The 63,821-nt window shown below is 33.7% G+C and overlaps 5 protein-coding genes across 5 annotated transcripts; 3 read left to right on the top strand and 2 right to left on the bottom strand.

Annotated features, from left to right (window-relative positions):
* The first annotated feature begins 3,182 nt into the window (after positions 1–3,182).
* Positions 3,183–4,747, top strand: LOC134262951 (uncharacterized). Its single transcript, XM_062745271.1, has 3 exons — positions 3,183–3,249; positions 3,370–3,672; positions 4,310–4,747. Exons 1-3 carry the CDS (start codon positions 3,183–3,185, stop codon positions 4,699–4,701), a joined length of 762 nt encoding a protein of 253 aa, XP_062601255.1. The 3' UTR covers positions 4,702–4,747.
* A 301-nt stretch (positions 4,748–5,048) lies between these two features.
* Positions 5,049–10,109, bottom strand: LOC134262941 (uncharacterized). Its single transcript, XM_062745261.1, has 5 exons — positions 9,950–10,109; positions 7,652–8,184; positions 6,646–7,281; positions 6,426–6,542; positions 5,049–5,309 (listed from the first exon to the last, which is right to left on the bottom strand). Exons 1-5 carry the CDS (start codon positions 9,979–9,981, stop codon positions 5,233–5,235), a joined length of 1,395 nt encoding a protein of 464 aa, XP_062601245.1. The 5' UTR covers positions 9,982–10,109; the 3' UTR covers positions 5,049–5,232.
* A 5,677-nt stretch (positions 10,110–15,786) lies between these two features.
* LOC134262944 (mucin-2-like) lies at positions 15,787–26,412 on the bottom strand. Its single transcript, XM_062745263.1, has 9 exons — positions 26,098–26,412; positions 24,893–24,926; positions 24,694–24,782; positions 23,371–23,499; positions 22,499–22,615; positions 22,208–22,292; positions 21,579–21,777; positions 20,788–20,981; positions 15,787–20,058 (listed from the first exon to the last, which is right to left on the bottom strand). Exons 1-9 carry the CDS (start codon positions 26,307–26,309, stop codon positions 16,021–16,023), a joined length of 5,097 nt encoding a protein of 1,698 aa, XP_062601247.1. The 5' UTR covers positions 26,310–26,412; the 3' UTR covers positions 15,787–16,020.
* Positions 26,413–26,665: 253 nt separating this feature from the next.
* On the top strand, positions 26,666–35,732 carry LOC134262940 (testis-expressed protein 9-like). The gene is made up of 12 exons (XM_062745260.1): positions 26,666–26,752; positions 27,842–27,990; positions 28,282–28,345; positions 28,806–28,873; positions 29,190–29,244; positions 29,956–30,056; positions 30,507–30,700; positions 31,574–31,656; positions 32,127–32,300; positions 33,288–33,422; positions 35,078–35,212; positions 35,523–35,732. Exons 1-12 carry the CDS (start codon positions 26,723–26,725, stop codon positions 35,595–35,597), a joined length of 1,263 nt encoding a protein of 420 aa, XP_062601244.1. The 5' UTR covers positions 26,666–26,722; the 3' UTR covers positions 35,598–35,732.
* Positions 35,733–57,245: 21,513 nt separating this feature from the next.
* Positions 57,246–58,001, top strand: LOC134262950 (E3 ubiquitin-protein ligase TRIM36-like). Its single transcript, XM_062745270.1, has one exon. The coding sequence runs from the start codon at positions 57,246–57,248 to the stop codon at positions 57,999–58,001; it is 756 nt and encodes a 251-aa protein (XP_062601254.1).
* The last annotated feature ends 5,820 nt before the right edge of the window (positions 58,002–63,821 follow it).

Raw genomic sequence — 63,821 nt, 5'->3', positions numbered from 1 at the left:
CGCGATTTTGCAATCTGTCGGTCATTAACCAAAAAAGATTTTTGACGTGGAACTCCTTCTAAATGGCAAGAGAACAGGACTTGGAAACTGCAATAATGTTTGGGGTAATGGATATGCAAACTGTTCAAATACATTTCCACTGGTTTTGAAAGCTGGGGATAAGGTAAACATCCGTACTACAAAATATGCAGATTATCTGCACCAAGATTTTGCCTGTTTTTCCGGATGGAAAGTATGAAGACAATTAAATGCAAATGTATACTACAAGTACAAGTATCAAAAGTAATAAAGCAGATGTAAAAAGCTGCCTTTGCTTAGTTTTTTAACGTAAGTAGATAACATGCATTCTGACTCTAAGTATTTGATAACCATATAAGAGTCTTGTTTTGACACACCGAACAGTATTCAGAGGTAATGAGCAATAGTTTAATATCTGTACTGTTCTAAAGTACTACCTTAATAATTAATACCTAAGCCCCAAAGGTTATTGGCCTGGGTAATTTCTGTGCTAGAAATATTTCCAGTCCACAGTGTAACAATGTAAATGTGATGGGACTTTTTTTAAGCATATATACACTAATACATATTTAGCGTTTTCAAGGGCATCGGTCTTGCAATTAACTTTTAATACACGTCTCTTTTGATTCATCACTACCTTATTACTACCTTATGTAAATCAACAGTTAGGTCATATTCGCACAAAACTTTGTCCCCATGACACTTTTCAGAGTCGAGATAAAATCATAGCAGGCTCATAGCCGAGAAACAAACCACATTAGGATCATTATTCTTTTGTTATCATATCTTTGAATTTTGTATTATCCATTTAATGGATCATGTCTAAATCATACTTTAAAATTATGAATTTTTGACTTTGATATGATTTTTTACGTGACTTTTGCATAATTTGAGAAGAAACTGTTTAAATCATTGTGAATCCGGGATCCAAGTCTCCCTAGCTTGTTGCCATGTCGACAATAAGCTGTGACGTCATTTACCAACATTAATCACACTCTAGATTGTCTGATGAAAAACATACCATTGGAAGAAAACATTGGTACCAGTGACATGCCAATGGCAACTGCAACTTTTGTCTACCAACGGCAGACCTGTGAACGCACCCACTGTGTGTATGTTTTGCTTTCGAACATTTTTACTCTGATTTCTTCTGGATTAAAGTTTTAATAATTTTTATTAATAATCAACAAAATTGCCACTTTTCCTAAGTCTAAAGAATAAAACTAAAATTTGTTAAAGTGCAGGGATGTGTCAATGAAACACATCAACAATTTTAAAGTTTCAATAACTATTAGATGAAATAAGATTTTTAATATATTTCGTGTGAAATGCTATTACAATATATAGGTTTTGATAATATACATATTTAAGAAATAAGGTATCATTTTTTGAGATTTATTGAGATGTAAAACGGGTTGGTCACGTGATCAAATCCCATAAAGCCCGAAGGGCTTTATGGAAGATTTGATCATGTGTCAACCCGTTTTACATCTCAATAAAACTCAAAAAATGATACCTTATTACTTATATTTACATTTGTGTCTTATTTATACTTTGTATTTGCCTGATTGTTACTTTTAACGTGTGAAATGCGTTAATTTTTCAAACCCAACGGCATGTATGTAATCCACTAAACGTGCGTCGACCCTTTATGACGTCACAGAGAAACTACGTGGAACGTTTATCCAAACGCACATCTATGACCTCTTGACCCCAAACCTGTATTTACACAGTTATAAAAACGCTTGCCTTCAGTAGTGTTATGTAAAGGAAAACATTTGCAAATGTAAATATAAAATATTAATGTCAAATCAGTGTCTATGAACCTTTAAATTAGGAAATTGTAGGAACCTTTTATTTACTAGAGTTTCTCTTTAAGTGTATTAGACAAATCCAAGACAATCTTGTTTTATGAAATTACACAAATTATTGTGATAATGTGAATGGTATGCAACTATTTTGAGGGAATTAAAAAATTTAATCAGTTGAGAACTAAATAGAATTATATCTAGATAACACATGTATCTGGGTCAATGATGTGTCGAAGATTGTGTGAATATTTTGTGATATCTATCTTAAAATGAATTCCATTCTGTTCCATAATTATTTCTTAATTATTCATGCATAATTTTCAAGGTAGGTGTTTAATTACAATTTTCCTTTGATCAAATATGATCTTTTTAACTAGAAAAATACAATTCGAGTTAATATATTCACATCATAAATCTTAAAGTAACCCAAAAGTCATTTAATAATTAAATTCTGTGTAAGTTCAAAAAGGTAAAGAAAAGTAAAGTTGGTAAATAATCCATCTCTCAATAGTTTGTGTTGAAATGTAAGTATTTTAATAACTTTTTTGCAATCACTTGAGTATGTTCTTCATCGTATTAAAGATTTTCTGACAAAGACTTTTGAAAAACATTTACAAATTTAGAGTGGAAAATCGACTAATAACAATGGAGTTCATTTGTCTACATTTTTTTTAAAGTAGACATATCTTTTATGTCAATTGAATAAAAAAAGAACTTATTCTTCAGAAATATTGCCTAATTTTGTTCAGTTTAAAAAGTTTATACGTAACGATTTTTAATGAAGTATTTTATTTATCTTTCATATTCTCTTTATGATAAGCACCCTAAAAATGACTGACGATGTGAAGTCGCAGTATATAATTACGATTCCAATTTTCACAGGCTGCACTACATTTTGTAACAAGGAAACATGTCATGCTCTTTTAACTCGTTGAAAAGCGAGTGCTAATTCATCATTTTGAAAAGTTTGAAAATTTTGTGACAAAGGCTTTTCCGACATAGGTTACACCTTTAGAGGTTTATAGAGTGTAGAACTACGTTTAAATATATCTGTAGAAGAAACAATTCGTTCAGTAAAATATCAATTTATGTTTGTAGAGAACCATATTTAAAAGTTAATATTAGAATCTTAGCGTGTTATAGCTTCAGTTTGTTAATATATGTGTATGTATATATAATTTAATTTCGAAATATCAATTTCATAGTGGAGTTACATATGTTACCTTTCATCACGCACATTTTATCTATAAATATGCGTGTTTGTTCTTTTAATTATCTTTCTTTCATAGCACATATCGAGGTGTAATATTCATATCGAATACTATGTATTTATCTATCTTTGGAGGCAAAAAGATGCTTTACTTCCAAGCTGCTGCTGTTTTGATTTTGACATCGGCATTCAGACACGTGGAGACTTCAGGTGAATTCCAATACTTGTTTTTTAACTTGTAATTTTCATCGTTTACACTTGTTATTTTTGTACCTTAAACTTGTCAGTTCACTTTTAATAAGAACTAACCCGATAACTCTTACATTCAAGACCAGTCGTTTGCTCTCTGTGATGGTCAAAAAGGTTTTATCCGCTGCATAAAAGGAACCCAGATTCAGATTTTATCTGCAAACTACGGACGGACAGATGAACACGTTTGTCCTACTGGTAATATCAAAACTCGTACCTGTCGCTCGAAGACGTCTGAAATCAAGACAAAATGGAACTGCAATGGGTACAGGACGTGCCACATTCACGCCGCTGTTCAACACTTTGGAGATCCGTGCCCTAATCACTCTAAATATCTGGAGGTCAATTACCGCTGTGTCAAGAAACGCGACACGTTTCCAAAAGGTAGGGTCCAATAATAAAATTATGCAAGCGAGAATCAAAATTTTAAAATTTCTCTCATGTTGCCTCAGTATTTTTTTCAAATCGACGTTTTATTGTATTTATACATTGAATCATTATTTTGCTTTACAAGATATAGTCTCATAATTGCAAAGTTCTGCAAACAAGTTGAATTACGCGTGTTAGTGCATTATGAGACTATATCTTGCAAAAAAACACATTCAGTACTTATATTTTCAATTCTTTTAACTTCTTCCCATGACTGTTAATGAGATATATACTTTTAAGAATCACTGTTTTATCCTTAGGGTAAGTTACAATTTATACAACCGCATGATCAAATTTTGATTGTTGCTTATGATATTGCATTTTAATGTTGTTCAAAATTAAACGCTTATTTTAACCTTTTGACCCCCTGTGCGTGTTATGTTTTGAATGTCGTAGAATTCCTTACATTTCATACGCAAAATATATGTCGAATGTAAATATTACTATTTCTGATCATCAAGAGTTGACGATAGAACAGAAATATGGTCCAGTTTAATGAAAAAAACGTATTCACCAGCAATGCATTAAACTTTACATAATTCTTATAGAAACGCTGAGAATTTTTTTTTAATCTGTTGCTTTTTTATTGTAGGTCAAATTATTGCATTTAATGCATACAATACAAAGTCATTACACCTCAACAAAGGTTCTCCCGTTAACGTTGTCTATGATGGCGTATATTACAACCATGGAAACGCCTACAACAAGCACACGGGTGTCTTCACGGCTCCATCTGACGGACTGTACCTATTTTCTTGGTCAAGTTGTGTGGCACCAAATAAGGCCTTCGATGTGGAAATCCTTCTCAATGGACAAAGAAAAGGAATTGGAAACTGCAACAATGAAGGAAGCAAAGGGTATGAAAACTGTTCAAATACATTTCCACTGGTTTTGAGGTCCGGTGATAAGGTCAATATCCGTACAGTATATGGAAATTATTTGCACGGTGGAGGCTGGTCCAACTTTTCTGGATGGAAAGTCTAAAGACATGTATAAGCGGAATAAAACATGGGTAAAAGCTACATTTTCTCTAAATTTTTTAATCAGAAGTAAAAAAGAAACTATATAGAAATTTTGCCATCACTCAACAAAGGTTTCTCTGAAGACAGAGGGAATATCTATAGGTTGATTGTAAATTCACAACGGCAAAATATTTACATTTTATAAATTATTTCTTTGCTTAGAAAATAAAATCACAAAAAACAACAATCACAAGTCCTCAGGAATAATACAAAAAGAATAAGAAACACTGTAATAAGTCTAGTCATGGTACATGTATCACATTAATATGTTAACAGTACAGAAATCTAGTTCTTCTTGCCTTGCTACATAAAATATGGTACACACTTAATGTGTTGTATTTAAGTCGTCAACTACAATCAAATGTTAAACTTTACACACATTTTCTTAGTCCTGTGGGACAGGTAAACAGTTATTGATAAAAGTCCTTGTGAAATGACGACATATATGTACAAGCATCCAATAGAAAAGTGACACATAACGGAGTTGTAAGAGTTATTTTTCCTTAGTTGGCAGCGGTCCAGCTTCATATGGAGGCGGTTGATCGCCAACACCGGAAGTAGATCCATATCCTGTAAATATAAAATGATTTTTATATAATTTTATGATGTAGAAAGGTCTTTCCATTAACTTTGCATTATATGTGGTGTTGAGTCAAGTCCACATTGTTTACTAGTATCTTACCACGTACGTAATGTTGCCGTGTTTAAGATTTAACTCTGAGTCAGTAAAAATCTACACCTTGCTGATCTGAATAGAAATGCATCTTCCCCCTTTATTTAAGCTGTCATATCAAAACATTCTGAAAATGGATTGTTCCTATTATATCCATTTACTATTTCCACAACGAAACATTCCTTGAATGATCCTTGAAGATTTTATCTTTTTACCATTTTACAATGAAAGACAAAATTCTGATAGTTTACCTAACTGTTACATATATAGTCCGAAATATCTGACGTTTTCCAGGCTTTTTCACGATTTTGATATTTTACGTGCCAGGAAAATGTCAGAACTGGCGCCATTACGAAAACTAGAAATTTCAGGGTCTCCATGCGAAGTTGATTTTCTATACTTGGGAACCGAATTAGATGCAGAACACACAATTTATCAATGGCACAGTGCACCTAGAACTCACTAATATCGATGAAAAGAAATTACCACTCCACATTCCGATTCAGAACTTGCAAGATTTTAAATTGCACGAAATGAAAACAAATCTCGATAGTCAGATAAAATGTTTTCATCGGATTATATTACTTCATAAAAAAAACCATAAAAACGATGTTGCTGAGTACTACAGGTACTGCACGTACTATTGATAAAATGTGAATTCAGCATTTAATTTGGTTTGCAAGTATCAAAAATCAACCTGGGAATGCCGCCACCGGTTGGAGGCGGCGAATTCCCAGTTTTCGTAATGGCGCCGTTTTCCTGGCATGTAAAATATCAAAATAGAAAAAAGACATAAAAACTAAAGATTTTTCGGACTAACTGTTACCTTGTTTGAAATAATTCCTGATAATTTATTAATTCTTGTACTGTTTTGGATAAAATCCTGATACTTTAATTAACTGTTGTGCTGTTTGGATAAAGCCTGAAGATTAAGCTTCCCTTTGTGCTGTGTTGCGTGGATAAGATTGTTAAACTTACCGATGTGCTGACTTGGATCAAATGGTTAGACTTACCGTTGTGCTGGGTTGGTCCTGCTGGATAAAGCCCTGGTTGTGCGGGATAATTGGCGGTATATCCAGGTGGATAGGGTATTGACGTATAAGTATAATTAGAGGCCACGTGACCTCCAGCTACATAAATAAAAATAAAAAGAACAGTGCAAATCATCAAATAATTCGTTTTTAAAAAGATGCCAAAGTCTAAGAAATTTAATTTCAATATTCTGTATCACACCTGCTGGCGGCCATTGTTGCGTTCCAACGCTTCCTGCTACAAAGTTAGGATTAGAAATACCCTGGTTGTTGCTGCTAAGGAGCACCTGTTCGTCTATCTGTCTGTTACATTCCGTAACCAGGGAGCAGAGTCGACATCCGTCGATAATCCAACCAAGCCCAAACAAACCGAAAGTAAAGAAGTACAGACAGCCCCAGCCCGGTCTGTTCAGATAGAAATGATGAAGGCCGAGAAACCCGAGAGGAAACCATAGAAGATAAGCGTCGTCTAAATGTTTGTGGGAAATAAAGCCCTTTCTTTTACTCTTGTTGTATCTTTGAACTAATAATGGGAAACGGCACCAATCGACGATGTATCCAACACCGAAAAGTCCAAAAGTAAGCGTGTAGGCTATTCCAAAACCAATTCTATTGAGGTAATAATGGTGAGCACCGAGGATACCCGCAGGGGAAATGGCTAATATGCATGTGGTGGCTGTGCTTTTCTTTTTTGAATCATCTGGGATGTCGGAGTTTGCTTTTTTAACGTGGTATGACATTAAGAAAGCATCAGCAACCCAACCGACGCCGAAAAGTCCGAATGTAAAGAAGTAAACAACGCCAAGTCCGATGTTGTTCAAGTAAAAGTGATGAAGTCCTGGAAAAAATGACATTATAGAAGCAAACAAAATATAACCTTCTATAAATCATGGAAAATAGTAGGATTTATTCATCCCAGATAGCATGGCTAAGTTGGGCCAAAATTGGTAAAATTGTATGGTTGGCGATGGGGGAATAACGTTGGGCCAACGTTGGACCAATGTTCTCGACCATGTCGGAATTCTTATGTTGGCCCAACGTTGGTCCAACGTAAGCATCTTCCATTCACTTTACTTTCCAAGGAATTAAGGATGGTAATGTTGACCCAACGTTGGCCCAACTATGTCTTCTATCTGGGATAACTGCACAGGAAAGAGAAAGAGATGTAAATAAAGTTCTGGATGAAACATTACATTAAAGATTCTTACCCAAAAAACCGGCCGGTAGCCAACATACATAAGCGTCATCCAGGTTTTTCTTTTTCTTCTCGCTTGTCTCCGGATGTGACGCTTGTTTGTTACAGAGAGACACCAACAAAGGGAGCCTGAAAAGGTCAATCACCCACCCACATCCCAAGAATCCAAGCGTGAACAAGTACACGACACCCCATTCAGGACGCCTCAGGTAGAAATGCTGCGCTCCAGTGAACCCTAGAAGAAGCGTCAGAAGGTACGCCTCAAATAACGATCGCTTTGGTACTGGGGCCGGTATGAATGTGACGGGATGGTTGGTGTTGTATCCAACATATATTATTGGAGGTTGCTGTGATTGTGACGTCACTGACGGGTTTGGTGGCTGTGTGTAGGTTGGAAGTTGAGAGTTTGTGTACTGTGGCTGGGTTTGTTGATAGGGGCTATGCGGCTCTTGGTAGCCTGGTAAAGGTTGCGTCCCTTGTTGGATTGTCCCAGGGACAGCAGGGTTCTGTTGACGTGTTTGAAGCGTTTCTTTCTCCGTAGACATTCTGTCAAAATATAAAAACACAAGAAATAATGGAAAATGGAAAACTATCAAATCACATAAAACACAAGAAATAATGTTAACCTCTGTTTTAAAGATAATTTCAATTTACTTACTTCTTTTTTAATCTACTTAAGAACAGATGATACAAACATACCTCTATCCTCAAAAAAAAAAAAAAAAAAAAAAAAAAGAATGAAAAAAAAAATCGAGTCATGTTTTTATATCAGTTAGAACTTGTTTTTCTATTTTTTTTATTTACAAATTTTTAACTAAGGTATTTTTAAAGATTTTCAACAATTTAAATTTCAGATGTTGAGATTCTAGACGGTTTTTGAGCTCGTAACACTTGTAAAGAAGACCCTTGTCATGTTTTGATTGCAAGAAGTTTATTCAAAATACAATTAAACAGTTTTAAGTGATTTGCCGAATCTGTTTTTTTTTTTTTGTTTTGTTTTTTTTTTTTTTAAATATATTCTCTATATGTAAAGCATAACAAAGCAGAGCCTTGTTTACATTATGAAGAATTTGAAGTCCTTTATCTGTATCGTAATTTATAAAAAAAAAATTAAAAATGATGTTCAAATATTTGCTGATCATTTAACTTGCCTTAATTAGGAATTGTAACCATTAAAATTAATTGGTTTTAAAAAATGTTGAAACTGTGTCCATGTCCCTTTAAAATGTCTTTTCTTAAATACACTTATTGGTTATTTCGTTCAATGATTTTATTCTGTAAAAACATTGGAAGGAAATTGAAATTGTGTTTTTTGTTCAAGACACAAATTTCAGTGCAAAAAGGTCATATTATATGTAATGTAGAGTCAAAAGAAGCATATTGACTTAAGTTTTTGTTTTGATTTTTAAATGAAGTAATGTACATGTATAAAAACTAGAAATATCGTTGACCAAAATAAATTTTTTTTAGACTTTTTAAAGAATCCAACCTCGTTAAAATATAGCATGAATCGTTAAATAAAGAACACCATATGATGCTATAAACAATTGTTAGATGTAAGTTTCAGACGATCAAATTGTAATTTTTACGATATTTGGTATGTTCAGAGAAGTTTGGTTGAAAGCAGTTTTAAAGATACAAATTCTAGCCATAACAATTTTTTTTTCTTAAAAAAAAAACAAATACAATGCATGGATTTGTATATAATTTTAACTGTTTGTGAAAAGAAATAATATAATAAATCTTAATAAATAAAAGTAATTTGTTATAAGTATTCTTTGGTATCAATTAATTTGTGCCATTTAATTTTTGTTTAACACATACATTTTTAGCGCCTATTTTATGACATTATTAATTAATATTATAAACTATTACATTTTATTAGACTAGTTAAAAAATGTGCAAAATATAAATAATTAATCTAAGCATTGCCGATTTCTTACATACCAAAAAATTGCTTTATTTAATTTTCAAAAAAAAGAATTCATTAATTTATTGTAATATTACACATTTGGAAATAGGTTCTCGTTTTAATTTATATTCCTGAAAGTAACATGCAGGGAACCTGCATGCATAATATTATAATAAAAATCAACATACTTTTTAATATATTCTAAAAAGTAATAGATTGGTGTTGTAATTTTTTTTTATACTTAATTATAAATGTTACAGTATATGATATAATTATTCATTCCATTTTGAGCATGCAGATTGAAATTAGAGAGAGATGCAGTATATAACTGTCGTTTATTAGATACATAATATATACTTATATATACATATGCACCCAGGTATATACCAAGTGACTTACCTGGCCAGAAGTCGCTGTTGACATACGGACATAATTTTACTGGCACTTTTATTAATTTTCCAAGTCACAAGACAAATGTGACGTCACAATCAAATAGGAACTTCTCTAATCGGCATAATTTATATTGGTAACTACCGCGTGATTTTGACCATGTTTACATTTTGTTCTATTTTTAAACTCTCGACAGAGTCAGGTGATGCAATCAATAGGCGCGGATCAACAGGGAGTGGAATTCTCAATGATATGTTTAATAAATGGCCTTTTTGGTTATAATTAAATGTATACCTTCAGAAAATAAGTTGCCTTTAAAAGGAGATGCGGGACTAAAGGCTTTAATGGAAGCTTCATCTTCGAAAGATGTCAGTAATTTTCTCAAGTTTTGAAAACAATCTTAAGCATGCATGTAGTATTACAATTTATATTGTATATTCAACCCAGGGTGATTGTAACCGACTCTATACACAGCAGGCTTGCGAACTTTTGCTGTTTGTATCATATAGGATGTCAGGAAGTTTTTGTACAAGATTCATCTTCCCTGAGACCCTGACCCAGTGGTGTTTAGACTTTATTAATGATCCCAGTCTATATCTACTTTCTCTTCTCCCTCGGAAGAAATTAAAGTATGACCCATTTCTTATTGTTTGTGTCCGCTCTATCTATAGATACCCTCTGTCTCTTTGTCAAGTTTGGTTAAAACTGCAAAGGGCCTACGTTGTTAAATGAAATCAAGATGAAAAGTTCACGAATTTGCGGCGAGATGAGAAATGCTGACTTTGTTTTCTAGCTCGGGTAAGCTAAAATATCAAATGATGACTAAAAGTTATATACTTTACTTTTTTATTTGTCAATATTTATGCAGGAAAGGCATTGCATGAAAAAAAGAAGTACAAAAAGGGAGATAACTACACACTAACAGAGCTCATAAGCAAGGATACAGACCGGAAGCTGGACATCAAAGTAAAAATAAAATAACAATTGTTCTTTTTAAATTTCGATTGATTAGATCATGCAATCACTAAAAAAATCTCATTAAAATCAAAATGGCTCTAGGAAGACCACAACAACACGCCATATTGTGCACCTTTAAACAAAGCTACACTGTTCTGTTTCATCAAGAAAACTCTTAATTAAGGAAGTTCCGTTAACTATGATACTAAAAATAAATAATAAATACTGACCTACTTATGACTTAATAATTCAGAGAAATTGATCGAATGATTAGAAAATTGAAACTTATGGACGGAATTCAAAACAGTGAGAAAAAAAACCCACAAAAATTACACAGAATCAGACACACAAAACAAACTCCTTGAATGTAGTTAAGCCAGTCAGACTTTTTACATTGTCCCTCTGTTTCAGCATCTAAATTCGACTTAAATTAAAATCCAACACAATTTTCCAGCTAATGGCATTTGAGTTGATCATTTTAAAAGGATATACCAGATAACAAATATTCTATAGATTTATAATAGAGAAATCTAAAGATATTACATAAGAAAAAAAGTTAATATATAAGAATATTGTGTTGCGTATCTAAATTGATATAAATTACATGCATTCGCAACTTCTCGGGCCTTTCCGACAAGCGGGGGGAAAGCACGTTTTTCCGACCTATGAAGGAAAGACCCGTTATGATGCGTCTGAAATTACATGCATTATTTGTTGAGTAATTAGAAGCCAGAAGTCAATTCAATGATTTACTGAACACAATTGTCCTTACTCTTGAGGGAAATCATATTTCAACAAGTACTGTTAATTGATCCGAGTATTGTAAAGATTGTGTTATCAAGTTTGAAAATTACATGAAGAAATTTCAAGTATCTTCAACTTATCCATGGTATTTGAAATAACCCTGCCTGAGATATGGAGTTTAATTGTAATCGTAATACAGAATTTATCAATAAATAGAAAACATATCAGCGAAACAGGGCACATAAAAAAGAAACCAAAAATAAAACCGTGATGACAATAACATACAACAAATCACTAATCTAAAGAATACATAAGTAGATAATTATATTATAAATCTGTGTTATAAATAATAATAAATTAAAACTCTAATTCACTGAACAGTTTTAGAATATTGTAACAGTTGTCTTGTTAGATGTGGGGTCTGTTCTTTTAAATTCTTTAATGCCCCCCCCTTTTTCCATGACAATTCATAATTCATGGCATGTCAGCTTTTACAAAAATATCCAAAATAGGAAGACATGGCATTTTAAAATCACAAAATTTTCTTTAAACTTGAAAAAAAATTCAAATGCTTCAATTTTGTTCAAAATCTCTCACATCATACAATTCTCAGCATTTTTTATTTTTCTTTTCTTTTTAACTAAATAGGTAAAAAAAGTTCCTTATTAAGGGGGCCGACTATAGTTTCCATTGCGCAATGTTTCGCGCATCATAGTAAAATGAAGCGTATTTACTGTTTTAATGCAACTTTTTTCACTTAATTATTAAAATTAAACAAAATGAAGAAATTATAGGTATAAAAATTTAATTACAATTTGATATAACTGATTTTTTAACCGATTTTGCATTTGATAGGTAGGTTGGCGTCGTTGCAGTGTGTTTTTGACGTTATGATAATCTGTAGCTCTTAAAGAAAGGGGTAATATAAAAATATTATTAAAGAAAAAGTAAGGAACATACGCTCTTGAAATTTAAAACATAGAAATTTGAGAATATCTCCAATATATTTATTATGTTTTCATGTGAATCCATTGTGGACTTCATATTTAGTAATACTCTATAAAAATAGTAAAATTTGCTTTTTTTGCATTTTGAGATGCCCCCTCTGGTAACAAGACGGTAGAATTTTGTGTTTCTTACATATATTGTATAATATAGTATTACTCATCAAATATTTTAGTTTGAATAAAATGTCTATTGTAGTATTTGTATAATTTGCTTTAATGTGCTAGAAATTGGAATTTTCCTATATAATTCTATTAGTAAATGTACCTGTATTTTGAGACGGTCCCTCAAAAATACCTGGACGGTAGATTTCCCCCAAACTTTGCATGTACACTGAAGTTAATGTAAGTTATATATGGTATAAAAATGAAGAGTTTCGCTGTGGTAGTTTTCACACAATAAAACTATAGTCGGTCCCCTTAAAGTAGAAATTTGGAAATCTTATTTTACTTAATAAACCTCTTGTGTTCCTGAAATATATAATATAGTTTACTTTTCAACAAAGAAAAAAAATCCACATTCAAAAATTCTCTAAATATATAAGATTTTCCTTAACTTGAAGAAAGTTTCCTTGCCTTTTGTAAGACCTACGTAAAGTACCCCCCCCCCCCCTTCAAGGTGTAAGAACTTGCCCTTTAACAAGACAAAAATACAATATCCTAGACTAAATGCATAAAATCACAGAGAAAGGATGAGATCAAGAAAAAGGAATTAGCAGGTACAAGTTAAGAAGGTGTGCCCCTCCCTGACCCTCCTCCCACACAACTGAATTAAGACCCCTACTTATCATTATATGTAACTTATAAGGTCTACATTTTATAATATATTATAATAATAATTTGACTTTAATTTCCCCTCATTCATTTTATTTTTATTTTTTTATACTCAATAATAAACTTCCTAGTAAATATCACAGAATTTTCTTTTTTGTTCTCAATCACAAAAATCAAAGAAAAATTCAAGTATGCTGTCCCCAGATTCAGTCTGAAAAAGGGGTAGGGCAGTTTGGGGACACACCTCATATCAAAAGCAAGAATACATGTACATGTATGTGTATATATATGGAATTAAATACAGCACTATTAATTAAATTATTCTAAATTATCAACAACTATTATAACTGTCTACTTTAACAAGAATCAAAGAACACAGTCGCTTTATGTCTAGCTCACAGCTCCACTAACAACACGTCTCTATATAAATAATCTGAACACAATTCATATACAATGTCTAAAACAAGACAGGTTTACAATGATGAAGGTTTTTTGTTCAACTTTTCAACAAAATAATAAAACTTTGTTCAATTTTTTCTACACTTGTTAATAACATGTAAATTAAAGTTGAAAAAATTCTAAGTTTTTTTTTTTCTGTTTTCTGAAAATATCTCTTCAATGTTTTTATAGTTTTTATACATGTCAGACTGAATTTTTTAGGTGAAATCTTAGGATAATTCAGAGGATACAATCAGAGAAAAGTTGATTCTAAGGTGACTAAATAAAAAAAAAAAAAACGGAAGGAAAACTGGCCATAACTAAGGGATATGTTATTAAAATATCAATTTCTGCAAAAAATACTGAGTTCTCCCCACACCTAATTGTTATAGTTTCTGATGGTTAATTAAAAAAATGCTTCTGCATTCATTAACATTTTCAGCTGCTGTAGCTGTTAGAAAGAAATAATTCACATAAAGTAAAACTTATCTAATGCTTCATATCTGATTCTATTCTGAAATCTTGCTTAACATTATAACATGATGTTTAACATCATAACATGATGTAAATTTTAGTCCCTTTCATTAATTTTAATTAATTAAAAGTGTATAATACAAGTTATTTTTTTTTTAGATCCAGGGTGTAAGATTAGATATGTTTTACTGTATTCAATTCATTTAAAATAAAATGAACAATGTTTTTAAGTTAATAAACAAATTCTGTTCATAACCTAGCACACTAACAAACTCATTTTCTTTCAGAAGAAAATAAAACCCCACTGCAATTAAAAAACTGAAAACAATCGGATAACAAATATGTGTAGTTTTGACACACACAAGTCATCTAACAATAAAAAAATTAAAAATTGTCACACATGAACTCTCTTTATCATCAACTATTACTATACCACATTGCTGTATTTTTTTTTGTCAATGTAGCCCACCTAAATCAATTTTTAATAAATGCCCAGCATCACTCAATAAAATTCACTGTTATCTTCATTGCAAACTCCTAGATGGGAAATATTTTCAGTTTTTTTGAAATTTCCTTTTTTAAACCCAAAGATACTTGGAAAAAAAAATTGTACAGGAAAAGCAAAAAAAAGTCAGTTTGCTCAACCCTCTATAAAGGGGCACAACTCTGATAGGGAATAATGTAGGACCATCTTAAAAAAAATGTTTGGTTGTCTTCTCCTGACTGACTTGACACAATAATTTTACCTGAGTCGGGATATGGCAAACAGACAATATTCTTAAGATGGCCTGATTAAATGTGCTTTTTTAACTTTTAAATCCTGATTTTCTAGGCATTGCCAAAATTATTTCACATGGTATTAATGACCTTCATTACAAAAACTTATAACAGAGTATACTAAAAAAATATGTATTAAATTGTACAATAAAAAATATGATTTAAAAATTGTAAGATTGTTCAATTCAAAAAAAAAAAAAATTAAGAATTCATTTTTCACATGAGAACAGCAGACTTGGAAACTCACAAGAACATCTTTAAGCTGTAATTCTGTACATATACAAAAATCTAGCACCATCACTGTGCAGCACTTTTAAATGTCCATGTAGAAAACATTCCATTTCAACTTACATTTGGCCACAATTTAATTAAAATTACTTAAACTAGATCAAAAACAGCTAAGAAAATTTTGCATATTCCAGTTGTCACACAGCAAACAAATGTAATGCATACATTTTGTTACAAATGTAAGGCCTTGTTCAGTGGTTGCTCTATAGACACAAACAATAAAAGTCACTCAAAAGTACTGTAAAAGTTTTTTTCCTAAAAATACATTACTAATAAAGAAATGATTCAGTCATGCAAAATGCTGAAATTTCCATAATAAATAGAAAAAAAATTAAAATAATAGAATAATTTTATAAAATTTTTTTGTTACAAATGTAAGGCCTTGTTCAGTGGTTGCTCTATAGACACAAACAATAAAAGTCACTCAAAAGTACTGTAAAAGTTTTTTTCCTAAAAATACATTACTAATAAAGAAATGATTCAGTCATGCAAAATGCTGAAATTTCCATAATAAATAGAAAAAAAATTAAAATAATAGAATAATTTTATAAAATTTTTCAAATAGTATTTCTAAAAAAAATCATTTGGTCCTAACAAAACAAAATACACTTAATTCAACACCTCTCATATTTCTTGCCTTTTCTCTGATCCAAACTCAAAATTGTCTGCAAAATACTGGCTGTCCACTGCTTTAAGGTCATCCAAGGTTGCCTGGAGGTCATCACCGTTTAAGTCATGCCCCAGCATTTCATTCAGGTTCCGCCTCGCGGTAAATTGGTCATCGAGTCCTGGCTCTTTCTCCCCCTCACCACTCTGTCTCATGTCTAATAAATCTGAGGATAGACTCGCATCTCTCTCGAAGTTTTTGTATGCTACAATTCCCTCGATATCAAACATGTTGACATTGGGCTGGTCGCCCTGGTAATTAGCGTCGGGAAGCTGAGCCAGGGACGGCAGCTTACTCTGACCTTGACCTGGGTACTGGAGGTCAATGGGTGAAGTAAGGTCACCAAGTATTTGCTTTATACTTTGATCTCTCTTAATTGTTTTTTCATTCACTTTTTTACTTTCCGAGGCATGGGTTTTCTTAGAGAGCTGGGCTAGCTTGTCAGAGAAGTAATACGATTGGCTGCTTACAGTTCCTGACAGTGGGGGTCCAGACAGGGTGTTGTCATCTGTGAGGTTCAATATGGGGGTTTGTAAAGTTTTAAATGCCCCCTGCTTGTTCCCTTTCTTAGACTTCCTTTCCATATCCTGCATAGCTGCACTGTAAGATGGCGGAGCTTGTTTCATGGTTTTTGATTGGACAGTTTCCTCATCAATCATATCCCCCATAACAACTTGTCCTGCTATGGCACTTTGTGAAGTCTGACTGGCTATAGTCACAACGGGCCGAATGAGCGTCACTTTGCTATTGTCTATCTTTAATGATGAACCTTGTATAGGCATAAAGGACTGGATGGGCAAACCTTCACTATTGGCTGGACCTTGGTTTGGCGTTACGCACGGGGACTTGAGATGATACGGTGTGGACGTCTGGAATCGTGGTGATGTCATGGGACTGGGAATGATTCCGTCGCTAGTCACGCTGTGAGCGGAATCTGGGCGACATACGGAGAATGATGTACTGGACATTGAGCTGTAGGTGGAGTCACACACGTGTGTTCCCGTAGAAACAAGCACCGAGTGGAGTATAGGACTGGGTCCCACACTCCCATAGCCTGGGTCAGAATGGGGTGTCTGAGCCATGCTACGCTCCACTGAAGACTCTCTCTGAACCATGTTCCGCTCCAGCGAAGACTCCCTCTTTCTAAGTTTCTCCACTGAAGGAGTGCGCTGTCGTCTGACTGGACGCTGAGGACTGGCAAACTCCACTCCCCCCGTGGATGGTTTCTTTGTGCTTTGCTGGCTTATGTTTACACTATGCTGAGAGGGCATCTTATTTGGGCCTGTTAGTTGAACATCTAACATACCCCTGGAAGCATCAGTGACGGACTGTGAACGATAAGGAATGCGAAATTGGTCATCATCTTGTGTGGGTTTTTCTGTCCCTGATGACACTGGTGTAAGGAGAAGGTTCTTGGCTGAGTGAGATCTCTGTGGAAATGAAGGAAGAGTGGGGGACTGGGCAGGCTGCAGAACCGAAGGGTTACACGGAATGTTTTGCAGACTTTTACAGATTTCCTGCACTACCTCCTGCCGAGATAGACTGCGTGATCTGACTGGATCCATGCTGACCTCCATCTGCTCACCTAAATGAGCCTGCGTCATGCTGTCTGTGATAAACTCTGCTACATCTGGAGGTAGCTCGCTGTCCTGAATTTCCTCTGTCTTCTCTGGCTGAACTGTTTCTTTCAACTGGAAAAAGGATTTCATTCTTTCATCTAATCTTGGTTTTTCTTCAAGTAACCTCTGTTGAGATTTTCTCAAAGAAAGGGAGGTAACTCCAACACCAGTATCCTGCTTTTGTTTACAGAGTTCCTTCCCCTTCTTGATAATGTTGGACGGATCAGGAATGCAGACATCTTTAAGTGCATCAGATTCCAAGACAGAGATGTCTGGATAGTTTCGTTTCTCTGCTAATTTCAATTTGTCATCAAATGCCCTGGAAACCTCTCTTTGGGAATACCTCTCCTTATCATCCAAGCTACAGGACAAAGCTCTCCTGTCGTCTTCCATCGTGAAGTCTGTATCTTCCTCATGACTGGAAACTCTCTGTGTCAGCCTTTCTATAAAGCTACTGCCCTCTATAGACTGAGAGCTGAACAGCTTTCTCTTACGACCGAGAATGGACGGAGTTTCCCGATCTACGGAGCACCTGCTACCTGGACGGGAGGAGACATTCTGATCGCTGTCCACAATTTTTGCCAACTTTGATGGCTTCTCGTCTCCAACAGAAGAATCAGAGAGATCCGAGCTGTTTAGATTGTCCAGGGTGCTGGGACTCGTTATTTCACATTCTGATAGAGAGGCTGTGCGACTCCTCTCTCTCCTCTGACCAGGATCCAGAGTGGAGCTGGAACACTCCATGGATCTGTGACTGGACGCTGTAGTTAGGGTTGTGGTTACAGACGTCACAGACTCACTTGTCAGGGAAACTTTGCCTAATCCAGGGTTGACAGGGTTCAGAATTATGATGTATTCACCGTGTGGATTTTCTTTACTTGGCAGAGAAAGAGAGGTGGCTGGTACTGCAGTAAGGGCTCCTACACTGGCCACACTCACTGCTGGGACAACACTAGTTGAAACAGAAAACTGCATCTTGGCTTCCCTTTCTCGTTTTTCCTTTAGCAGGGTAGATACTGACTTGGATCGGTCTATCTTCTCAGAGTCTGGTTTTTCAGGGTACTTCTGTTCTTTCAGTATGGAGGAGACAGTTTTGGCAGGCGAACCTTTTGGACGTATGGGTGTGAACCTAGACCGGTTTTTCTTTGGAGTGGTTGGTGACTGAGGTTCAGCTTGAGCTGCTGTCCCACTTGACTTGACTGGAGTGGAGGGTAGGTTTGAGCTCAGTGTAATTGGGACTATCTGGTTTTGTGAATCCTGTGGATCGGTACTGGTTGGGAGGTTTAACATGTTAGGCCTTGGAGTCATGATGATGAACTGTTTTCCATTTTCTGTGATCAGAATTGTTTGAGCCTTGTCAGTCAGACAGAGACTTCCATCTGGATCTGAAAAAATATCAGGATCCTCATCTGGATTATCTTTCCTGACTTGTGAGAAGGGAACAAATGCACTGCGGTTTGAGACAGATGTTTTGGGGATGGTTTGTGGTTCCTTTTGAAGGAAGCTGAGTTGTGGTGGTGTGGTGGATGGATGGGTTGGTTTTGAGCTGACTGGAACTGATATGGATTCAATGGCACCTGAGCAGGATCCGGATTTTAAATCTGGATTCTGTTGTTGGTGATCTGGAGATGCACTCAATTGAACGTTCACAACACTAGGAATCACTCCTATATCCTGTTCAGAATTGACCAGAAATGATTGACGTGCAGTCTCCCGATTCACTTGAGAATGCCCGCTTTCTTCTGATGGATGACAAGTGACCTGTGCTATATTTACATGCTGAGCTGCCTTATCTTCTAACATAGAAGAGTTACCTCCCGCACAAAGAGGTGGCAGCTGAAATATGGACTCCTCTGACAATAGAGAAGTTATAGGAATGGATTTCTGGCTTCTATCACCTTTAAACTCTGGGATTCTTTCTATTCCCTCCATATCTTCCACCTTATTCTCTCCAATCCTCCAGCTTTCTTCCCTCAACTTCTCACTCTGAAACACCAAGTCTTCCACAGTCATCATCTCCACAGTGGAATCTGACTCCGAATTCCTCCTCAAGTCTGAATCTACTGACATTCTTCCCATAATGCCTTGGTCCAAATTAATCTGGTCCTCCTTCGTTGACTCCTTTGTAACATGTTGAGCCATCTCCTCCCCTGAGCTGGTTCCCCCTCCCTTTTCTGTGGGGTCTTGTGGTGTGACTGACTTGGTCCGTTTTCGTCGGGAGGTTGACGTTGATCTTTGTCGTTGAGGCCGGACTCCACACAGCTCCTGGATTGAGGACCGACCGGAGTGTGTCTCCTGGATTGAGGACAGACCGGAGTGTGATCTCATCTCACTGTCCTCTGTTTCATCAAATATTTTACGAGGCGATACCAGCTCCTGAAATGGTAATGGAAATTTATATTAATAATTTTTTCTTATTTTTTCACTTGGAAAAGATAAAAAAATTATTCCAATTACTTTACCTTCAAAAACATTTTTTTTCTATGACTACAGTGTTTTGTGGTGTGTATTGTAGTTTAGGAAATATAGTCGCAGGGATTAATCTAGGTTTTTGGGGAAACTACCCTTTCTGGAGAAATTGGGAAAATCAGCCGGGGTCTGGGAACCACTCGAGCTAGTGCAGGACAGGCCCTTTTTGGGGCTAATTGAATTTCAGCATTTCTATGACCGTTTAAAGTGCATGAAGTAGCAAATTAAAACCATATTTCTCATGTAATGTAAATTTTACTTTAAATTTTCAGTTTTTATGAAGGAAAAAGAAATATTTGAGGTTTTTACTATTGTAAGGGGAATATTTTACTCATCAAAAAGGGAAAATTAGATCTTCAGGGGAAATTTTCTCTAGGGGAAAAACACCCAATATCGGTAGTAAATACGCTCTAGATTAATCCCTGCAGTGTACTACCTATGGTGCTGTTTTAGTAGTTTTCTGTGGTATCTATTGTGGTGTACTACCTGTTGCTTTGTGAGGATGTAATCTATAGTGGTGTTGTGTGATGTGTATTGTGGTGCTCTACCTGTGGCATCATAGGAGATGTGATCTGTGTTATTATATCTATATTGTTGTGTGACTGGTGTTGTGTGGTGTGTTTTGTGGTGATTTACCTGTGGCGTAGTAGGAGATGTTATCTGCGGCGTCTGTCTGTCCTGCCTCTGTCTTGCTATGTTATCCTCCTTCATCTGCTGTAGTTTCTTTTTCTGTCGCGTCACATTCTCGCGTTCGTGGAGCTTCCTCTGTAGCTGTAACTGGGTCTCCCGGTGACGATCCCCACCTGTTGTGTTAGAGAACATGGACGGAGCTGAAAATTGAGAGGAATAAAATAAGTAGGATCTCTTAATATGGTTCTGGATTTTCTCACTGTTATACCAGATAATTTTTTTTTCTTCATGATTTACCATCCATAAACAACTATAGGGAAACACTACCTCAACTCTCATGGAGGCCAACCTTTTTGACAAAATAAAAATTTACACCCCTTGTTGGATTTTTATCTGTATAAACTTGAAATATGATCTGTCTTTTTGGGCTCATGTCTTTACTCACTTTAAATGACACCTACTTTGTTGGTTCCTGTCTGTATCTCCACTAAATGATACCCACCTTTTTGGGTCCCTGTCTGTACCTCCACTAAATGATACCCACCTTTTTGGGCCCCTGTCTGTACCTCCACTAAATGATACCCACCTTTTTGGGCCCCTGTCTGTACCTCCACTAAATGATACCCACCTTTTTGGGTCCCTGTCTGTACCTCCACTAAATGATACCCACCTTTTTGGGTCCCTGTCTGTACCTCCACTAAATGATACGCCACCTTTTTGGGTCCCTGTCTGTACCTCCACTAAATGATACCCACCTTTTTGGGTCCCTGTCTGTACCTCCACTAAATGATACCCACCTTTTTGGGCCCCTGTCTCCTCCATGGCTGCTATGACAGTGAAGGCAGACACAGACTTGCTGTTGACAAACAGACTTGACACCAGATACTCCGCCAGTTCCCGCATTCCGCTAAAATTCTGTTCCAAAAGCTTCATTGCCCACTCCATCACCAGGTCACATGACGCCCCAAACAGGTGGTTATCCTCTGTCTTCTCATCCTGTGAGGCACCAATCAGAATTCAGAAATGAAGAAAAACAACCAATCAAAATTCAAAATCAACCAATCAAAATTCAGAATCAAATTTAGAAACAATTTAACCTATCAGAATTCAAACTTAATATATTAGAAAGGTTTAAAAAATTCTGATGTATACAATCTTAACCGACTGTTTTAAAACTTACATAATACACTATTTAATAAGATTTTTCTGACATAAAGCTTATTTAATAAACTCTCTCTCTGAAAATTCATTCAAGAAATTAATATTTCATCAATCACTTCAATTTAGCATACAATGTTAGAGAAAAAGATATTATAATAAGCATCAATATGAAATACCTTGAACACATATGTTCAACATAACCTAAGTTCAGAGATCAATCATACTAGGCCTGTTCTGAATATAAAAGCTTAGCTATGAGAATAACCTTGTCTTGGGGAGCGCTGATGTCTATTTCTGGTAACGATGGCGCCTCAACATCCAACTTCTTCCTCAAGCCTCCATAGCAGTACGTAAAACTAGGTCAAGGTCATTAATACTATCAACACTGGTAAACATGGTAAATAGTCAGAAAGAGAAATATTTGATCCCCATTTGAGAGACAGCTACAAAACTAACCTGCCTTTCTTCTTTAAAGTTAAAATAGATATGAACATGGTGAATAAATTATATAAATTGACCTTGACATAATATATTAACAGTGTTGGGTCAAGGATATCTTGATTGTCCTCTTTGTCCGAGTCTCCTTGGTTTGACATTGGGGAATACAGTCTTCATCAGCTTCCCAAAGTCAGCGTTACAGAGGGGCACAAGACTGTGGTTCTCACAGTATAACCTGTAAAGAGCGGAGCACTAAACTAAAAATACTGCATGTAATTAATATCAGGGATTAACCTAGGTTTTCGGGGAAACTACCCTTATTAGAGAAATTGGGAAAATCAATCAAGTCAGAACCAATCGAGCAATAGCAGGGAAGCCCTGCTTGGGGGCCAATTGAATTTCAGCTTTTTTCTGACCATTTAAAGCACAAAAAGTAAAAAAGTAAAAACATATTTCTCATATACTGAAAAAATTTTACTTTGAATTTTTCAGCTTTTATGAAGGAAAAAAATAATTGACTGATGTGTTTATTATTGTAAGGGGGATATTTTACTCATCAAAAAGGGAAAATTTGATTTTCAAGGGAAATTTTCTCTATGAGAAAAACACTGAAAATTGGTAGTCAATATGCCTTAGATTAAACCCTGAATGGCCAAATAAACTATGTCAAAGGTACACTTTAAATATTTACAATCATTATTTGGCCAGTATATGGCCCCAAATATTTTAAAACACCCCAAAAGTTGTTGAAGCTCAACCTAACATTCTGTTCCATTTTCAGGTACATCTTATTTCAAGGCTTTCACCTTTATTCAAAATTGTAGCAGCTATGCAGTTTACATAGATCAGCCTAGCTGCTAAACAGGGAAAGCAAGGGTTATTTTATACTTGTAAATTACTATCTATCCTAGTAATTATATTAGCTGCTACAATCATAAACAAAGCCTAGAATTTACTCAGCAATACTGGTTCCCGTGGCTTTACACTTACTTGTATTCATCATAGACCTCTTGTTTGGGTAGACAGATTTCTATATCTTCCTCCAGGTGAGATTTTATCCAGGTGTAGGCCAGACTCTGCTCTACTCTGTTAGCCTGCTTGGAGTAAGGGGTGGGCGTTCTACATTTGGGGAAAAAATATAAACATTGTTAGAGCTGTGAATCTTGACCTGGCCTGGGGCCATAAAAACTAAGACTAACTTTTGATCTCAATCTCACTTTTTCCAAGGAATTTATAGTGTAAAGTAAGACCGAAATCTCAGTTTTATGCCCCCCAGGCAAGGGCTGCATTTCTGCAATTCAGCAAATCATGATGTTGAAAGTATTTATTTAAATAAAAATATCAAGCGACTTAAGAAGCTTCTGCAAAATGATAATCAAAATACAAACGATTGTATAACCTTGTGAATATGCAATGTGTAGTGATATTTTCTTTTCATCGATATTGGTGAGTACTAGAGGCACTGTGCTTTTGATAAATTCTGATTTCGGCATTTAGGTCGGTTCACAAGTATCAAAAATCAGCTCCAGTTGAAGACGGTGAAATTTCCAGTTTTGTAATGGCGCCGGTTCTGACGTTTTCCTGGCATGTAAATTATCAAAATCTTTAAAAAGCCAGAAAAACGTCAGATTTTTCGGACTATTTATCTCAACTAACATTTATTACTATTTAGTTCAGATGAGGTGTTCCCCAAACATATGTTCTGTCTACCCTCCTAATATATGAAAATAATTTTATTTAAAATTTTTACTTCTTTTTGATTTCTAAACCGGTTTCAAATCGTCTTCAAAAAATCAAAACATTGAGAAATTTGATTATTGGGAAATCATGTTTTCCCTAAAGGGTTATATTATTAGAAATACCATCATCTGGTATCTCTCTAAAATGCTTGGTAAGGTACCTCAATTTTTTGTCAAGGTAAATAATTATGTTACAGTTGCAATACTTCAATGACAAAATCTTGGAAAAAAAATATATTATGGAGAAATGTATTGTCTGTCCTAAAAAAAATTACTCAGTTGAGTTATTTTTGTTAATAGTTTGTTTGCATTATGCCCCTGACTGTTATTATAATATGTGTACGGTATAAAGGGTTTTTTGGCTCTAGGTCTGTTTCACACTTGCAAACAATTTTGTACAGTTTTAAATTCCCCCGTCATCATGGTCAAAGTTTTGTTTAAGAAATTATACTGCACAGTATTATTTGAATTTGCCTGGTTTTAAATTCCCCCAAATGAGGGTAGGGCAAAGGGACAAAAATAAAACGGGGACTAAAACTTCCCTATATACAGTAGGTATGGCTTAAGGCCTTACCTTCTCAGGTCCTCAGAAGATGTATCTCCGGTCGGAAGCTTCAGATACAACACAAATTTCTCCACGTCTGACAAATTCTTTATTTCTCCCTACAACAACATCATGTATTTACAACTCATCCAGTCAAAGTGCGATAACATTAAAATCAATCGACATGGATTGAAAGAAACACAAATCAAAGAAAATATTGCTACTTTACCAGAAGTCTGTCAATTTTTCCCTTTGCTTCAATACTGAAATAGAAATTAAAACCACTACAATAATTATCATTAACATTGATTATTTCATCATGATGAAAACTATACACTAAACAGTTTAAACTTTACCTAATTTAATCTCAGTATAGTTTTTTTCCAAAAGAACGATATAAATTATCAAATCACTTTTTGTACTAAAAATTCAATATTCAGGAACATTGATAAATCAGGGATTTTTTTACCCTTTGATTCCAGGGGCCGGGGCTGTCAAGATTGGGAAAAATAGCGATATTTGGTTGAAATTGGGAAAAATATCTTCATACAAATAAAAAGGAAATAACAAGCAAAAGTCATGCACATAGGGAATGTAACATCTGTTTTTGATTGTTTTATTTTAATAATTTACAACTTAACACTTTTTTCATTTTGGGAATTTTTAGGTGTAATTTTGGGAAAAACCTACACTTTCTAGCATTGGGAATGGGTCCGAATTTCGGCCCCAGAGAGACCCTAAAAAAATCCCTGTTAATTCAAATTATATATTACAAAATCAGGGAGGTCTCACATCATGTTGTGCACCTAGCTTGGTGTAAATGTTTTATAAGAGAGCCGAATTGCAAAATTTTACAAAATAATAGTGTTAAACAGTCCCCAAATACATTACATCAACAAGATTCAATGGATGGTACTAAAAATTACAGTCTGATGTCTCTTCAAAATGGGGATAATGTCTCAAGCGGTTTGAAGTCTAAGGAGACCAATAAAAAGTGAAAAAGCGAGACTGCACTAATCAGAAAATACAGAATAACTACAGAGTTCAACACAAAATAAATATGGCTTTGATTTAATGAATATATTGCAGATAAATATTAATTACATTGATTTTCATTTAAATTAGTCAGCACATTTCATGCTTCAGCTTGGTTGTGCTACACACAACGTCATGTGATGACAGTCTAAACACACCAAATGCAACGTGCGGTTTGACGAGCCTGATCTAAATTACAACTGAATAGTGTCTGCGCTTGCCCTAACAGTCACACCGTCAAGTTATTAGGGAAATTATTGTCATAAAAATAGGTGGAGGGGAAATAACCCTGAAATGTCAACTTAATATTCATAAGTTCTTACAAATAGGTAAATAACATGGGGAGGGGGGATAATATCACCCTGTGTCATTAGGTTAAGAGGTACAATGTAGACACACCTGATCCGTGACTCCAATCCATCCCCGATACTGCTGTACCTCCCCTCACTCCGAGGCTTTCTGTTCTGCTTCACATTGAACGCTCCCCCTCCCAGCGACTCCGAGTCGAGCCCTGCGCTAACGTCATGACGCACGCTACTTTGTGCGCCAAGCTTGTTTCTGCTTTCAAATTCAAGGCCTACATCGCTTATCTGTAGGAAATTAGTGGACATTGTAGAAAGAAAGGTGATTTGAGGGGAAATCACGTCTTTTTCGACACATGGCGTCCAATATTTTTGTAAATATTTGTATCTTCGATTACATATATAATTCTGCGCATGCGTTGAATGTCATAGGTGGGTTTGAAGTCGCAAAATCGGATAATTTTGGAAATAATAATTCTTTGTGGAAATAATTATTTTGAAAGTCTGTCAATATTGTCCTCATTTTATTTTTCTCGTTGTTTATTTGTAAGATGTTTTATTAGTAGATAGCTTCATTTACTTGTCCTTATCTTTTTCAAATAGTGCACATTTGGAGCGATTTCAACTTCATCCGATGTTGACCCATTTAATTTAATGTGATTATGCTAAAATATTGACTTTGTTTACGACTTTCATTATTAGTCGTAAAGTAGATTGTAATCATGTCAGAAGCACAGTCAAGAAATAATTCTGTAAGCCGAGGATAATTTAAAGTCACTTTATCGAGTCAAAAGCTTACTTGCTTGTGTGTTGATTTAATTTTATGGAATTTTTCTTTTTTAACCGTTAAGGGCTTGGAAGATATTGCAAGAAAAAGGGAAATTTACCAGTTGCTACGAACGCTTCAAACTCAATCGACCAAACTGCTTCTTTTCATCCCTTTTTTGTAGAATCTGAATGCAGAATAGAATATTTATTTCCCTCTGTAATCACATAAAGCCTGTACCATTGTAGTGTTATCCAAGGGCTACACAGACTAATCCGAGATTCCTCTGACTCTAACCCCTGCTTTTATATTGTGACTTGTGCAGGGGAGAGTCAGAGCGGAGGCCATATTGAAAAGTGGGAATTCAGCAACACCAGCTGGTGTTGGTACCTTTTACAACTTTATTTTGCGGCGCCAAGTGGTATCGCGGTATTCCCACTATTCAATATGGTCTCCGCTCTGACTCTCCCCTGCACAAGTCACAATATAAAAGCAGGGGTTAGAGTCAGAGGAATCTCGGATTATACACAGGCTAGCCATTGTTTAACTTGCAGGGAGGCATGTACTATATTGTTGATTAATATGTAATTGAGTTATCTTGACCAGGAATTGAGCAAAGAATTTCCTGCAAGTCTCACTGTTTTCAAGATCCCTCAAGCTATTTTCCATTTCCATGGGGCATTTTCTTCCGAACTTGTTTACTGCGAGAAATACACAGGGCCCTGGAGACAGTATATGATCCTTTATTCCTTATTTACTGGCCACTGATTTTGAAGAATACATTGAAAAGGTGTTACTTTGAAAATACATGGAACAAATTCTATCATTAAACCAGGTCCAATCAGGATAATATCATTTTAACAATAGAATGTTCTAATCTATGAATCTCCCTGAGATTACGATATGGGCACAGTGACACAGGTGCTTCATACAACTCCACATCTTCACACAAAGTCCTACATGTACCCTCAGAGCTGCCTAAAGCAGTGTCTATAGACTGCTTTCTGTGTTACCATAGCCACATTTTTTAATCAAATGTAAAATGACTGATCAGATATCATTTTTCTATCTTTAGGCAAAACAAGTAAGACCTTTGTCAGGGAGACAGTCTTCCCAGGGCGTAAAGAACACAAATGTTCCATCCAGAGGTGGATCCGGGAATTTGTCTGCATCCAGGGGTGGATCAGGTGTCAGAGATTTGGCCAGCAAAGAAGAGGAATACAAGTAATATTTTACACAGACCAGACATTGATCAATTGATAATTTAGTAAAAGTGATATCTTTATTCATTTTGTTTAGTAAATATAAGCTTGATTTATTATATGTTTCCCTTTAACCCGAAATATGCCCTTTCAAGACTTATACTGCTGTCAGTTTTGAAAAAATACTCAATCATGGATTGTATACTAGTTACATAAAATAATGTATTGTTGGTTTTTGTTTTAAACACTAAATGCATAAACTTGTAGGGATGTTGTTATTTGAATGTTGCATTAACTTATGTGACTTTTTCAGGAAGTTAAATGCCGAGTTAGAGGCAAAGACAGCTAACCTTGTAGCAGAGGCTGAGGAAGTCTTAGTGAGTGGCTGGTTCTGTTATTTATTGGTAAACAAGACACTGTTGGGTGTTTAGTTGATAGCAATCATTCCTCGGAGACCATTGCCCTTTGTATGAGCAATTACTGTGAAATCAACAAATTTTGTGTGGGGTTTAATTTAATTTTTTGCTGTTTTCACTCAACACTTCTGCAACCATGATTTCAAATTCCCACATATCAGCAATTTCATCTCAAACCAAAAAAATATGTGACTTTACAGTATTCAAAATCCTATCACTAAATAATTCTTGTAGCTTACCTGAATATCAGTTCTTCAAAAGAATAAATTTGTCTAAATGTTTCTTATAAATTTGTCTCCCATGCTGAAATGTTTCTGGTCCTATGCTTAATGACAAAAGGCATTTCTCAATGATTGTAAGATCAAGTAAATGTTCAATTAATTTTTTTTTTAAGTTTAGTTTTCTGATTTTTTTTTTCCAGCGTGAACAGGAATCTGTTTTGTCTAAATCCCGCCTCCTTGACAACATTAACTCAGAGGAATTCCTCAAGTAAGCGTCAGATTTAAGTTCTTATTCTCAATGGCATAATTCCCCAAGTGTCCGATTTCAGTTCTTATTGTCATTGGAAAAAGGAGATTTTCTGGTATTATTGTACTTTGTAGAAAAATGCTTAAAGGGAGATAACTTGTAATTTTCTCAGTAAATTCGTTTTTCCCACAAGAATTTTAGCACACAATCTTTGATATATAAAAATACTAAAGGCATTTCTGTTTATTTGTCAGAAACATGATATTTTAAAATATATAATTTTTTTTTATTATTATTTAAAGAGATTTATAAATGCTACACATTTTTTTTTTGACAGAGAATTTGATGAAGACATAACAGGCCCAAATGAAAACACAGAATCAACAGCCAAGGTAAGGACTGCTCCTCAATTTAATATCCTAACATTTTATGCTTACAATAAAACTGATGTTCTGAGTCGGGTTGTACAGACAATTTAATGATGTCAACAGGGGGACATTGCAATGTAGAATTTCCGATGTCACATTATGAACACCTGAGGGTGATTTTTAGTTTTTACAGAAACTGTTGAATATAAATTGATCCTTTTCATTGCGAATTTCATACAGTCAAATACAGTAAAACGCGCTATTATAAATGCATTTAATATAAAGAATTGACACTTAAAGCAAAATGATTTTCATGTCATACCCAACTACAAATCATGGGAGATTCTTTTTATCCCATGTTTAATGCTTCACAACCGATGTTATACACTGTTTTATATAGTACTCCACTTTATTTAACTTCATCACGCTAACGCAAAAACCATTGTGACGTCATAAGTGCACTTAAGTGTGGGATATGAAAAATTTATCCAATGGGTCATATCCACGGGATAAAGGTGTAAACATGGGATAAAACAAATTACATAAAGTTTATAGCAAAGCGAAATCGTCTGTCCCTGGGCAGTGGCACTTTGTTATAAATATTAAGGATGTTTTACTATACGGAAACTTACAGTACTTGTTTGAATAAATTAGATGTGAAATAAACATTGTATTTGAAGTTGATGAAAATTTGTTGTTGACCAATACCGACTTTTAGAAATATTTTATTGATAGTCCTCCTCAAGACCAGGTTCTAAACTGACCAATCAGATTCGACCACAGTCCACCAATCAAAATCGTGCACAATCCAAAACAAAGCGTCCAATCTCGGCAAAGTAAGTGATGTATAATTATATTCAGTCCTTCGCAAAGTTTCTGACATCTGCAAATTCAAATATTTATCATGATGCTTTATAAATCTTTTCATTAGAACTTATATGATTTAGTCTTTTACCCTATTAATGTTTATAAATGTTATATTAGATGATATTTCATACCTTTTATTTGATATAAATATATACACAGTATAAGTGCTGAAAATATCTTAGTTTGTTTTTTCTTAACATACTTTATTTTTGAATTCAGACATTCTCAGAAATGAATCCTTGCTGATCATTCTTTCTCACACAATGCTTGTTAGATAAATTTGAATCACAAATAACATTTCAATTTTTAAATTCTTTTTATATATATATATATCCCTAGATCCCGGCCTCGTAGTACAAATACGTATAAATTTGAATCACTAATCTTATTTCCTTTCTTAAATTCTTTTAATACCCTAGATCCCGGCCTCGTAGTACAAAGTCAAACATCGCGGATGACGTAGCTGTTCCAGACGAGACGTTTATGACGGATTTTAAGAACTTTTCCCTACAGAACACAGTAGCTAACATTGAGGGTCAGATGGACAGCGGTGATCTCCCCTTAGAAGAAGACGACGATGTTATACCTCAGGCCGCGGCAGACATGGGAACAGGTTTGTAATGAATGCTGAGTTCTCTGAGCAATAAAAATTTATTACTACATTTATCTGAAAGCAAAAAACAGAGAGGATTAATTTTGTTAGCTTAGCTGAGCTGAAAGTTCAAGTCAGGTTTGTGTGTAGTCTGTGTAGCTGTTTGTTCATCTGTAAACTTTTCACATGTTCCATTTCTTCTGGGAGAATTTCAATCAAGCTTGCCACAAAGCATCCTTGGGTGAAGGGAATTTAATTTGTTCAAATGAAGGGCCAAGCCCTCTTTCAAGGGGAGATAATTAAGACATAGAGAAAATATGATGGCATATTTTAAAAATCTCTCAAGAACCACTGGGTCAGGAAAGATGACACTAATGTGAATTATCCTAAGGTGGTGTAGATTCATATCTGTTTAAAAGATGGCTTTGGGATAGGGAGGAGCGACAATGGACGGTCCAAGTTTAACATAGGAGCGCGCTAGTATATAAGAAATATCTTTTAAAAATCTTCAACTCAAAAGCAGCACAACCATGGTGAGTGATATTTATATGGAAGCACTCAGTAGTGCTGGGGTCCTGACTTTGATACTTGGTCCATCCACATATGTTCTCCTTTCCTGTAACCTGACCAGGATCTAAAAGTGACAGTGATGTAAGACCTACCAGGGAGGAGTCTGGGTTGGTATCTCCAGGGGGAAAAACTGTTAGGGAACTATGAGGAATCATTCAGTGATGGCCAGATAGAGTTGATAGAGCACCTGAGATTCTGGGGACAGGGTTTGAATCCCAGTCTGGTCCATTACATATTTTTCTTAGTCCATTACACATGGTAGTTTTTTTAAGATGTCCTGCCCTCACATAAAATAAATGCATAATTTTTCTTCTTATATTAAAGAGGCGACAATTCGGTTTTTGAAGGCCAAGTTACGAGTGATGCAGGAAGAGGTGGACAGGTTATCTCAGGAGTGTAACAAGAAGGTACAAAATTATATTTGGCATGTCTTTTTAGCAATGAGAGAAAGAGAATAGCACATAGGGTACATATTGTAACCAAAAAATTACAGTGTCAAAATCATTTTGTTATAAATCATATAATCCAGTATAGGGAATGAAGAACATTCCTGTCTGTCTGTCTGTTTGTCCATTCATTTTTTTTGTTTGTTTGTCTGCAAACTTTAACCTTTGCCATAACTTTTGAACCATGAAAGTTAGAGACTTCATATTTGGTATTCACACTCCACTAATCAAGTTCTTTCAAATGACACCAAGGTCAATGACCTTGTGACTTTGACTGTGGCCTATATGCTAAAATAGCTTTTTTCGAACTTTGTTGCCGCCAGACGCATAGTGTTTCACAGACACATCTTGTTTTACACATGAATTAATGTAACTATGTTAATTAACATAACTGTTGAGACCACATTATTTCTGAATTTAAATTTTTTTAGGATGAAGCTAACACTGGCTTGACGTCTCGAATTAAAGAACTAGAAGAAGAAAGAGGACGTATGCACCGAACAAATGCAGCGCAGCAGTCACAGATGGATAAATATAAAAAGATCGCGGAGGAGGCTCGCAGTAAATCAGAGAGTGTGGAGGGTCAACTGACAGCTGTACGAAAGGTTAGTAACTATAGAACGTAATAAATATAAAAAGATCGCGGAGGAGGCTCGCAGTAAATCAGAGAGTGTGGAGGGTCAACTGACAGCTGTACGAAAGGTTAGTAACTATAGAACGTAAATATAAAAAGATCGCGGAGGAGGCTCGCAGTAAATCAGAGAGTGTGGAGGGTCAACTGGCAGCTGTACAAAAGGTTAGTAACTATAGAACATAATAAATATAAAAAGATCGCGGAGGAGGCTCGTAGTAAATCAGAGAGTGTGGAGGGTCAACTGGCAGCTGTACGAAAAGTTAGTAACTATAGAACAATAAAATAAAAAGATCGCAGAGGAGGCTCGCAGTAAATCAGAGAGTGTAGAGGGTCAACTGGCAGCTGTACGAAAAGTTAGTAACTATAGAACAATAAAATAAAAAGATCGCAGAGGAGGCCCGCAGTAAATCAGAGAGTGTAGAGGGTCAACTGGCAGCTGTACAAAAGGTTAGTAACTATAGAACATAATAAATATAAAAAGATCGCGGAGGAGGCTCGTAGTAAATCAGAGAGTGTGGAGGGTCAACTGGCAGCTGTACAAAAGGTTAGTAACTATAGAACGTAATAAATATAAAAAGATCCCGGAGGAGGTAAAGGGAAAATGAGAAATTGTTGAAATGACAGCCGTAAGAAAGGGAGGTAACTTTAAATCACTTTTTATTCGCAAGTTAACTGCATTTTTCGCGTATATATGCGAGAGAGTGTGCTGGCGAAAATTTTAATTCTCGTGTATAATAGAGCAATAACCATAAATTTGTAAAAATTTTGTCTCGTAATCAAGAGTCAAAGGCTATCTCACGAAAATAAGGTGTCGCAAAAATTTAGTAAACTGGATGCTAAACTGGCAGCTGTAAGAAATTAAATACAGTTTTTGACTGTATGTACAGTTTATAAATTTTTTGTCTAATATATGTGACTTTATTTCATAACTAATCCATGTGTCTGTACCATTTTGTAGGAGCTGGAGCAGATGAAGCGACAACAGAAACAACAGACGACCTCCCAGAGTGCCACAGAAGTACGTCTGAACCGAGCTCTGGAGGAAATAGAGAAATATAAAGAACAGTTATCTAGACATAAATCTACATCGAAGGTAAGAATAAACTAATTAAATAACATACTGAGAGTACTGGAGGAATAGAGAAATACAAGGAACAGGTGTTTAGACATGAATCTACATCCAAGGTAAGAAGTAACTAAATAATCAAAGTACTGAGAGTGCTGGAGGATATGAGTAATTCAAAGAACAGTAAGACAGTCTACGCGAAAGTTTAAAATTTTTACAGGACAAAATGTCTGGTAAAAATAAAATTTTTACCAGACCGAACAATTTCTTACCAGACCGACTTTTTTCGCATTTAAAATCCATACATCATTATGATACTAAGATTAAGAGGTGGGATGGGGTAAATTTTCACTGTGAAATTTAAGCACAAATAAATCTTAAATAAATACAGAGTGAAATAGGAAAGTTAACTACTTATAATTTTCCTTTGTAAAAGATATCTATTTATACAATTGCATGCATTTTTTTTCTTCATATTTGACTTATATACAACATACACTGTATCAAAGATTTTCTTAAATTTAATATGCACTTTTAATGCATATTTATTTTTCCTGAAACAATTCATTACAGTTACTCAAGTCAATAATCATTTGAAAATAATTTCCAAATCGAATCTACGTATGAGCTATCTAAATATTTTCCCAACCAAATCTACGTATGAGCTATCTAAAGATCTCTAATCCTTGACAGAGGAAATTCAAATTAGAATAAAAACGATCATGACAGGGTTGTAATACATAAAAATTAATCAGGTATTACTGCAAAATTGGTCAAATAAAGGATATTTGTGGGGAATTTGACCATGTGTACCTCTTAATTTAGATTTATTTGGCCTTATTTTTAATCGGACATTTGGTCCTGTATACTGAAATTTTTTACCGACCCGACCTAAATTTTACCGGTAAAAACCGACGGTCCGGTGACTTTCGCATAGAGTGGTAAGATAGAGAAAAACAAAGAACAGCTATCTAGGCATAAATCTACATCAAAGTTAATTATAGAATCAAAGTACTGAAAGTACTGGAGGAGATAAAGAAATTCAAAGAACAGTTGTCTAGACATAAATCTACATCTAAGGTAATTATAGAATCAAAGTACTGAAAGTTCTGGAGGAGATATAGAAATATAAAGAACAGCTGTCTAGGCATAAATCTACATCTAAGGTAAGAAGTAAATAAATAATCAAAGCACTGAGAGTGCTGGAGGATATGAGTAATACAAAGAACAGTAAGATAGAGAAAAACAAAGAACAGCTATCTAGACATTAATCTACATCCAAGGTAAAGATAAACTAAATAAACAAAGTACTGAGAGTACTTTAGGAGATAAAGAAATATTGAAATAGCTGTGTAGGCAATAATTCACATCAATGGTTAGAATCAACTAAATCATCAAAGTTCTGAAAGTACTGGGGGATATAGAGAAATATCAGGAACAGCTGTTTAGACATGAATCTACATCCAAGGTTAGAAGGAACTATAAAAACAAAGATTGAGAGTACTGGAGGATAAAGAGAAATATAATTTTTTTTTAATTGAGGTAGAAATCAATGTAGAATCTAATGGCATAAAAATATAGACCAGTGACTCAGACAAAGAATTTTACAACTGTTGTAAAAATACGCACTGTGTATTAAATTCATCCCACTCAGTTGAATTTTGATCATTTACTTAAACCAGGAATCCACAGAACAGGAAAGGAAGAGACTTGATCAGCTGGTGACAGACAACAAACGACTGGAGAAACAAAAGAATGAACTCATGGCAGGGTTCAAAAAACAACTCAAACTCATAGATGTACTCAAAAGACAGAAGGTGAGGTTATTATAACAACTTTTACTCTATAGGCATACTCAGAAATACAGAATAATATATAGTGGAGCCTCATTTTTCTGTATGCTTTGGTTCCAAGTCAATTTGTCTGGATATGTGAAGCGTCTGCATACCTGAATTGCCAGATCAATAAGACAAAAAAATGTTCAGCAAATTCTTGATTAAAAATTGTTGGGATACTGAAGCATCCGAATATCTGGTGTCCGGATATCTTAAGGTCCAATGTGTCTGTCAACCTTTATTTGTTCATGAATTGATTTTGATAAATATGGGAATTTTTTTTTAATTGTAGATGCACATTGAGGCGGCAAAGATGTTGTCATTTTCTGAGGAGGAGTTTGTTAAAGCTCTAGAGTGGGGCAGCTAGCAATTCTTTATTACTGTATAGACATTTTTTGAAATGTAGATCTGTAGATCGATCTGCTTCACCATGTGCTGTTGCATGGAAGAATATATGAACAGATTAGTTATTGACTGAATTTAAAAAATATATTTAAATAAATATATTGGCTTATTTCTTTATTGAGTAAGACAGGTTATTGACAAATAAATTACTACTTTCTTGGTACCAACAATCTGTTTAAAAGACAAAGTTTTGCAAATTCTTTAATCATTACAATGCCATTGTTTCAAAAATTTGATTGAATGTCATACAAATATTTTGACTATTTGTTTGATGCTTTTTTCAAGTACAGATTACTCTTTCTACTGGATTACTGTATAAGCCCTATTTACCACCCGGGTGTTAAGAAAATTGGGGGAAGGGGGTGTTTATTTTGATTTTCTCTTTTTATATACCCTGCTAACGAAGAAGGGGGTATATAGGAATCATCTTGTCCATCTGTCTGTCCGTCCAGCTGTATAGCTGTCCGTCTGTCTGTGCAATCTTGTCCAGTCCATATCTTTCTTACAGATGGACATTAGAATCTACTTCTCCACACAAAGATTGCCCATGACCTAAGTGTGTGTCTTGACATTGAACCAAGGTCATTTGGGGAACTTCAAGGTCACTGGAAGAAAAATTTCATAATTCGTGTCTGGTCCATATCTTTCTTATAGATGAACTTGGGAGGTTGTCATTTTACACAAAGATTGCCCATGACCCAAGGGTATGTCATGACCTTGATCCAAGGTCATTTGGGGAAGTTTTAGGTCACTGGAAGAAAAATTTCATAATTTGTGTCCGGTCCATATCTTTCCTATGGTTAAACTTGGTAGGTTGTCATTTCACACAAAGTTTACCCATGACCCATGGGTGTGTCATGACCTTGTCCCAAGGTCATCTGGGGAACTATGAGGTCATGGAAGGAAAATTTCATAATTCATGTTTGATACATAACTTTATTATGGAAAAACTTACTTCTGAAAAATCCAGCGGGGGGTATTTTGTCCCGTTTGGACAGTTCTAGTTAATATTTTGTGTCATATTTTAACTTTAAAAAATCTTTGAAAAAAAAATTCAAAGAACCAATAAAATAATCTCAATTTTACTTAAAGTGACGATAATCCACCCAAATTATGCTACTTGTATTGGTATTTAGCGATGTAATTTAACTCTAGAAAATGATTAGAAACGTGTAAACATTAACAAAAATATATTTTTTTTTTATTTTGTTATGCTGTAACAGTCATTATGATTGAAATATACCACCGATGACGTCATATGTGTACATCAAGTAACTTGGATATTGATCATGTCGTGTAAAGAGAATTTGGCTAAGACGGCATGTTCAAAGATACGTAAAATGGAGTTTAAAAGGAAATATCGGAAATATTGTGTTAAATTCATATGGATTCAATTAATTAAACAGATATGCTAATTTGTTTTCATCGATTATATTCTTTTTCGAAGACAGTCAGCTATATTACGTATCCCGGTCGGCCTATCGTCCGTCATTCTTGAACAAAAAATGCAACAGAACAACAATAAGCTGGATATTTCAAAACATAAGATTTGTACAGATTGAAAGTTTGCGTTATGACAAACTTGAAAAGTGCTGCTAGAATTCCGAGTTAAGCATGGTTGTACGAAAAATCTCGATTCAAATGTATAAAATTCAAAACAAAGGGTAAGGTTTCGTGCGAATGTGTGGAATAAATATTTATACGGACAAGAAAGTGGGATTCTAGCAGCTCTTTTTAGACAAAATAGATGTTTTTCAGGTATATTACATACTCAAACAAATTATCAAACTCCGGGGTATTGTTGTTCTATAAGCCTTTTTATTAAGGAAAATTTTGCTATTAATAGAAGTCACGTGATGCCGTGGCGGTGATGCACGTCTTTGTGTTAGACACGCTTTTATCTGTATGCAATATTTAATAACAGTTTACGTTTATCAGTGGTTTTGGTAATTTATTAAACTAAATTTTCTTCAAAAAGTCTACATTTCCCAAGAAATTACTCATATGCTTCTAGTCTGCTCCTGATTTTTAAAAAGAGGGCTAGAAATAACTTCCAACGGCAAATAATTATTATTTGATCCAGCATAGTTTTTTAACCTATTTCGAGTATGCTGAATCCGAAAAAATATGCTGACCTTCATGAAAATGGCGTTAAAGAGGTCAAAATGGCGATTCAAAATGGCGGACATCCAATTTTTTCAATATTCTCTTAATGTTGTTCAAAATGGAGAAGTAATGAGTGAATATCTAACTAAGTGTAATAAAACTATAAAATTTATAATAGGATGCTAACATTATTAGTTAAACTCAGAAAATTTAGTCGTTTTTATGCTTAATTCGAATTTTCTCTGATTTTTTTTGTCTATTGTTTCTATATTCTTCTTTTTACAGGATTTTACATTTGCAAATATCCATACACAGCAGATTTGTATTTGCCCCTCTACATCTCACTATTCTACAATTGAGTGATAGTGCAGCTGATAGTTAAAAGTCAAAATGGCGATTCATAATGGCGGATATTCAAGTTATTGAATTCTTAATGTCGGTTACATAGGAGAAAGGATTTTTGAATATTTTACTGAGCCTAGTACAACTATGTAAAATGACAATAGAACACTGATTTGATCACTTTAAATCGGAAAAGTTAGTCATTAAATTTGAAATGTGTTAAGTAGCTCAAAATGGAAACTCAAATGACGTCTTACACACTCAAATTTCGTAAATGTACTGAGTACCCAAACTGCTTAATTCTAGTTCGTTTTGCAGAAAATAAATTACAGTTTGAATTGGTTTTCTTATTCATGAAATAATGTTCAAATATGCAATGGAAGTTTGAGGATATTTTTGTTAATGACTTAGAATTTTTATAACACGAATTTTAAATTTGTTTAATTACTTCTATTTGATCACAATTCCGAAGACATTTTACCTTTTACCTGTCTCACCATGCATCTTCATATAAAACGTTAATATCATACAATAATTGCTGTTTTGAAGACAATATGAAAATTAAGTGAGTGAACATTCAGTTGTTGGCAATTCTTTATTTATTTTTAGTCCAGTGTAGAAAAAAAAATAAATGTTTATGTTCATGTGGAAGGTCTAGTGCAACATAACTGAGTATGACTTTTAAAATAATTGACCACAACCAATTATAGGGCTAGTAATTGTTACCTCATATGAATCTGAATATATTATAATATCCACATAAAAACATATATATTAAGAATTGTCAGTATAATATACGTAAACCATAAATTTTCTGGATTGTCCAGCTCTGATTCTGTGTCCCTACATTTGCATTTTGTTATTCTCATTCAAAAATTCAAATGCTTCTCAAATATATCATGCTGTGAAAGTATATTTTTGTATTTAACAGTGTATATAAATTTAAAAAAAATTGAAATTAACAAAATCTGAAAGAAGAAAATGTTTATGTTCAATCCCTCCCGCCTCGATTCTTGATACAACCTTACATTATTCTAAAAAAGAAGTATGGATCTAGTTGCCTTGTAAAGTTCTTCAAGTGTTCAAGAAATTTTTGTTGTTAAGAGAAGTTTGACTAGATCCAAATCAGGAATGGCTTAGGCCTATTAGTACGAACGCTTGTAAGTGATAGGAATCACGAGAAATCTACAGGCGCTCTTAAATTGCATAACTTTTTTCACCAAAATATGTACACGATGTGATTTCAGATGATCAAGTTTCAGAATTTTCTTGCTAATAGAATGACCTTTCTACCCAAAAAGACAACAAATGTATACGAGGTCACAAATTAAAGAGCTACATATCTTGAATATCAGAGATTTTTTTTTATATCCCCCGCTTGAAAAGCGGGAGGGTATAGAGTAATCGGTATGTCCATCCGTCTGTTACGCTTTTGGGTACCCATCTCTTATCGCAACTCCTCTCATACCACTGAATAAAATCTGATGAAACTTTCACAGAATCTTTATTACATATTGCCATTGTGACCTCCTATTTTACTTTTTGATCCGACACATCATTTGGGTTTCCCATAGCAAAACATGGATACATTATATTCATATGGGAGACCAGGGTATCATTTGGCTAGCTAATTGCTCACAGTACCTCTAGTTCATTTTGCATAAGATTTTAAGGTTGTGACTACGCCTCTGTCACGTTAACGCACGTTTCACCGTGTATATTTCTACGCGTGAGTATACACAAAAATGACTTTCAAATCAATTTCACAGTTGTCTTATATAGTAGAAAATCATAGCGAATGTAAATATATAGAAATATTTTCTGTATTTAGCCAAGTTTAATTTTGTCACTAATAGACTCTTTAATTCCTGAGAAAATAGAAAAATGAATTTTACTTGGAAATAAGATAAACATAGGATCTCCCATGGTTTTTGGTTAGATATGATTTTCATCCAACGAGTTGTGTGTTTTCTATCCCCGAGCCTTGGCGTAATTTGGGAAAAATCATAAATAATTTTTATAGGTAAATTTGACTCCTTTTATTTCTATCAATATACCTGTTCCCACCAATTTTATTAAGTGACTCAGAAGTTTGTAATTTGTATTCATAATAACATCAGGAAAAAAATACTGTCGTAATAATGTTTTGGATTTTATAACGTATCGAAAATTGGATACTGAATTCAAAAAGTTACTTGTAAAACTCAACGCATAGATGATGCCATATCACGAAAGTTGTCTCTGCATGATTTAAACAAAATTGTGTTTCATTTGGGAATTTTCCAGTACAGACAGAAACCAAATGCAAAAATTGCTGTTTTCCACTGAAAGATATTGTCAATTGTTTGATCTGTATTTCTGAGTGCTGCTGAAATGTATTATTTTAATGTGTACCCATTATCTTGGTGGTAGGTACGAAATGTCAAAAATTGGTCCTCCAAGATCAATGTATTGCTCTTCCTAAGTCTCTCACTATGAACAAACTGCGTCATTTATGCGAGATGACGTCACATTGACAAGTGCATTTCGATCGATACATCGTTTATATATTTTTGCGTGGGATTTAACAAACGACAAAACTGTATGTAATAGTAAGTGTATGTTGCCTACAGCTATCCAGCAGTTTGAAATAGCAAATAATTTCATTTTGTGGTTTTTTGCATTTTGTGCGACGTCATAGTTATTATTTCCTGTATAAATTAGGCCCCACCTCCTTAACTGTGCTATGTAGATGTCCTTCACTCGAAAATGGGTTCAAAATTGTCAAACGGGACATAAGAGATTTATCAACTAATCATTCCTAATTATCTTTCTTTAAATATTGATGCTCCTATAGTGTGTTTTAAATAATAATCAAAAACTCGTTGTACTGAAGGGAAAAAGAAACGCAGGATCGCATCATATTTTTTTTAAATTTGCCTGCATGACCGAAAATTACAAATTCGTCGGATGAGAAAGTAAATAACTATGCACCAAATCAGTGTGCAGAATTACTCAACAGTAAAATGTATGAGGTCACGTAGTTAAAACGCCTTTTAAAAAGCCCAAAACATGTGCAATTTGATGACGACGAGTTTTCCAACAAAAGTTGTTGCACTATTTGATGCACCTGAGGTGTTCACATTGTTTTTCAATATTTAGCAGCGGTATCATAACAAAAATTGCACTAAAATAAGATTGTAACACGTTATTTTGTATTTGCACTCTTCGGCGGAGAAAGATGACAGATGCGAGCTCTGAACCAATAGGGTGACCTTTTAACATGAACGTTTCCCAGAATAAACTATTCATGAGAATGTTGTTGTTTACTTGTTTATCGGAAGATGTATTTGGTTAGGTGGAAGATGCAACCAAGGAGATTGGGGGTGATCAGAGTTTAGGTGTTTGCATAAATTATTTAGAGAAATAATATTTCAAGATTATGCAAAAGATTAATAATTATTTTAAAAGTTTAATTTAAAAATTTTAAAAGTTACATTGGCAATGTTTTATAAATTACCTGATAATAAGTCTGTTGACGCTTATGAGGAAATATAAAGGGACTTGCAAAATAAGAGTGAAAGTGTTCTTAAAGTTAAATTTATGAGACGAAATCAAAAGAAAAGAAAAATTATAAATGGGAAGGGCCTTGAACGATAGTAGAGGACCCCGTTGACCATTTGTTTACCTTAAGCAAGTTACAAAAATAAATCCTAAATTGGAAGGGCATTGAACGATAATAAAGGAAAACCCCTGATTCCATTCATTTAGGTTGAAAGTAAAGTCACAAACTCTTGCAAGAGAGTTTAACTAAAACCTATAAATGGGAAGGACCTTGAAAGATAGTAAAGGAATCCTCGTTGATCATTTGTTTAGATTAAGCTAGTTCCAAAAATAATCCTAAATGGGAAGAGCCTCCAAAGATAGTAAAGAAAAAGCCTTATACCTTTCGTTTAGCTTAAAGGTTAAGTGGGGACTTTATAATACAGTAGTCAACCAAACAAGGAGTTTTGGTGAGAAATATTTGAAGGGAAAATGATCGTAATGGAGGGGATATACATATACTTGTTTTACATTCTTCCGGAATAATTACGAAAATCATTTCTCCTTTAATACAGACTTAACTTTGAAAGATTTTTTTTTTCAAAGCAGATAAAGAGTATGTGTCAGATATAGAACTATATGTATTCTAAAGGGATAATATCTTGCAATAAAAGTGTATACCTTGCGGTACTATGAAAAACATTTTTTTTGACAATAGTAAATTAAGATTTTTTTTTTTTTACAGTTTTTATCACTACTGTATTTTTCTACAAAAAGGTGCCACCACTGCCCAGAGAGGTGGAAAAAACCAAGACAATTTTTTACATAGTGGTTTTTGTATCTTTTGTGTTTTTTTTTTTTTTTTTTTTTTTTTTTTTTTTTTTTTTTGAAAGTGTATTTTGTAATTCTATACCTTCGGCGCGATAATATCAAATATATACCACTTTGAACTTTCGGTTTTATGAAAATTTCGCAACAATTCAGATTATTCCGAATCATTAGCTTTTTAAACAAATCTTGGGGACAAGATTTTCGACAGTAGGGGGGATTTATCATAACAAAAATTGCACTAAAATAAGATTGTAACACGTTTTTGTGTATTTGCACTCTTCGGCGGAGAAAGATGACAGAAGCGAGCTCTGAACCAATAGGGTGACCTTTTAACATGAACGTTTCCCAGAATATACCATTCATTAGAATGTGCTTGTTTCCTTGTTTATCGGAAGATGCATTTGGTTAGGAGGAAGAAGCAACCAAGGAGATGGGGGGTGGGGGGTGATCAGAGTTCAAGTGTTTGAATAAATTATCCATAGAAAATAATATTTCAAGATTATGCAAAAGATTGGTAATTATTTTAAAAGTGCATTAGAAAGTTAAAAAGTACTGAAGGTCAGAATAAAAGTAATTTCAAATCCAAATTCAGATTAAATTTAATTATTGCAAATATTAAAGAAATAGTAAAATATGCAGCGCATGCAAAGGGGTGTAAATGTAGCTCAGGGAGACAATTCGGCAATGGAAAGCTGGATTTTGTCTCTTTCTGGTTGATTATTTTGTAGACTTTCACGCGTCTTGGTTAGAATATCTATTTACAGGTTGAACTTTTTATATTATATGTAGTTAAATTTATAATAATGTTTAATATCTTTTGTAAAATTATTTATTGTAATCATAGATGTTTAAATGGATTGTTTACTTTAATAAGAGTGGAAAGCTGAATCTTGACAGTCTTGTTTGCATTTCATACAGGTTGGGAACATCTCCGCTTCCCAACCCTGTCAGCCGCTCAGGTTCGGAAAGGTCCTTTGGAAATAAAAGGTCAAGGAATTATTCAATTAAAGAGATAGCGCAAATGACTCATCCCGGTACCTCCACAAGCCAAGCGAGTTCAGAAGTAATAATATAATAAAGATGAAGAGCAAGAATGAATCATCCCGGTACCTCTTCACGAGTTAGAATCAATGAGGTTAACCTGACTATGCTGCGAACATTTAATTCTATTTATTTTTATGAAAATAGTATGAATTTCTTGCAATCTTGATAAAGTTTATGGAAGTTCCATGGGGTCTGGTTTTTGAATTGCCTAATTAATGAAAAAGGCAACAACGGGTAAGTAAGTAGTTTCTTGCAAATATTCCCCCTTAAAACTTGTTATCCATTGTCACAGAGGGCCTCAAATGGTTTTCAATTAACCGTGACGATGACGTTAACGCGAAACAGAGTCATGTTACGAGCAGGTTATTCCTCCTGCCATCTCTTTAATCGTCACTCTACTACAACAAAAACTGCCTTTTATACAGTAGACTATTATAATCATTACATTCACACGAAAAATGAAAGAAAGCAGTACCGCATTTGGTTTTTTGAGCCGTTCAACTTACTGTTGTGTTCCTCTCACTGGCGCATGCGTGCGTTGTATGACTAATTTTTTGGCGTGTTTACCTATGCCCAATATATCCATGGTTTGAAAGATAAACACTCTGATGAATTTATTGCAAAGGAGAAATCAGACTCATGACAGATTCGCGAAAGAAACATTCAAGATAATGAGTGTTTTCAATTTTCACTTTTGGGCGTATCGTCATATGAGCTTCAATAACTCAGGAATTATTATACAAAATCAAATGGGATTTTAGTGATATCTTTTTGAAATATGACTTCAAAAGTTAGATAGGAATGCTGAAAAAAAAAACAAAGTAAAAATAAATTTGATTCACCTCAAAAATCATTTATATTCTTTGCAGAACAAGCCCTGAAATGGCAACAGCTAGATCCTTTGCTCAGCATTTTTTAGAATGCGGGAATTGTGAGGAAAACCCCGCCCAATTCCTGTGCAAAACATGTGTTGGTCATCTTTGTGAGAAATGCAAAACAGAGCACGAGTCAAGAAAGTTAACTAAAAATCACGACGTGATACATTTGCACAAAAATAAGGAAAACACATTTGGCCTACTTTACTGTGAAAAACACACAGTTAACAAGCTCGAATGGTACTGCTCTCCCTGCGATGAGCTGGCGTGTGCCAAATGTCTTATAGAATCCCATAATGGTCATAAAATGGAAGACTTGGCAGACGTGTACAAAGAAATAACAATTGCACTCGAAAAGGAAAGAAAAGAAGTAGAGGGATCCTATTACCAAAATATAAAGAACTACTGAATCAGGAGGAAAGCAAGAAATCGGAAATATTAAGCAAAACTAACGAAGTAAAAAATCAAATAGATGATCACACAAAATCAATGATTGATCAGGTCATAGGGATGAAAGAGAATGCTTTACAGATTTTACAAGAAGAGAAAGGAGAGGCCATTAAATCTGTTGAGAAGACAGAAAATGAGATCAGAAGTAAAATTGAAACATTGGAAACAATGAGCGAAGGAATAAAAAACAATTTAGGTGCAAATCCAGGAATTACATATTTCAAGAATAAAAACTTCAAAGTGTCCGATGACTTTCATGAATCCCCTTCTGTGTTTATTTACGAGCTCGGCAAATTTCAATCTGGTGAATCATTTTTAACCCAACATCAATTTGGGATATGCCCAACATTTAGCAAAATGGAAAAACAAAATCGTTTGAGCGAGAGCAAACATGAATTAAGAAAACTTTGTTTAGCTCACATTGCAAGGATGCAGAAAAAACATGAAAAGGACGAAAACCGATAAATCATTTTTTTGCCGATTTTCTCTTTCCATAACAAGTGATTTGATAATATCCTACTTAAGACAGTATTGCAATACACCGGATACTAAAAGATACTGGTAAAATATGCCAAAGATTATTTCCTGCTCGAAGGCATCCTGGTCTGGTAATAAAACGGATGTAGTGTAGAATTCCAGGAACATATTTCCGAGGTTGATGTATCACAGAAGGGGCAAAGATTGTCAACAGAACCATAATACTCAATAACCGTTTTTTAAGAAAACATATGAATTTTCTCGCGAATTGAAACAGACATTATTATATATGCGTATGGGTTTTCATACAGTTAAGGAATCCTGTATAAGTGAAGTGATTTAAGTTCATTTGGATTCTTTGAATATTGAAATAAAAATGAAGGTGAAATATGATTTGCAAGAATTTTTCTCCCCCTAAAGAGAACTAAGGGATATTTCTTTACTCAAATTCGAATTATAAAAAATAAGGATATAATGTTAATAAATATATACTCAACTTTTTGATGCTTAATTTTAATATCCATAAACAAGTATTTTTTTGTCTTTTCTGACAAACGGTTGAGTCTTTTTACTCATATACAATGTAAGAAGAAGGTATGGTTTTAGCTTTATTGCGCCTTAAAATTGTAATGACATTAAAAAGTTTTGAAACTGGCTTAAATATTAGTTAAATAAATGACTATGATAAATCAGGAAAGAATATGGCATGAATGTTTACTATTCTGCAAATATGATGCCATTAATGTTAAGTATCTCTCTACTTTCAACAGAAAAAGCCTCAAAATGGCATGTTTCAAGGTAGATTTTCTTTTAGAAAACAGTGTCCACAGCCGTCGCCCACATTAATTTTTTGATATTTTGTGCAAAATTCAATAACAAATCACATATCTTAAGATCTTTGTGGGCGATGCCTATTGACAATGTTATTTGAAAGAAAATTCCTTTGAAAATTCTTGTTTTCTGCAACTTTTTAAGAAAATACAGGACAATGCACATGATTATGACGTCATAATTAGCATTTAAAAACACATGTGAGAAAAATGACTTGTATGATTTTTCTGATTGAATTTCAATTACTTAAAGAGCATGATTTTTCACCTTTTACACCAGTTTCATTTTTAAGAAAATCACAGGACTAAATTTGTATGGAAACCATACCTTCTTCTTTATCTTTTGTCTGTGTTTGACAAAAAATGCATAAATTATCTACAAAGAATGGCTTTGTTGGTTATATAGCACCAACAAAAAGATGCGGAATTGGCTTTAAGTTTTGCAATAAAAAACGAGAAAAGCAAATACTCTGCATTTATGTAAGAAACTGGATTCTTTTATTCTCTCTTGACTTTAGTCATCAAGTATCATGAGTAGGATATACAGGTGATATAAAGGTGATGGATCTACAAAACACAGTTACAAGTTGTTGTAGAAATTAAATTAAAAAATATAGGATTTCCAAATCAAATTATCATTCTACATAAATACCATGATCTGAACTATTTTTCAAATTTTGAACACTCAATTCACTTTACTAATACATACAGTAATTACTGAATCTACTGTTCTAAAATTGTAATACACAGATACATACATTAACTCATGAGCCTTTACTAATTTAATAACTATTACATACTATTTGCATAATTATAACAGTGGCTAGATTTATGGTTCATGAAAATAAAATATAAATCGTAAAAGATACCGTACTGTATGACAGCAACACCTACCCCAGATAGGGAAACACTGGTACATTAGAAGGTCCTCAACATACAAACAGACTAGTGGGACACTGTATAATTGACTGATCTATCTGTAAACAATACCCTTATCTTAATAGTCTGATAATAAGAATAAAATCATAATAGAAAAACGATTGGCATTACTCAGGTATTTCACCTAACTTGCAAAGTTTGACAACATTGCTATAATATAATCCAATCTCATAATCATGCACTTTCATAATATCTTAAAATATATATCACATCATAATGCACACTCTTAGTAACTCTATATATGCATCTTCATTTCTCATTAATACTTAAAAAGTTCTTCTCTACAAGAGTCTTTGTTTCGAAAACAATCCACAAATGGCGCACACAAGAAAAATAATCTCAATGACCAATGATGACCAAGTTTTGACATTAATTCAAAAACTTCTCTTTCGAAACCAATATCATATTCTAAATGGAAATAATGTGAAATATAAGTTACAATATTTTCATTACTATGAAATAATTACACAAAACCTATTATACCTAGTTGCATTATTTGGAGAGTATACAGATTGAAAAAAATATTCATTGCATAACATCTTTGCAATGACACTGAACGTAATCCGCTGTGGTCAAGTGGTTAACGCAGACCTCCTTGAACAACAAATCATGTCATTCCCGGTTCAAATCTCAGCCGTGGTAAAAACTTTTTTTTCTATATATATACATAAAATTTGTTTTAAAATATACAACTCTTACATTAACAAAATTCTTAAATATCCATTATTTTTAAATTATTTACAATAGAAATGCATTTAAGGTCGTTGCAGTCGAGGAAACATGTACATCGATTATCACATACAATATAGTTAATAATTCTTGTCGTCAAAAAGATGTTATTTTATTGATGAAAGTCCAATACAGTACGATGATGTTTCTTTAAAATCTAATTTGCTTTATTCCTCATATCAAAAACCATCAAAATATTGTGATTTTTCATTGACAGTCCTGCCCTGAAGGACTTCCATGTTAAAATTCATAAAATAAATGTTTTTTTACTTTTGAAGATCAATTTAAAATTGCGATATAAATAGATTAGATTTCAAATTTCAGATATATAAACACATTGTTAAAAAATGGTTAAATTTGATATTTCAGAAAATGTTCTTTTCATCCCTTCAACATGTCTAGTAAAGCTTTTTCCGAACTACCGTTCTGAGCTTGTGCTTTTTCCTTTAAGCTTTTAATAGACATTAGCATTACCATATGTGAAACTATCTGAAAGTACAAAAACAAATATATTTTGGAAAATTGTGTGTTTACATATCCCCTATAGTCTTGGCGACCCTAGAGCAGATGCTCAAAGCTGGTGCTGTCTGGTATGGAGTTTCTGTTTGTAGGAAGACGTCATCAGAATTTTGTTACCTTGGTTTAGTTGTTGTAGTAGTTTTTTCACAACAAAATACTTTTTTGTTATACCCCCCGCTTGAAAAGCTGTCTGTCCATCCGTCCGTTCGTCCGTCTGTTACGCTTTTGGGTACCCATCTCTTATCCGCAACTCCTCACATACCACTGAAGGAAATTTGATGAAATTTTCACAGAATCTTAATTACATATTATCATTGTGCAACTCCTATTTTACTTTTTGATTTGACATATATTTTGGATTTTCCAGAGCAAACCATGGACACTGCCATTTCATTTATGCGGGAGGAGGGGGTTAGTGAGCTCATTGCTCACAGTACCTCTAGTTTTACCTTATTTCTCTGACAGTTTTTTAATCAAATGCGATACATTAGGTCATTCATCCATGAAAAGGAATGAATTGAAGTGAACTTAAATTTTTTTTGACTTTGGAGATTAATGTGAGAATGAAACAAGTGAAACTTAACTTAAGTTTATAAATATTGTTCATGTACAATATGTTTGAAACAATTAACTTTCATAAATGATTTTACAAGAAAGGTTGGAGTCTCTAATTTGGAGGCAATATTCAATAGAGCCGACTCGTAATTAACCCCACATTGTTACCAGTATGACACACACTTGACAGTCCACAGGAATAACATTTTCAGATTTATTGGGGTTGGGAGTTTCAATGATAAAAAAAAAGTTTTTCCCATCAGAGAAGCTAAAAGTACTATATCATATTTTTTGGCATGTAGTATCTAAAAACAAGATAAGCTGCATTTTTCAGAATTTTATTTTGTTATTAATGTGTCAGTATGTTAAATTTGTAGGTAATTTAAACAATTTTTGTCATTTTTTGTGTCAATTAGAATGAAATAAAGTATTAAATATTGTTTCAACAGATAGACTTCTGTAAAATATTTAATAGTATTTTTTTAGAAAACAATATGTTCTTTTTTTAAAAAAAATATGAACAACAGAAGGTTATAAAACTTCTTTCTTTCTGACTTTGAATTAGTTAATGACAATTTTGTAATATAAAATGTTTACATCAAGGCTTCAACTCATATTGCATTTGCTTTAAACCACATTCATATTCAAATTGAACAACTGACATTAAAAGAAATGTAAGAAGTATAAATTTTATGTTCCGACTAAATGTACTTTTTTTTTAAGTAGTGAGTTTCCTTTTCTTGAGATCAAATTTTAATGATACCATTTTCCAATCCATTTAGCATTACATGCTTAAGTCCTTCTCGAATATGCATACATTACTTATAAGATTGGATTAAAAAACATACTTATAAAAGTTTCTTTTAAATGCTCACGAACTTATATATTATACACATATGTAATATGCAGTCCACTATTTGTATTTTTTAGCTTTACTGGTGAGAACTTACGCCACAGTAAGGTGCCCATCTGTCTGTCTTTCTTTCCATTTTTCTGTAAACAGTATTTCAAAACACTACCCCTCCTTTTAATTAATATGACTAGGCACAACTAGTAGACTTCACTGAGACACATAATTTAATGCATTGATTTTTATATCCTCCACTTGAAAAGCGGGAGAGTATATAGTAATCGGTATGTCCGTCCGTCCGTCTGTTACGCTTTGGGGTATCGATCTCTTATCCGCAACTCCTTTCATACCACTGAAGGAAATTTAATGAAATTCACAGAATCTTTATTACATACTGCCATTGTGCACCTCCTATTTTACTTTTTGAACTGACATATATTTTGGATTTTCCAGAGCAAAACATGGACACTGCCATTTTATTCATATGGGAGGCGGAGGTATCATTTAGTTAGCTCAGTGCTCACAGTACCTTTAGTTCGTTATTACTGGAATTAACGGAAGTAGCTGTTGCAGAAAAAAATCGATTTATTGCAAGGACACACCCTTAATGTATCATGCCTCTTACATATTAACCCAAGAAATATTAAGATATATGAAAAGTGCTTCAAAAAGTGCTGTTAGAATTTTGCAACTAAATTTAAATCAAGTATATCTACAAGGGATGTTCAATAAATAATGTCCTAGGTGCTCCGAAAGAAGCAAAAGACGCTTTTCAATTATTTATTCTTCATGATTTTACTAATTAATGTCTTTTAAGTAAAGTACATGTCCGTAACATTTTTTATCCAATTTCTAATCGTTTGTAGAACTAATTTTTTGGTATGACCCTTAGTATACTGGAGATTGATTGATTGATTGTATATTGTTTAACGTCTCTCTTGAGAATTTTTCACTCATATGGAGACGTCACCGTATCCCGGTGAAGGGCTTCAAATTTAGACCGATACTCGGCACTCAGGGACATTGAGCAGTGAGGGTTCTTAATCGTGTCAGCGCCTACCGTGACACGGGACCTACGTTTTTAAGATCATATCCGAAAGACCCGTGACTTTCACTTCTAGTGCCGAGCGCTTGGCGAAGGAACAGTCGCTACCTTTTTTACGTCTTAGGTATGACGCGGCGCCGCAAACGAGAATCGAACCCGGGCCTCCCGATCTATGCTGGAGAATGGCAGATCCAATGATTTCCTTGACTTGTTTCTTCCTTCTGAAAGGTATTTTTTTCAAGTTTGGAAATTGAAACAAGTCAAAGATCAGGCGAATATTGTTGGTGTAAAAACATTAACTTTCTGTTTATCCAGAAAACCCCTTAACTCTTCAGGGCATGTGGGTTTGGACGGTGTCTTGAAGAAATTCATTGTAGTGGATTCCTGATTCTAGGTTTTTCTTCTAAAAAAAAACCTTTCGATTTTTTGGCCAAAAAAGTGCTTTCTAGACTCCTCCAGACATTTAAGTGTCTCTCCGAATACGATTTTGAACAACAATACCACTTATGTTTAAGAAAATTACATATAAATCTGTTTTTGTGCTCTTGCATACCTGTGCACTTGTCAGACATTCGCCGTTTATATCAAGTACATCTTATGGTAAATTTTGTTTTTAGGGTTTTAAGCAAAAGATTCATGTTCCAATATCGGTTTGAAAATAAAACAAACGTGGAAAACTACAATTACTGATATTTTTAAATAATTGTTAGAAATTGTGGATATCAAACCGAGAACTCACTTCATTTCTTCTTGTATTGTCAACAATATGCCTTACAACGACAATTACTGATTAAAGACATGAATGAAAATAACATACCAATTAATATAGAAAACATATTATATGGTGTAGACTCACTAAGTTTGGATAAAAAAATTCATTTTTTGATGAGGTAATACCTTTTTAAAAACCTCTAAGAGGTTTTCATTGAAATTTTAGTTTAATATATTCTATGGGAAATATATTATTTTACTATAGGTTAACTGCTCTGTTTGGGACTTCCTACTCTGGGTCAACAACAATTGCTCAAACATATGTTCTTGTTTTTTGTTTTTTGTTTGGTTTGGTTTTTTTTCCCTTTTTGTTGATTATATTTTATTTATACTTTATTTATTATATAATTATTATTTTTTCCTATTCATTTGTTAAATTTAATTTTTTTCTTCTCATTTCTCTCTCTCTCTCTCTCTCTCTCTCTCTCTCTCTCTCTCTCTCTCTCTCTCTCTCTCTCTCTCTCTCTCTCTCTGAATAAATTCCAAATATGTACCATTTTATAATCTTCTCTTCATACATTTTCCAATATATTCATTTACTTGTGATTGTACCTTGACCCATGGAGAGAACGATCATCATAGGCATTTATGCATGCTGTTCAATTCATTTCATTATTTGAATAAAATATATTTTAAACTATAAGAATTCCGAATACGCTGTCATTTTCACTCATTTTTCAAAATATAGGATGACCTTTGAGTATCAAGCTTTTTTTACCGTCAAACTTTTTCTTAAATACAGTGTTAACTACCCCCGATGTGATGTCTATCAAATTTGCTGTGTGTCTTAAAGTCAATTATACATCATAAAATACTGCAGACGTCTTTAATTTCACGTGTCTTAAATTTCACGGCTTGATAGAAAGGTACCTTTCACGGTGGTCTTAATTTCACGGAGAATCGTTTGTAAATATTCAGCTACTATGACTGTTTCTAGGCAGAAAAGATGTGAAATAATAATCACTATGGTTTAAAGTTCGCGGAAAATTCTTAAATCGTGAACATAGTGAAATTAAAAACACCGTAATGTTTTCCACTTCTACAGTATTATTTGTTGAAATTTGGCGAACAATACATAACTTGTTATAATTTTTGTTGGCAAGGCGTGTACCAATTTTTGATGCCCATTATATAATTTTTATACCCCCTCTTGAAAAGCAGGAGGGTATGTAGTGATCAGGATTTGCGTCCGTCCCTCCTTTCGTCCGTTCATTACGCTTTTTCTCTTATCTGCAACTCCTCTTATACCATTGGGTGAAATTTAATGAACCTTTCACAGAATCTTTGTTACATACTGCCATTGTGCACCTCTTATTTTACTTTTTTATTCGACACGTATTTTAGGTTTCCCAGAGCAAAACATGGACATTGCCATTTTTTGCTTACCTATGATGTCACATAAAAGAAGATTTTGGTCCTGTTTTGGATAACATTTGATAGGACGAATTATTTCTGTTTACACATTACCGTAAAAAAATATAAAGCAACACATCGACATTATGGGAGGAGTATCATTTAGTGAGCTCATTTCTCACAGTACCTCTAGTTTATCATTGAAATCCACCTGCTCTTTTGTTTCAGTAAATATTTCTCTGGGGTTATTAACAAGTTTAACGGCAGCTTTAATGAAGATTTTATTTCCACTCCAGTATATTGATTCTTTACCATTCATTTATAATGCAGTGTCTCGAAAAGCCCTTGTTTCCCAGCTTCTCACTATGGAACTCTGTGATGAAAAGTGGTCACATAAACTGTTTTAAATTCATGAAAGATTCAATAATTAGAGAAAGTCAAGTTTAAAGTCATATGATATCTGTAATGTATGTCATACAGTCCAGAACATTATTAATTCAACAGCTCTCGTATTATTGTTGTACGGTAGTTGACTAGCAAAATATTGAATTTGGGTTCAAAGAAATGTAATGAAACAGCTATGAAAAAGGTGCATTTACTTAGGCTTGAAGCACTTTTCTCGAAGTACGTATATACCGTATATTATTGGGAAAAAAAGAATAAAATTAGATTTTTAACTTGCTGATGGCCTTGCAATATTGGGATTTATAAATGACATGTATAGTATTGAATCACCTTAATTTTTCTTGTTACAGTAAAGCCCTTAAAAGAATCACCTATCCTTGTAAAAAATATTTAGCAATAAAATCGCTGATTTATCCATTTGTCAGTTAAACTGTTCTGCGTAGTGTGAACTTTTTTGAATGTTTTTCATGAATCATATATATTATTCAAAAGAGCTTGACGTATTCCATTCAATGATTCAATAATTGCTTTTTGTTGAATAAAGCACAGGGGCCAGTAGCATGCTAAATTTTAACTTGCATAATGACTATATATATTCTTTTTTGTATATATAAAGTCATTACGTAAATTTAAAGAGTATGCATGTTACTGGCCCTGTGGAATAAAGGCACTGGTTGGCAAATAATGTATTAGTCATCATTGGCTGAAAGTATTTAAAAGTCTTTCTATTTTTGCTCTGCCTATAAAACTCCCGTTTCATCGATATCATTATTCTTGAAAAATATCGAGAGGAAATGCATAGGAAAAGAATAACAACACCATCTGGGTATCGTTGTATATAATATGATATTTGAGGATTTGTTATCTTTTTTAAATGACCGTTTAATTCATAAATATGTTAACAGATATTCATTTAATTTTTAGATTAAAAGAATTTTTTTGTCGAATACTAGTACTTGGTTTGATATTTTAGGGAGAAAAGTATTTTTTGTAATATCACCTCTGATTCACATTTCAACTAAAACAAGATTTTTTTTTTGTATATGTATGCTACATGATGTCTTTTCTAACATTTAATAAATATAATGTTTTCTAAGTCATTACATTAAATTTTTTTTTAATTGTAAAATCAAATCTTATTGATTAGATTGATTATTTTGTGTTATAAAATCACCTCATATTTCGAATTGATCGAAATGCTAAATGGTGTTTTTCATAATAATTGTTTATGATTTAACACTTTCTTTAAGTATGGGAACGTTTGTTGTAATTAGTTTTTATTTGCATACCAAAACAAACCACTTGATTTAAATTGGAAGTATAAATTCATAACAAATATCATCACGCAGCACTGTTAAGGCCTACTATAAGAAATCAAAGGGAAATAGACGTGCTAAAAAGGGGGACCATTTTAAACTGAATTTATTTTAATTTAGTTGTTTCATTATCACAGAACACAAATAGTTATTGAAATAGCATAGTATAACCCACTCTGTACTGTATGAAGTTTGGTCCCATCGATGGACAGTCACGTGATGAATGCATAGTATGTGTACTGAATTTAGGTCATGAACAAATTTCAATATCGCAAGGGCATACCCTAGTTGAAATTAAAAAATCAAGTTATTATTTGTATCTGCATACTTTGAAGTTTCTGAAAAGTGCTGCTGCCTTGAATATATTTCGCTTTTCAATGATTTTATAGGTACACAAAAAATTTGGTTAAAGTCAAACATATTTTAATTTGACATTAGCTCATTTACCTGAAAATTTAACTCTCGATTTAAAGAAAGCAGAAGCACTTTTCAACTTGACAAAAATATCCTTTATCTATATTCAATAAATTGGTTAAGATCTATGAAGTGTATGCCCTTGCGAAAGTGCGATTTTATTAGGTATCTCGATGTAAAATATATGTAACCTGTACGTAAAAACACGATATAACTAATTAAACACATTCTCTTCATAATTAATTAATAATTGCACTAAACAGAGGGTATACATTGGTATTAATCGACTATTTAAAACCTGAAAATAATATTTTGTTGAATAAAACACATTTTTCATTGTTAAAAAATTTCCTCAAATCTGCCTCTCACAGCACATGAAATACTTCATTTTTACCAAAATGACGTCATGTTTACAAGTTCATGTTGATCAGTGCTTTGTCTATAACCAACTACACGGGATTTAACTAGCAATTTTTTTTAAATGCATTGACAAGTTTTAATGTTGTTTCTTATGCAAATACAGTTAAAAGATGCAAACTATTTCATTTTCAGGTTCAATGAGAAATACATAAAAGTCATTTTTGTGTGACGTCACAGTAAAATTTTCCGTGATTGTTAGTCCATTTTTTACACAGTGAATTGGCGACAGCTTTTCGGTAATTTCCGATCATGACAAGAAGCATATTTATAATGAAATAATTCCAATCTTCATTGTATCTATTGAATTCCTGTGTTTTGATTGGACGAGAACACCTTTAAGAAATTTTTTACACATTGATAATTTTTTTTTCAATCAGAACTACTTTTAAGACTAGGTTTCTTCATGTAGTTTATCGTATAAACAACGAAAGCAGTTATATATTGTCTGTTTTGGATAAATTATAAATACAAGAAACTTCAAATTTAATTCATTAAAACAAAACTGGTGACATGCTAGGCTGCCCAGCTGACGGGCGCCATGAAAATGTTAATGTCACTGTTCGATCACGAGAGTGAATTTTAAAAACCGCTGTCTCAACGTTCATAATACGAAGATAATCAACTCAGTTTGTATCGTTTAGACAGGGAAAAGAAACGTACCTCAAACTCTTGCCCTATAAGCATCAAATTCATATTTACTTTCTATATTGTTCCTCAATCTTTGAACAAACAAGTGCAAATCGAAGGCGTCGTCGGTCTGCAACTTTCCCTATATGAGAGTTGTCGTTTATGTCAACATGGCCATGGTCAAGGACGAACTATTCTTAAGTAAACTCGTAATTACGATATTTGTTGACTTAAACAACATTCAATAAGTCTTTATAAGATTATTTATCGATTGTTTTGACAATTTTAGTTGAACTCTATCGAAATTCATTTCGATTACGTTCCTTTGCGGTAAAATGTATTCCTACGCCGTCCAGAACTAACGGATTGTATGGAGGCCTCAAAGAGAAATATTTTGAATATTTTAAAAAATTCGATATTGGAAGTATAAGAATTAAACGTTCTTTTTAAAAAAAATTATGGATGTGTAAACTCTTGACATTTTACTCACAAACTTAACATAAATGTGCTTCGAACTTTTATTCAGTTTGTGAGTAAAATGTCAAGAGTTTACACATCGATAAATTTTTCAAAAAGAACGTTTAATCCTATAATGAACTATGGTATATTCTGTGTAAGTGAACTTCTAGGGCACACTTAGGACGGGTGTTACATGTAGAGGACGCTCTCTAGGATTTATTTATCAACAATCCCGTTGACCTTTTTTGTAAAATATAACTGATCTTGTGTTGCAATTTGGATAATATATTTTATACCAATTGTTATCTTTATACTGAGCTTGACTAAACAATCTTTCGTTTAACTGATCATAATGAGGCTCGCAGGGCGTGTGACCGGTCGGCACTGGATGTTTGCTTCTCTTAGGCACCTTATCTTACCTCTGGATTTTGAAGACTCCATGTTTATACTCTGCTCTGTTTAATTTTTTTACATTGATAACTGTTCGTTATCTCCACCCCTTTCCTTTTTACTTTTATTAGAAATTAGTAGGAGTTTCGTAATATTACAAAGTCATCTCATATAAATGTTTTTTTTTTTGCAGACCACGTCTTATAATGAGAAAAGCTGCTTATTCTGCTCCGCGGAAAATCAATCGCGTTGCTGAATATTCCTTAGATGATAACTGTAAATACTGCGATGATAAAAAAGCACAGTTTCTATGCAAAACATGCCCTGGTTCTCTATGCGAGATGTGCAAGGCACAGCACGAGGCACAACACTTATCCAATCCACACGAGATCATAGACATGACTTCTGATAAAGGGGGATCATTGGAACTTCTTCATTGCCCATCCCACAAAGAAAAAAGGCTACAGTTCTACTGTAATCGGGAAGCATGTCTGGAGGAAGTATGCCCCGATTGCGTAATTGAAAAGCATAACGGGCATAAAGTAGAAAAGTTGGGTGAAGTGTACAATCAGATCAGAGCTAAACTTCAGAAAGAGAGTAATGAGATTGATACTGAACTCCTGCCAAAGTATGAAAAATTATTGAGGAAAGAAGATGCAAAGATATCTCGAGTTTCAAAAAGAATTGATGAAGTTCAGAAACAGATGGAAGCGCATGCAAACAAAATAGTAGGAAAAGTAACAGCTATCAAAGAAAAGAGAGTGCAGGATCTACAAAAAGAAAAAGAGAAGGCATTGAAATCAATCGAGGCAACAAAAAATACTCTAGAGAAAAATATTGAACAGCTGAGGGGAATTAAAACTCAATTAGACCAAAAAATAGATGCAAGGCCATGTACTGCATTTTTAAATGCCGGTAAAAACAAGAGGCTTACAGAAATGGAAGAGTTCCCAAAAGATATTGAATACACACTTGACAATTTTAGGGCCGGTGACATCGAAACGATAGTACAGGAAAACCATTTTGGAACTTCTCCACAAATCACTCAAACAATACAGCCAGAAAATTTAAAGAATGTGAAAGAAATTATTCCGTAAGACTTAATAAGCAGCTTATTTGTAATTGTGAACACAAAATTGCAAAGTAATTTCTTAAATCAAATTCATTTCATAATTATTGATTTAAAGGTTAAATTTGTATCAAAATTTAAACTTAAGTATTTTGTCACTCTTGATACATGGGTATCATTTTTAGAAACTTCACTTGCGATGTAAAGTTTTATCAATAATGCAAGAAAAGCTGTTTTATGATTTTCTTTTTTTCTTTTTTTTCAGTCCTGGACGGAAATATCGAGTACATCCTAGATTTAGAAAAGAAGAATACACTCAAAATGTTTTTTAAAATGTAGGGTTAGATTTTTTACCATAGGAAGTGACATAAAATGATTTTTAAACAACTACACTAAAGAAATCAACCTTCAATTATGATTTTTTTACCTTTTCGACGATCAAGATCGTCATGTCCTCCATTGTATGGCCGGGTAAATATTTCTATTCTTCATGAGCTAAATGTCATTATTATATAGCTGATAAATAGTCTCTAATGAAAAACTGCCAAAAATCCAGAGAATTTAAGCGTTCAATATCTTAAAATTGACGTTTTATTGAACGCTAACTTTGTATTACGTATATGAATATGTCCGAAACATTCCGTATACGTCCGTTTAATATCGAACGCCTCGTTGTAAACAAAAAAAGTTGTCTGGTCAAATTCTCCGAGCTAAATGAAAGAAAGGAAGTGGCACTAGGTAAGATGTGTTTATTTTTCACAAAAAATGAATTATTTATTAATACCTACATAAGCAAATTATATCGCTCGGTAATAGGGTTATCAGAATGATGTAGTATTGAACGCTAACGGGACAGACGTGAATTTGAGGACTGATACTAAAAAGTCATTAATTTGAGGGTTTTTTGGCTGGAATAATTATTGTAAATTATGTGGAAATGTTTTAACTTTATAATAAAGGAGCTAATGAACTTATATTGGTGAATATTGGCACGTTGGCTGTTGAAATGCACTCACAAGCTCGTGCATTAAAACAGCCAATTCGTGCCATTATTCAGCAATGTTAGTTAAAGCTGAACACGACTCGTAAATAGGCATACGCCATTTTTGATAGCATTATCTACGATACTTCAATACTAGGGTATACTCGTCGCTTTCGTTACACCTGACTGCTTTATTGTCACAGGTATCGGCGTGGAATGGCGACCCGTGTTCGTGCTGGTTATCTTGCATTACCTTTGTTTATATTTTATTGCAGTTACATTTATCTATGTTGTTTGTATACTGCACTGACTTATACAACTATAATTGTAAATTTATTTGGTATCTTACTTTCCTGCATTAGACGAAGTATTACGTTATTATTCCCGTGACCAAGTCCTGTATAGCTTACGTCCGTCTACACCGATGTCCACTGATTAAACTGAACAGTCTCTAATTCTTGCCCTATTTATATGGGTCTGCAGGGTAGCGAGTCTCGGGAACTAAAATGGCGGATACATTTCTTTTACGAATCGTGTTCAGCTTTAAATAACCCTGTAATATTCTTCACAAATATGTCAAAAAAGTCGCCCGCGCGACGCAGTGGTTAAAGCGTCTGCTATTAGTCTCGAAGTAAGGAGTTGATCCTGGTGTCGCGAGTTCGAATCCAACTGTGGGACTTCGTATGAAACCGTGTAAACCGAGGTCCTGTGTCGAAGAATGCAACGGGCAAAAAAAGTATCTGAATTGATTACAAATTGTGTACAATAAACTGTGAATTTCTAATTTTAAGAATTTATATCTAAGGGCAGATCACTCTTACTACAAAACCCCCCCATAAAATCGGAACTCTTAAGTGTGAATTGTGGAGAGGGTTCGTAATGGAAATGAGTGCCGAGCATAGGACAACAATTGTAGCTCCCCATCGACAAATTATATACAATCAATTAGTTTGCAAAAATTAGCTCGTTTTGCGATCTGTTTAGACTATTACAGTCGATTCCGAATGAAGCATCCGAAAGATTTAATATTTTTCCACAACACAGTAAGCCCTGCACGACTGAAATTTCTTTGCACTATTAGCATAATAGCGGATTATAAAAAGTGTAAACTGACCCAAACCATATTATACTCGATAATTTGGCAAAGAATTAGAGTCATTCATTATAATTTAATTCTAAAATAATTATTCAACTGGGGATGTCAAATTGTGATGTTTTTATGAGTTCAAATTTACCGCGCAATAATACAACCGTAGTAACGGAAGTGATGGGAAGCGAGGGGAGGTAAAAACTGATTCATAGATCTAGCAGCCATGATGCTTGTTTACATTAGGTAAGATCAAGTAACTGTTTGAAATTAAGAGTACATTCATTAAATCTGGAATTTTCCGTGAATCCCAAGGACTGAAAATGAGGGAATTGATGGATACAGATGATTATGCTGGTTGTCAAGGGGATGTGTCCCCATACCAAACCAGATTATACAAAATGTTATACGTTCCTTTTTGGAAATCAACCAATGAGAGGCTAGAATACAAGCAAAATTAAATTACTAGCAGATGGTCAAGACTTTTTAATCCTGGTCAAAGGCATTTTTAAAGGGATAGCAATATTCTTTAAATGAATTCTATCTTTAAATATTGCATTAATCTGACCAGACAGATAGTTCAGAATTACAATCCGCGTCTCATTGATTTGCAATTAGGTAGAATAAGTACCTTCGTATAGCTTAAATATTTTTCCTTATTGTTCCATCTACAATATTCTTGTCACCAAATACACAGTTTATCATTGAGTCAAATACTCACTGATGACTGACTGTTTCACACTTATTGTTAACTCATAATTTACACACTGAGTTGTCCATGGATTTTTCGGAGGATGTGACCAGTCGTGAGGGGTGATCACTCCTTCACCACACCTAATTCCAGCACTAATCTTTTGGAAGTAGCTATTTGCTCCGCTTCTATTTCGTATTTTTAATGGACTTTACTGTTCATCATCTCCATACATGCGATAGAAGGAAGTTGTAATTATGAAAATATGTAATTCTTGAGGGCTTTCATTTACTTGCTTCCCGAGAGACACTAAATACTAATATAAAATTTCAATGTTAACAATTACAAATACTTGATTTGTTGTCATGCATAAAAATGCTTGTAGTAAACTCTTTAAAGTTTGAAATATAATAAAAATATTCAAAATGATGTGTAAATTTCTTTAAACATGTGCCTTTGAAAACTTATACACATCTAGTTAGCTAGCATATTTGGTCTTTCAGTGATCGGATTGTACAGAAACTATGTGAAAAATAATATAATAGGAAGATAAAGAATATTCCCCGTTTATGCATATCCCACTATATATACGCGCATAGAAACACATATTCTTTTCATCTTCATACATAAGAGACCAAACACTTACACACCAGGCCGACTTTTACTAATATACGGTCTTACAATTCATGGATAATGCCGTTTTATTTAAACTCATCACCCATTCTCAATATAAGGGCTCAAATGATGTCGCCTCATTTTCATTTAAAAGAAATACCACTGATGTAATTTTTAAATCAACATTATAAATAGTCATATAACAATGAATAAGAATTCATATAATTATCGATCTGAAAGGGTTTTTAAGGAGTTCCAAATTCAAATATAGTAGCCTATTTGAAATGTACGTTACTGTCGCCGAGGCAAATATTATTCTGAATCCCCTCTGTGTAATATATAGTTTTGATTCTCAAGTAAAAAATTTTCTGATAAGTTAAACCTTGTATCATATATATTTCTTTTCATAACAATAAATTCATTTTCTTTGTGATAATAAATAATTTTTATTGTGCAATGTCCCTGTCGCTTAATTCTATTTCAACCACATTACAAGCAAACACAAAGATTATACACCTGATAGTTTTGTTCTCCTTTATTTATTGATGGGCTAAATTTGAAATTTCAAAGGATTAATTACTCCTACTTAGATAATGTAACATGAAATTGAACAACTTGAGCAACTTTTATAAATATGTTTACGGAATGAAAGACATTTTCAATCGTAGAGATAAGAAAGAAATGTACGTTACCTATATTCTTCCATTAATAATATATATTAAGTAGAAAATATGAGACGACTCTGAATAAGCAACCCCTTGTATCCTGTAAACTGGCAAAGACGTTTTGCTTAACACAATTAAAAATTATTTTTTACATGAAAAGTGATCATTTGAAATGTACGTGACTGAAATGTACGTTACCATGAAATTCGAATTAAGTGAATCTCGCACGAATTTTCATGTATTCTAATACTTTCACACACTCGAATGTGTACACAAAGGAAAGTTTCAAAGGTTGGAGGTCGGCTAAATCCCAAAATTAATGAAAAGAAACGTCTCTGCTGAGGAAAAAAATATATTAAGGTCAATTATTATGTAATATAATTTTGATACCTGGTATATATTTCTGAATACAAAACCTGTATGATGCATTTCTTATGATATGCAGGTTCAAATAGTATCAATATATTGCGCGTCTAACGTATGCTTGTGGAAGAGAATTGATTTTTACATTTGAAATGTACGTTACGTATGGTAACGTACATTTTATGTATTTCTAACTGACATTTCTTTTTTAATTTAGTCAATTAATTGCGTTTACACGAGCGAAACAAAATTATCGTTACAATCCATTTGACAACTGGCCACATCTGAATGCACCCCAATCCTCGTAAATGTTTTAAACTGTTACCACATGCTAGAAAATTTATTTCTAAGTGTCTTAAATTCATCTTTGGCAACCTTTTTGCAGTTTGTTTACTTTTCATGTGCGACTTTTCGTCAATATTAATTGAATTGTTGATAATTTAAAACAAGGTATGCATAGGCTTATAATTGGTAAAAAAAAAAAAAAAAAAAAAAAAAATAAAAGAAAAAGAAACAAAACAAATAAACCCAGAACACAAGACGGTCACGTACATTTCAAATACTGAATACTCAGTTTTGTTTGAATCATTGCATTTCGGGTTATATTTTTCCATATCTGCTGAAAAGCACGTATGTTTGTGTTTTGAAAAACGATGTTGCAACATACAAAATGAAATTGTTAACAAGACTGTCGATGGATATATTCGGAATAGATTTATGTAAGTTTCAATGGCCAAACACGAACATTTGTTAGATCATAGCAAAATACATCTGACTCTTATATTTTTTTGTCTGTAACCTTGCACACAGTTAGAAGTAACTAGGCTACGACCGGTGTCAATTTCAGCGAAACAGCACAAAAGAATGGTTATGAACTGAGGTGGAGGGGACTCCCCAATAATATGTGAAATGAACGTTACCGAAGTGACGTGACATTCATGTAGTTGATGACAATAACCTCGTTTGTTACATTATGATTTCTTATATTACTGCCTTAAAACGCTTCATTGATATGATTTTTATGTCAATAATTGCTTTTTTTCAATATTTTGTTATTACTAATTTACATATTATTACAAGCTTGAAATGTACGTTACCTACTCATATTCTGAGGCAACTGTGTCTTTATAGTGGTGATTGTGACATATAACACAATGTGATTACATAGAGAATCTTTTTTGGAATAAACTGAAACAAAACGATGAATTTTTAGATGAATTTTAGATGAATTTTAAGCTTTTTATTAAACAGAAATATATCTTGAAATGTACGTTACATTTACATAGTTTTCTAAATCGGCATGGATATATATGTTAAAAAAGACAGTAACTACAAAATAGAATTTTACTACATGTACATGTTAGGTTCCAGTATCTATTAAAAATGACAAGATTCCAAACTGATCGCTCTTAACAAAACAGAGAGAAGAATTTAAAGCATATATT

The sequence above is a fragment of the Saccostrea cucullata genome, unplaced genomic scaffold (genome assembly GCF_032062105.1).
Source record: "Saccostrea cucullata isolate Sc308-1 unplaced genomic scaffold, CSIRO_AGI_Scuc_v1 ctg2144, whole genome shotgun sequence".
NCBI classification, from domain to species: Eukaryota; Metazoa; Mollusca; class Bivalvia; order Ostreida; family Ostreidae; genus Saccostrea; species Saccostrea cuccullata.
The sequence above is the reverse complement of the archived record's forward strand: the minus strand, read 5'-3'. Positions and strand labels throughout refer to the sequence as shown.

Coding starts and splice junctions, on each gene's coding strand:
- LOC134262951 (XM_062745271.1), top strand. CDS start 3,183: ATGCTTTACTTCCAAGCTGCTGCTGTTTTGATTTTGACATCGGCATTC. Junction 3,250..3,369: donor CAGACACGTGGAGACTTCAG/GTGAATTCCAAT, acceptor CTTACATTCAAG/ACCAGTCGTTTGCTCTCTGT. Junction 3,673..4,309: donor ACGCGACACGTTTCCAAAAG/GTAGGGTCCAAT, acceptor TTTTTATTGTAG/GTCAAATTATTGCATTTAAT.
- LOC134262941 (XM_062745261.1), bottom strand. CDS start 9,981: ATGTCCGTATGTCAACAGCGACTTCTGGCCAG. Junction 7,282..7,651: donor GCTACCGGCCGGTTTTTTGG/GTAAGAATCTTT, acceptor CATTTTTTCCAG/GACTTCATCACTTTTACTTG. Junction 5,310..6,425: donor AGGACCAACCCAGCACAACG/GTAAGTCTAACC, acceptor TTATATTTACAG/GATATGGATCTACTTCCGGT.
- LOC134262944 (XM_062745263.1), bottom strand. CDS start 26,309: ATGTCCACTAATTTCCTACAGATAAGCGATGTAGGCCTTGAATTTGAA. Junction 24,783..24,892: donor GAAAAATTGACAGACTTCTG/GTAAAGTAGCAA, acceptor ATGTTGTTGTAG/GGAGAAATAAAGAATTTGTC. Junction 20,982..21,578: donor GGAGACAGGGGCCCAAAAAG/GTGGGTATCATT, acceptor CTCAATTTTCAG/CTCCGTCCATGTTCTCTAAC.
- LOC134262940 (XM_062745260.1), top strand. CDS start 26,723: ATGTCAGAAGCACAGTCAAGAAATAATTCT. Junction 28,346..28,805: donor CAGAGGCTGAGGAAGTCTTA/GTGAGTGGCTGG, acceptor TTTTTTTTCCAG/CGTGAACAGGAATCTGTTTT. Junction 33,423..35,077: donor GACATAAATCTACATCGAAG/GTAAGAATAAAC, acceptor TACTTAAACCAG/GAATCCACAGAACAGGAAAG.
- LOC134262950 (XM_062745270.1), top strand. CDS start 57,246: ATGTGCAAGGCACAGCACGAGGCACAACACTTATCCAATCCACACGAG.